Genomic DNA, 72089 nt, shown 5'->3' with positions numbered 1-72089 from the left:
GGCACCAGTGTTGTCACAGAACAAAGTTATTGTATTTAGTGCGCTCGGCACAACTCCAAGATCCGTCATGAACTGCTTCATCCAGACACCCTCCTTAGCTGCCTCCGAGGCAGCCATGTACTCCGCTTCACATGTAGAATCTGCTACAACGCTTTGCTTGGAACTGCACCAACTTACCGCACCCCCATTAAGAATAAATACGTATCCAGTTTGAGACTTAGAGTCATCCGGATCAGTGTCAAAGCTTGCGTCGACGTAACCCTTTACGACGAGCTCTTCGTCACCTCCATAAACGAGAAACATTTCCTTTGTTCTTTTTAGGTACTTCAGAATATTCTTGACCGTCGTCCAGTGATCCACTCCTGGATTACTTTGAAACCTACCTGCCATACTTATGGCCAGGCTGACGTATGGTCTAGTGCACAACATTGCATACATGATAGACCCGATGGCTGAAGCATAGGGGACGGTACTCATCTTTTCTCTATCTTCCGCAGTTACCGGGCACCGAGTCTTACTCAATTTTATACCTTGTAATACTAGCAAGAACCCCTTATTGGACTTCTTCAAAACTTTATCAAGGTATATGCTTTGTGAAAGTCCTATCAGGCGTCTTGATCTATCCCTATAGATCTTAATGCCTAGAATGTAAGCAGCTTCTCCTAGGTCCTTCATGGAGAAACACTTGTTTAAGTAATCTTTTACGCTCTCTAAAAACTCCACATTGTTTCCAATCAACAATATGTCATCCACATAAAATATTTGAAACGCCACAGAGCTCCCACTCACTTTCTTGTAAATACAAGATTCTCCAACAACTTGTATAAACCCAAACGCTTTGATCACTTCATCAAAGCGCTTATTCCAACTCCGAGATGCTTGCACCAGTCCATAAATGGATCGCTGGAGCTTGCATACTTTGTTAGCATTCTTTGGATCGACAAAACCCTCGGGTTGCATCATATACAACTCTTCCTTAAGAAATCCGTTAAGGAGCGCCGTTTTGACATCCATCTGCCAGATTTCATAATCGAAAAATGCAGCTATTGCTAACATGATTCGGACGGACTTAAGCATCACTACCGGTGAGAACGTCTCATCGTAGTCAACTCCTTGAACTTGTGAAAAACCCTTTGCCACAAGTCGAGCTTTATAAACGGTTACATTATCATCCGCGTCCGTCTACTTCTTAAAGATCCATTTTGTTCTAAATAGCCTTGCGGCCTTCAGGTAATACTTCCAAAGTTCACACTTTGTTTTCATACATAGATCCTATCTCGGACTTCATGGCCTCCAGCCATTTGTTGGAATCCGGGCCCACCATTGCTTCTTCATAATTCGCAGGTTCATTGTTGTCTAACAACATGATTGATAAGACAGGATTACCGTACCACTCAGGAGCAGTACGTGATCTTGTGGACCTGCGAGGTCCGATAGGAACTTGATCCGAAGCTTCATGATCATCATCATTAGCTTCCTCCTCAACTGGCGTCGCTTCGACAGAGGTTTCCCCTTGCCCTGCACCACCATCTAGAGGGAGTAGAGGTTCGACGACCTCATCAAGTTCTATCTTCCTCCCACTTAATTCTTTCGAGAGAAACTACTTCTCAAGAAAAGCTCCGTTCTTAGCAACAAACACTTTGCCCTCGGATTTGAGATAGAAGGTGTACCCAACTTTCTCCTTTGGGTAACCTATGAAGACACACTATTCCGCTTCGGGTTCCAGCTTTTCAGGCTCAAGCTTTTTGACATAAGCATCACATCCCCAAACTTTAAGAAACGACAACTTTGGCCTCTTGCCATACGACAGCTCGTATGGTGTCATCTCAACGGATTTTGACGGTGCCCTATTTTAAGTGAATGCAGCTATCTCTAATGCATAACCCCAAAACGATAACGACAAATCGGTAAGAGACATCATAGATCGCACCATTTCTAACAAAGTACGGTTATGATGTTCGGACAAACCATTATACTGTGGTGTTCCAAGCGATGTCAACTTTGAAACAAAAACAATTACACATTGTCTTAAGTGAGCACCAAACTCGAAACTCAGATATTCACCCTCGTGATCATAACGTAGGAATTGATCTTCTTGTTACGATGATTTTCAACTTCACTCTGAAATTGCTTGAACTTCTCAAACGTTTCAGACTTGTGCTTCATCAAGTATATATATCCATACCTACTCAAATCATCAGTGAAGGTGAGAAAATAACAATATCCGCCGCGCACCTCCACACTCATCAGACCGCACACATCGGTATGTATGATCTCCAACAAATCACTTGCACGCTCCATTGTTCCGGAGAATGGAGTCTTAGTAATCTTGCCCATGAGGCATGGTTCGCACGTGTCAAGCGATTCAAAATCAAGTGACTCCAAAAGTCCATCGGAATGGAGTTTCTTCATGCGCTTTACTCCAATATGACCTAAGCGGCAGTGCCACAAAAACGTGGTGCTATCATTGTTAACTCTACATCTTTTGGTCTCAATGTTATGTATATGTGTATCATCACAATCAAGATTCAATATGAACAATCCTCTCACATTGGGTGCATGACCATAAAAGATATTACACATAGAAATTGAACAACCATTATTCTCTGACTTAAACGAGTAACCGTCTCGCAATAATCAAGATCCACATATAATTTTCATGCTTAACGGAGGCACTAAATAACAATTACTTGAGTTCATAACTAATCCCGATGGTAACTGAAGTGAGACCGTGCCGACGGTGATTGCATCAACCTTGGAACCATTTCCCACGCGCATCGTCACTTCATCCTTCGCCAGCCTTCGTTTATTCCGCAGTTCCTGCTTCGAGTTGCAAATATGAGCAAAGAAACCGGTATCAAATACCCAGGCACTACTACGAGAGTTGGTTAAGTACACATCAATAACATGTATATCACATATACCTGATTTTTCTTTGGCCGCCTTCTTATCAGCCAAATACTTGGGGCAGTTGCGCTTCGAGTGAGCCATCCCTTTGCAATAATAACACTCTATTTCCGGCTTAGGTCCAGCCTTGGGTTTCTTCGTCGCATTGGCAACAGGTTTGCCGCTCTTCTTGGAGTTACTCTTTTTTCCTTTGTTGTTTATGTTGAAACCAGTGGTCTTATTGACCATCAACACTAGATGCACTTTCCGGAGTTCTGACTCTGCAACTTTCAGCATCGCGAATAACTCGCCGGGTGACTTGTTCATCCCTTGCATGTTATAGTTCAACACAAAGCTCTTATAGCTAGGTGACAGTGATTGAAGAATTTTGTCACTGATAGACTCTTGCGAGAGTTCAATCCCCAGCTCAGCTAGACGGTTTGAGTACCCAGACAATTTGAGCACATGTTCACTGCAGACGAATTCTCCTCCATCTTGCAAGCATATAATTTATCGGAGTTCTCATAACTCTCGATCCGTGCGTTCTTCTGAAAGATAAACTTCAACTCTTGGAACATCTCATATGCTCCATGATGCTCAAAGCGACGTTGAAGTCCCGGTTCCAAGCCATACAAGACTGCACATTGAACTACTCAGTAGTCCTCCTTACGCGATTGCCAAGCGTTCAAAACATCTTGGTCAGACGTAGCGGGTGGTTCATCTCCTAGTGCAGCATCAAGGACATAATTCTTTTTCCCAGCTTTTAGGATGAGCCTAAGATTACGTGCCCAGTCTACAAAGTTGCTTCCATCATCTTTCAACTTAGCTTTCTCTAGGAACGTGTTGAAATTCAGAGTTGCTACTGCATGAGCCATTGATCTACAATATAAAATATTGCAAAGTGGACTTAGACTATGTTGAAGACAATTAGAGTTTAACTAAACAAATTATTAATAAACTCCCACTCAAAAAATACATCCCTCATGTCATTTGAGTGGTGCATGATCCAAATTCACTAACCCAAGTCTGATCATCACGTGAGTTGAGTATAGTTTCAGTGGTAAACATGTCTATGCTAATCATATCAACTATACGATTCATGCTCGACCTTGCGGTCTCATGTGTTCCGAGGCCATGTCTGCACATGCTAGGCTCGTCAAGTTTAACCTGAGTGTTCCGCGTGTGCAACTGTTTTGCACCCGTTGTATGTGAACCTTGAGTCTATCACACCCGGTCATCATGTGGTGTCTCGAAATGATGAACTGTCATAACGGTGCACAGTCGGGGAGAACACAATTTCATCTTGAAATTTTAGTGAGGGATCACCTTATAATGCTACCGTCGTTCTAAGCAAAATAAGGTGCATAAAAGGATTAACATCACATGCAATTCATAAGTGACACGATATGGCAATGATCTTGTGCTTCTTGATCTCCGTCACCTAAGCACCGGCATGATCTTCTTGTCACCGGTGCCACACCATGATCTCCATCATCGTGCCGCCATCGAGGTTGTCGTGCTATCTATGCTATCACTACTAAAGCTACAACGTAGCAATATAGTAAACGCATCTGCAAGCACACACGTTAGTTTAAAGACAACCCTATGTCTCCTGCCGGTTGCCGTAGCATCGACGTGCAAGTCGATATTTAACTATTACAACATGATCATCTCATACATCCAATATATCGCATCATGTCTTTGGTCATACCACATCACATGCATACCCTGCAAAAACAAGTTAGAGGTCCTCTAATTTGTTGTTGCATGTTTTACGTGGCTGCTATGGGTATATAGTATTATCGCATCTTACTTACGCAAAAACCACAACGGAGATGTGCAAATTGCTATTTAACCTTTCTCCAAGGACCGCTCGGTCAAATCCGATTCAACTAAAGTTGAAGAATCAGACACCCGTCAGTCATCTTTATGCAACAAGTTGCATGTTAGTCGATGAAACCGGTCTCTCGTAAGCGTACGTGTAAGGTTGACCCGGGCCGCTTCAATCCAACAATACCGCCGAATCGAGAAAAGACTAAGGAGGGCAATAAATCGAACATCAACACCCACAAAAACTTTTGTGTTCTACTCGAGATTACATCTACGCATGAACCTAGCTCATGATGCCACTGTTGGGGAACGTTGCATGGGAAACAAAAAAATTCCTACGCACACGAAGACCTTGTTGAAATATGCCCTAGAGGCAATAATAAATTGGTTACTATTATATTTCCTTGTTCATGATAATCGTTTATTATCCATGCTAGAATTGTATTGATTGGAAACTCAAATACATGTGTGGATACATAGACAACACACTGTCCCTAGTGAGCCTCTAGTTTACTATCTCGTTGATCAAAGATGGTCAAGGTTTCCTGGCCATAGACAAGTGTTGTCACTTGATGATGGGATCACATCATTAGGAGAATGATGGGATGGACAAGACCCAAACTATAAACATAGCATATGATCGTGTCAGTTTATTGCTACTGTTTTTCTGCATGTCAATGTATCTGTTTCTATGACCATGAGATCATGCAAATCCCGGACACCGAAGGAATGCCTTGTGTGTAACAAACGTCGCAATGTAACTGGGTGACTATAAAGGTGCTCTACAGGTATCTCCAAAGGTGTTTGTTGGGTTGGCATGAATCAAGATTGGGATTTGTCACTCCGTGTGACGGAGAGGTTTCTCGGGGCCCACTCGGTAATACAACATCACAACAATCCTTGCAAGAAATGTGACTAAGGAGTTAGTCACAGGATCTTGTATTACAGAACGAGTAAATAGACTTGCCGGTAACGAGATTGAACTAGGTATGGAGATACCGATGATCGAATCTCGGGCAAGTAACATGCCGAAGGACAAAGGGAATAGTATACATGATTATATGAATCCTTGACATAAAGGTTCAACCGACAGAGATCTTCGTAGAATATGTAGGAGCCAATATGGACATCCAGGTCCCGCTGTTGGTTATTGACCGAAGAGTGTCTCAGGTCATGTCTGCATAGTTCTCGAACCCGCGGGGTCTGCACACTTAAGGTTCGGTGATGTTTCGGTATAGTTGAGTCATATGTGTTGGTGACCGAAGGTTGTTTGGAGTCACGGATGAGATCCTGGACGTCACGAGGGTTTCCGGAATGGTCCGGAAACGAAGACTGATATATAGGAAGTCCTATTTTGGTCACCGGAAAGGTTTCGGGCTCATCGGTAGTGTACCGGGAGTGTCGGGAGGGGTGCCGGGGACCATCGGGAGGGGTGTCACGTCCCAAGGGGCCTCATGGGCTGTGGGAAGAGATAAACCAGCCCCTAGTGGGCTGGAACAAGTTCCCACTAAGGCCCATAAGGTTTGAGAAGGAAAAAAAACAAGGTGGAAAGAGTTTCCAAGTGGGAAGGAGGAATCCTACTTCAAATAGGATTGGAGTAGGACTCCTCCTCTCTCCCTTGCACAAGGGAAGAGAAGGCTTCCCTAGGGCGCAGCCCTCTCCCTCCTCTCCTCCTATATATACTAAGGGTTTTGAGGATTTTAGACATAACAGAAAACAGCCACGTGTTGCCCTCTCTCTCTAGATCCGTTTCTCCTCTAGTTTCAACGATGCTTAGGCGAAGCTCTGCTGGAATAGCACCACCACCACCATCACGCCGCCGTGTTGGAGAACTCATCTACCTCTCCGTCCCCTCTTTCTGGATCAAGAAGGAGGAGATCGTCATCGAGTTGTACGTGTGCGGAACGTGGAGGTGCCGTCCGTTCGACACTTGATCGGGACGGATCGTGGGATGGATTGTGAGACGGTTCGTAGGACGGATCGTGGGACGGTTCGTGGGACGGATCGTGAAGACGTACCACTACATCAACCGCGTTTATTAATGCTTCCTCTTAGCGATCTAGAAGGGTATGTGGATCCGATCTCCCTCTCGTAGATGATCATCACCATGATAGGTCTTCGTGTGCATAGGATTTTTTTTGTTTCCCATGCAACGTTCCCCCAACAGACCTATCATGGTGATGTTCATATATGAGAGGAAGATCGGATCCACATACCCTTGTAGATCGCTAAGCGGGAAGCGTTAAGAAACGCGGTTGATGTAGTGGAACAACTTCATGAATCAAATCACCGTCGTCCCATGATTCATCCCGATCTAGCATCGAACGGATGACACCTTCGCGTTCAGCACACGTACAACTCGATGACAATCTCCGCCTTCTTGATCCAGCAATAGAGACGGGGAAGTCGATGAGTTCTCTGGCAGCGTGACGGTGCACCGGTGATGGTGATGATCTATTCCTGCAGGGCTCCGCCCGAGCTCCGCAGAAATCCGATCTAGAGGAAGAACTACGAAGTAGAGGTTTAGGGTTGTACATGGCAAAGTTGTGTCTCAAAAGCCATAAAACCTCTAGTATATATAGGAGGAGGGGAGGGGATAGCCTTGAGGCTCAAGGGAGCCCCAAGGGCGTCGGACGAAGGGAGGAGGAGGGACTCCAATTCGGTTTGGAAGGAGGAGTCCCTTCCTTCCTTCCCACCTCCTCTTTTTTTTCTTTCTCCTTTGATTTTTTCCCTTGGCCTAAATACTCCTATTGGGCTGGCCTCAACATCCCACCAAAGGCTGGTGCGCCACCCATGGGCCTATTAGGTTCTCTCCCGGGTGGGTGGCCCCTCCCGATAAAAACCCGGAACCCATTCGTCACTCCTGGTACACTGCCGGTAAATCCCGAAATCTTTCCGGAAGCCAAATGAAACTATCCTATATATCAATCTTCGTTTCCGGACCATTCCGCAAACCCTCATGACGTTCGTGATCTCATCCGGGACTCAGAACAAAACTTCGGTCACCAACACCTATAACTCAACTATAATGAAACGTCATCGAACCTTAAGTGTGCAGACCGTGTGGGTTCGAGAACTATGTAGACATGACCTGAGACACTCCCCGGTCAATATCCAATAGCGGGACCTGGATGTCCATATTGGATCCTACATATTCTACAAAGATCTCATCGGTTGAACCTCTGTGCTAAGGATTCATATAATCCCGTATACCATTCCCTTTGTCCTTCGGTATGTTACTTGCCCGAGATTTGATCGTCGGCATCCCTATACTATTTCAATCTCGTTACCCGCAAGTCTCTTTACTCGTTCCGTAATACAAGATCCCGTGACTAACACTTTAGCCACATTGCTTGCAAGGCTTATATGTGATGTTGTATTACCGAGTGGGCCCCGAGATACCTCTCCGTCACACGGAGTGACAAATCCCAGTATTGATCCATGCTAACTCAATGGACACCTTCGGAGATACCTGTAGAGCACCTTTATAGTCACCCAGTAATGTTGCGACGTTTGATACACACAAAGTATTCCTTCGGTGTCAGTGAGTTACATGATCTCATGGTCATAGGAATGAATACTTGACACACAAAAAACAATAGCAACAAAATGACACGATCACATGCTACGTTTATAGTTTGGGTCTTGTCCATCACATCATTCTCCCAATGATGTGATCCAGTCATCAAGTGACAACACTTGCATATGGTCAGAAAACCTTAACCATCCTTGATCAACTGGCTAGTCAATTAGAGGTTTACTAGGGACATAGTTTTGTCTATATATCGACACATGCATTTATGTTTTCATTCAATACAATTATAGCATGGATAATAAACGATTATCTTGAAACATGAAATATAATAATAACTATTTTATCATTGCCTCTAGGGCATATTGCCAACAATATGTTGGGCAATAGATCAAAAGCTCAAATGATAGTTCTTGACAAGAGAGAAAGGAACGACTTGGGAGCGGGGGGGGGGGGGGGTTGCAAAAATCTCAAGAAGTAAAATACCGCATTGATAATTAGGCTAACTAATTGGTTGTGTTTACAAACCGCCCACTAGAAAAAACACGACAATGAACCCTCCTAATCTAAAGAAGGTGTCAAGCTTGAAACTCTTTATTTACCGTTTCGAGAAAGCTTGATCGATTAGCCGAAGAAACTAAGAGGCTACCATCTATACTTCTTCCGTTCTTCGTCTATCCTACTCTTGATTTACCGCTTCGAGAAAGCTTGATTGTTGACCTTCTTACTCCTTGTTTGTTAAGCTATCCCATTCCTTTTTTAAGCTATACTACTCTTTGTTGATGAAGGTAAGAAGGTTTGAACACAAGGTTCTAAGATGCATAAATGCCTTGGTGGCGTCACCCACGAAGAGCCCTAAAAGCACATGCCCACCTATTCTACCATGGCTTGCCATTAGAAAATGTTATGCTTAGAACTACATAATTTAACATAAATGGTCTCAACTGAAAAGGGGCGTGGTGGTACACAAGAGAAGTTCTCGGCAATTTCGAAGCAAACTAGAAAATCATGGTTTGCTCCTTGGAAGCATTCATTCGTCACATGTTCAGTAGTATCGGGTAGAAAAACTTGAAAGTACCAAGAATTAACGACTCGGGATTTTGGGTGGAAAGAGTGAAAAACTTGGAGATTTGGTTTAGGATCCCTACTTAGTACCTGTTCGGCAATCCTCCTGCTCCATGAAAATAGAGGATCTGCGGAGCACCTATTCCCCCGTTTCGGGTTTTTTAACCTCAGCTCCGTTAGCTCCAGGAGCTGAATTGCGGAATGGAGGAAAGCCAGATAGGGCCTTAATTTGCATATGACCCTCTTGATAATATAATTGTACTTGAAGAGTCATGAATATTCTATTCCTAAATAGCTACAACTCACTAGGTGTTTTTCCTAGACATGCAACTATACCACATGAGCAAGTCATGCATGTAAGTCATAAATTACATTGTTTTTGCATTACCCTATGCATGCAAGCACGATATCATCAATTCATGCATGTTACTCATAAGTTAATTTCTGCATTAGATTTTATATTGACAATAGGTCATTTGCACCATACCTATGTAGTTCATACTCACATTTTTGTTTGAAATGACATTCTTTTAACTGTAACTTTCTTATACCCTTTTGTATTTTATTTTTATTTTTAAGCTAACATTCTCTTTCCATTAGTTATATATGCTTCTGCAGAATTTTTTATGCTTTTTTAGCAAATTTTCTGCAGCAATGTGTCGGGTCATCATCTAGTTTGTCAAAAGATTATGACCATATAAACTAGTATGAGCTTGAAGGGGCAACCACTTCTTAGCACAAAAGACAGGGGTCACCCATGATATTTCCACTCAACGACATGGTTAAAACATTAATTCACTTAATTGTCTTGTCATAAATCATGAAAAGCTGGTCTTGAGTTGTACTCCCATTAATTGATACTATTAGACTGTTGCCATGGGCCTATGAAATTTCGTACTGGTTGCATGTAAATTTTTATAAAGATAGAAAGATATCCAATAATAAATGAAAAAATAGAATATACTTAGCTTGCAATGTATTTTGATATAAAAAATCAGCACTATACGCATACTACACAAAATAAAGGTGTACCATGGACATTGAATTGTTTATTTGAAGCACATTACAAATGATAATAACACTCGAATGCCCTTTTTATTCTTAAGATTGATTGTCTCACAAAATCATGTGCATTGTTATTGTCGATTAATTAAAAACAACACATGGATGAATTTTTTTCCTTTAAACAATGTTCCAAGATGTTACAACCAGAAACTTCAGTGCAATATGCAATTGGCTGGCACACTATTACATTCCTTGTCAAATGAGATGAAACTCTTCTAGTTGGACATTGAGACAAAGGGGACATGCTATATATGACACATGCCACTTGTTTGTACATTTCTGGACAACATAAACAAAAAGCGAATCACAAACTGTGAGATTAAATAATGTATAATTTCCAAAAGAATAGCATTTGCATTCGTACCTGCATTTTATTAAGTGCACATACTAATAGTTATGTCTCTAAAACCATTCAAGCAAGAATCATCTAGGATAAGATTTGTTACTAATAATTTTGCTTAAAGAGCGGTAATCAAGCCGAGATTGGACTTCCAACTAACATCTAGCATGATTACTTAGCCTCATAATAGCCCTTTGCTTCCTCGCACATGAAGACTACTTTGCTGCACAAATCTGTAGCACATTTACATGACAAAAAGGCATGGTTGTAGCACATTTAAGTATGGAAGATAGCAAGGGAAGATGAATGTATAGCAGAACAGAAATCCGAGAAACAACCTTAAATAAATTCAGAGATGGAAGTGGTTTCTGCCTATTTCTAAGTCAAACAATGAAGTGCGAGGGTGTTTTGTGTTTGACACGAGGATGCTTTGTCATTCTTGTTTTTTGTCTAGAACTTTCGCAAGAGCGACTAAAAATAAATGCTCCCACACCATATCTTAATAACAAACAAACAAACAAGGACCGACACAGAGGATGGACCATTAAATCAATTTGAAGTATAGGTGTTGTTAGAGCATATATCTCCATATGTGGTTTTGGTAATTGATGACAATTCCTATGGACTAATGGTTGCCTTAAGTTATATTTATAGGATTTGTCCATAGGCACTTCTTGAAGTCCATCTGTTGGGTTCAAGGAGTTTATATCATGACCAAGGTGGTATTCAAGGTATTATCCAAAGAATGGTCATAGAGACACATGGTTGATCAAGATCTCAGACAAAGAGTAAATCAAGATGATCAACACACAAAGCGTACCAGATGTTCCGAGAGGGATCAAGTGATCCCATGGTATGGTAAGCATTGTCCATTACGTGTTTGTGTACTAACCCATGGTCTTCGTGAGAGTTCTATGTGGGGGTTAGGTGTGTTTCCATGGGCTTGCGTCAAAGAGAAGATCTCATACAACCCATGAAGTATGACGTCAAGTTGTGATCGTCATCAAGATTGCGATGTGCAAGTTCAAGTGGATCAGCACGAAGATATCATGCTTGAAGCTTGTTGTCCATTGACAAAGAGTAAATCAAGATGATCGACACACAAAGCGTACAAGATGTACCAAGAGGGTTCAAGTGATCCCATGGTATGGTAAGCATTGTCCATTACGTGTTTGTGTACTAACCCATGGTCTTCGTGAGAGTTCTATGTGGGGGTTAGGTGTGTTTCCATGGGCTTGCGTCAAAAAGAAGATCTCATACAACCCATGAAGTATGACGTCAAGTTATGATCGTCATCAAGAGTGCGATGTGCAAGTTCAAGTGGATCAGCACGAAGATATCATACTTGAAACTTGCTGTCCATTGTGGTGGCAATGGACTTGTGAAGATATGTTGAAGAGTGGCTCACCCATAGTGAGTATGGGGGAGCAATCAACTAGTCTTCATCAAGCCAACGCAATCAAGAAAGGTGGTCCATCTTGAGGAAGCCAAGATCATCATCATCTAGCTCAAGAGGATGAGGTGCAAGGTATAGGTTTGCCCTTGATAGGTTTTCTGGTTAGGATAGATTGCTGTACTATCAAGGGGGGCTCTCAAGTGAGTAGCTTGATCGTATCGTTCGTTGAGAGCTCAAACCATTTGCATCCTTGCATCATACTTCTTGTTTCTTATTTGGAGTTTCTCTTTGTGAGTTTTAGGGCTTATGGTCATCTTCGTGACAAGCTCGAGTTCATCGAAAACGGAGTCCATATGCATCTACTATGATGTTTTCGATGTTGGAGTTTTTGCCGGTTCTTCATTCATAGAGATCTCACATCTCTATATCATTGGCATTTTCATATCTGCATGGTCTTAAGATTTCCAACAAGCTTGGGTTTGCTCGATTCGGAGCTCGTATGCGAAAGTTATGGTTGTTTCACTGGCGAGCGGTAGTACCGCTGGACCTAGCGGTAGTACCGCTAGAGTTGGCGGTAGTACCGCTGGCTGGCGGTAGTACCGCCCCTGGTCAGCGGTAGTACCGCTCCAGGAGCTTAGTACCGCCTGCCTAGCGATTGTTCGTGGATGGACCTTTTTGCGAAGACTTTCTTGGCGGTGGTAGTGCCTTTGCACTACGAGGGGCCCAGCGGTAGTACCGCTGGAGTGCCAGCGGTAGTACCGCTGGAGTGCCAGCGGTAGTACCGCTGGAGCTCGGGCAGAGAGTGGGGGTAACGGTCTGATTCCTTCCCCCACTATATAAAGGGGGTCTTCTTCCCCCTTGGCCTTATCCATCTATTGAGCTCTTGTTCTACCTCCATTGTTGACATTCTTAGAGCTTGCTTACTCTCGATCCCTCCAATGATTCTTGCTTGTTCTTGAGGGAGAAGAGAGAGGAGATCTAGATCCACATCTCCACCAATCACTTTCTCCTCTATGTGAGGGGAACCCCTTGGATCTTGATCTTGGAGTTCTTTGTGAGCTCCTTGTTCTTCCTCTCATATTTCTCCATAGCTTTTGTTGTTGTGGAGGGATTTGAGTGTGAGGGACTTGACCACTTTGTGTGTTCTTGCCATTGCATTAGTTGCATCGGTTTGAGTACTCCACGGTGATACGTGGAAGTGAGAAGTTGAGAAGCTTACTACCTTTGGTACTTTGTACCCTAGATATTGTTCTTCGTGGATGCTTTGGCATCCTAGAAGCTTGGTGGTGTCTCGGAGCTCAATCATTGTGGTGTGAAGCTCCGAGCAAGCGTCGGGGCTTCCAATTAGGTTGTGGAGATAGCCCCGAGCAATTTGTACGGGTACGGGTAACCACCCCCAAGGGTTGCCATGTGTACGGGTTCGGTGACCGCCCCCAAGGTTTGCCATTTGTACGGGTTCGGTGACCGCCCTCAAGGGTCCCTTAGTGGAATCACGACATCTTGCATTGTGCGAGGGCATGAGGAGATTACGGTGGCCTTAGTGGCATCTTGGGGAGCATTGTGCCTCCACACCGCTCTAACGGAGATTAGCATCCGCAAGGGTGTGAACTTCGGGATACATCATCGTCTCCCCGTGCCTCGGTTATCTCTTACCCGAACCCTTTACTTATGCACTTTACTTTGTGATAGACATATTGTTTATTGTAATATATCTTGCTATCACTTAGTTGTTTATCTTGCTTAGCATAAGTTGTCGGTGCACATAGGTGAGCCTAATTGTTTGTAGGTTTTGTGCTTGACATATTAAACGTTAGTTTTATTCCGCATTTGTTCAAGCCTAAACCTTAATTATTTTAAAGCGCCTATTCACCCCCCCCCCCTAGGCGACATCCACGTCCTTTTAGGTGTTATATATACACTTCTATATTAAGAAGAGTGCCCCTACTGAGATGAGTAAAGATGTCTATGATAGGAATGAAAGTAGTGGCGCACGGATGTCTTAATAGTTACAAGTCATTTACCTACAAATTGTATCGACCATTACAACCAGGTTCCTATGCAAAGAACAAACAAAGAAGAAGCGAGCCATTGGCACTTTCTTGTTGTCTTCTTTGCTAGTATTAATTGAAGCTTAAAACTTGCAGGTACATTCATAAATCTAGGCTAAGTTCTCCTAAGAAAGGAGTGTAAATAATCTATAATTTAATCTAGGTGGACAAGCTATAAACGGCTCTAGTAATGCATGGATCATCATTATCTACTTATTATATTTAACGAGTGCATTGCTGCTACAATTAAGAAGACAGTAAAAAGGAGAAAATTTACAGTAAGTACAATTTGATATCATGAAATTTTATAATCTAAGAGACGATAATATAAAGGGGAATCAAGCAACCACTTATTCCAACATCATCGATTGTCCATTCTAAAGCATCTGGAAAGGGAACAACATGAATGTTTTTCATGACCATGATTCACAACGAGACAAATCCATGGTGGCGTCTAAGCTTCACCTCTTGACTAATCGTGTTAAGGATTCCCAAAAGGAGCAGTACAACAACAGAGTTTAAAATTCTACTCTACCTTCTAATTTAGGCATTTCTCCCTTCTCCACAAATATAAAACTTCAATTATTCACATATGCCCTGAACCTTTTCTACTCCTTAGTTCAATGTTCAGGTTAGCAAAATACCTGTTTTAGTTCCTCTAAAGAAAATTTTGAATGGGAGCGAATGTAGTAACAACAATATTGACCAGAAGTAACAAATGAAGTTACACTATGTTTTCTTCAGATCAATACTGGCCATATAAATAAACCTATATAGACTGTAAAAATTAAATAGTGATGCATACCGACGATAAATCTTTAGTCCATGCAAGAGCTTGAGTCCAATTTCATGTTAGTAGCTATGAAGAGTTCCATGTATTATTGTAGTGCTCCTTGTCAAATGAGATGAAACTCTTCTAGTTGGACATTCAGACAAAGGGGACATGCTATAGATGACACATGCCACTTGTTTGTACATTTCTGGACAACATAAACAAAAAGCGAATCACAAACTATGAGATTAAATAATGTATAATTTCCAAAAAAATAGCATCTGCATTCGTACCTGCATTTTATTAAGTGCACATACTGATAGTTATGTCTCTAAAACCGTTCAAGCAAGAATCATCTAGGATAAGATTTGTTACTAATAATTTTGCTTAAAGAGCGGTAATCAAGCCGAGATTGGACTTCCAACTAACATGTAGCATGATTACTTAGCCTCATAATAGCCCTTTGCTTCCTCGCACATGAAGACTACTTTGCTGCACAAATCTGTAGCACATTTACATGACAAAAAGTCATGGTTGTAGCACATTTAAGTATGGAAGATAGCAAGGGAAGATGAATGTATAGCAGAACAGAAATCCGAGGAACAACCTTAAATAAATTCAGACATGGCAGTGGCTTCTGCCTGTTTTTGAGTCAAACAATGAAGAAGTGCCAGGGTGTTTTGTGTTTGACACGAGGATGCTTTGTCATTCTTGTTTTCTCCTTACTACATCAGAGAGATAGAACTGGTTTCTTCCTGTATCTGAATCAAACAATGGATAAGTGTGAGGGTGTGTTGATTTTGACACGAGGATGCTTTGTCATTCTTGGTTTCTCCTGAAAGTGCGTTATATCGACTAGAGGGGGGTGAATAGGAGATTTTTAGAATTTCATCACTGAGGAAATTCCTTTTGAGGAAATTCCTCACTGATGACTAACTTACAGCGGAAACAGTTAAGGATCAGTTGTGCAATTGTTCACAGCAGCAGTATTACAGAGTGAAGATTATGAAAACAGATTGCACAGCAAGCAGGCACGCAGAATACAGATGATGATTTACTCAAGTGAAGAATTTTGGGGTTGAGGAAATTCAGAGAAAGTCTTCAGCAAATTCTTCAAACAGTCACAGTGAAAGTCATCATCACATAATACAGAGAATGTAAAGAGTTGAGGAATTAAAACCCGATTCTTGGTGAAGACTGTTGTTGATGACCCAGTTCCAACCGCTGTGACAGTTGTACATCTGGTTTGGAGCGGCTTGGTATTTAAACCAAAGGACACCCAGTCCCGGGACACACAGTCCCTACCGTATTCTCCTTGAGCTAAGGACACACAGTCCTCGCCCAACACTCATGATAAGTCTTTAGGGCAGACTTCCAAACCCTCACAGACTCGGTCACCCGGCGATCCACAATTGACTGCTGGATTGCTCTAGACCATGACGCCTAACCGTCTGGAGGATGCACAGTCCTCAAAGGTAAAAGGCTTCAGTCCCACACAGGAACAACTTCTTCAGTGATGCTCAATCACTAGGTTTGGTTTGAGGTTTCGGTGGGTGGTGTATTTCCTCACTGATGATTTACTCTCGAAAGCTCTGAGGAATTGGTTGCTCTTATGACAAGTGTCAGTTTCTAACGGAGCAGCCAACCAGCTAGTGGTTGTGGGGGGCGGCTATTTATAGCCTGGGAGCATCCCGACATGATTTGACATTAATGCCCTTAGGTGCAAATTTTGAGCTATGGTGACGATCTCTAATCCAACATTTTGCACCGAAGACTTTGAAATAACTTACATTGGGTTTCTTCTCAGTGAGGAGTTCATATGAGGTTTTCTTGAGGAATTTGTGAAGATATACCCTGTTGATGATATGGCATGCAGTGTTGATTGCTTCAGGCCAGAAGCGACGAGGAGTCTGATATTCTTCAAGCATAGTTCTTGCCATTTCAACCAGAGTCCTGTTCTTTCTTTCGACAACACCATTCTGCTGAGGAGTATAAGGTGCAGACAATTCGTGAGTAATACCAAGTTCATCAAGATAATCATCAAGACCAGTGTTTTTGAACTCAGTTCCATTATCACTCCTAATATGTTTGATCTTGATGCCGAAGTTCGTCGAGGCCCTTGAAGAAAATCGTTTGAAGATTTCCTGCACTTCAGTTTTATACACTATGATATGCACCCAAGTGTATCTGGAATAATCATCAACTATGACAAAGCCATATAGAGATGCTACATTGGTTAGTGTTGCATAGTGAGTAGGTCCAAACAAATCCATATGAAGCAATTCAAATGGACGGGTAGTGGTCATGATGGTTTTGGAGGGATGCTTGGATCTGGTCATTTTCCCAGATTCACAAGCACCGCAGAGATGATCCTTGAGGAATTTGACAGATTCGATGCCAATGACATGCTTCTTCCTTGCAAGTGTGTGCAAATTCCTCATGCCTGCATGACCTAGTCTTCTGTGCCACAGCAATCCTTCTGAGGTTTTTGCTAGTAAGCAAGTGGCTGGTTGAGGACCTGTAGAGAAGTCAACAATGTACAAATCCCCTCTTCTTACACCTTCGAAGACTTTGGATCTGTCAGATTCCATGATGACTACACATCTATATCTACCAAAGACAACAATCATATCAAGATCACAAAGCATCGAGACTGACATGAGGTTAAAACCAAGGGATTCAACAAGCATCACTTTGTCCATATTCCTATCCTTGGAAATAGCTACTTTGCCAAGTCCCAATACCTTGCTTTTACCTTTATCAGCATATGTGATTTGCTTCAGAGGTGATGGAGTTAGTGGCATATTCATCAGTAGGCTTTTATCACCAGTCATGTGATGTGTGCAGCCACTATCGAGAACCCACTCAGTATTTTTGGGTTTGTCATCCTGCAGATGAATTAGTACAGCTTACCATCTCATATGCTTCAAGTTTGAAGAATATGATACTAATTTCATCAGTTTAGTAATTTCATCATAACAGAAATGTAAGGACGTGTGAAATATTTCTATTTCATCAATCATTAGCTTGCGTCCTATCAACCATTTCCTCAGGTCTCCAGCAAATTCTTCAGATGATGATTTTCATCTGGAGACCTGGCCTGCAGAAGTGATTAGTTTGATTTCTTCACCACCCACATCTGAAGGGGTGGCAAAGCGTTCAACATCCTGCGAGCACCATATGAGAAAGGTTGCATTGAAGCTAATGCACTTCTCTTAACACTAGGGGGGTTAAAGTACTCATATGAGTATGCAGAGAACTGGTTTGAGGATTTACGGACATAGTGATTTGAGGAGTAGCGCTCATAATCATATTCCTTGTAGTTTCCCCGCATGTTAGACGCAGAAGCATGGGTACGAGCATAGTTTTGACCAGTTGAGGATTTTGATCCTCTTGAAGACTTTGGTCCTCCTGAGGATTTTGATATGGGGTTCAGATTCTTCAGAGGTGATGTCATGAGGACATTCACTTGAAGATTTTCAAGACAGCTTTTGGGAACCCAGATTTTCCTCAGAGGAGGGCCATTCCTGCAGTTAGTTCCAACATATCGAGCAAATACTTCACCAGATTGATTTTTGAACAGTTTATAGTTGGAATCAAATGACTCATCCGAGGAATAGGATAATTCACATGAGAAGCCAGTTAGATTAGATGGATCAAAAGGAGGCCCAATAGCAGCAACCCATGAGGTTTTGGGATACTGCTCAGGCTTCCAATAAGATCCATCAGCATTCAATTTCCTCTCAAAGGCAATTCCTTCTTTCCTCGGGTTCCTGTTCAAGATCTGCTTTTTGAGCACATCACAAAGGATTTGATGTCCTTTGAGGCTTTTGTACATGCCTGTCACGTACAATTCCTTCAACCCTGCATTTTCATCAGTGACATTTGTGTTTTCCTCAAGTGAGGAAATAGACACAACAGGTGCAGTTGAAGAATTTGTAGCAGTGGTAGCATTTGAAGATTCTGGTGAAGAATTAGCAGTTTCACGATCAATGCATTTAAGACATGGAGGAATAAATTCAACTTGACTAGCGCTGATCTGTTGAGCTAGTAATGAATCATTTTCCATACGAAGATCATCATAAGACATCCTCAGCTTCTCAAGATCAAGCTTCCTTTGAAGAAATTCGTAGGAAAGCTTCTCATGATCAGTGAGGAGTGTATCATAACGATCCTGAAGAATATCAAATCTAGACTGAAGATTTTTCATGTCATCAGCGAGGATTTGATTAAGATTCATTTCTTCATTCAACAGATCATCACTTTTGTCTAGCAGTTTTTGAAGCTTTTCCAAAGAAGTTTGTTGTTTAGTGGCAATGATGGCAAGTTTACTGTAACTGGGTTTTTTGTAATCATCATGTTCACAATCACTTGAATCAGAGGAGGAGGCATTATGTGATACCTTTGAACCTTTTGCCATGAAGCAATAGGTTGGAGCGAAGTCATCAGCATAGTCATCAGTATGGATGGTGCACTCATTTTCTTCAAGATTGAAGATTGACTTGCTGACGAAATTGGTTTCTAGTGCAAGACTAGCCTGTCCGGATTCTAAATCTTCTCCAGAGCCTTCTTCATCACATTCTTCTGATTCTGCCTCGGAATCCATTTCCTTGCCAATAAGTGCCCGAGCCTTTCTGAAGCTAGTCTTCTTGTGTGAAGAGGACTTTGATGATGAGGATTTTGAAGATTTCTTCTTTTTCTTTGAGTCATCAGAACTGTCATCCTTGTATTTCTTTTTCTTTGATTCCTTTCCCCAGCGAGGACAATCAGCAATGTAATGGCCTGATTTCTTGCACTTGTGACAGGTCCGTTTCTTGTAGTCCTCAGATGCAGATTCTGATTTCCTCATGTCTCTTCTTGATGATTTACCGAACTGTCCTCGTCGTGTAAATCTCTGGAATTTCCTCACAAGCGTTGCAAGCTCCTGTCCAAATTCTTCAGGGTCACAACTGCTGTCATCTGTTTCTTCTTCAGATGAGGAAATTGCTCTAGCCTTCAGTGCCCGTGGTCTGGAATAGCTTGGTCCATATAGATCTCTCTTTTCTTCTTGCTGGAATTCATGAGTATTTAGCCTTTCAAGAATATCAGCTGGATCTAGCATCTTGTAGTCTGGTCTTTCTTGAATCATCAGAACTAGAGTGTCAAATGAGGAATCCAAGGATCTCAGCAGTTTCTTCACAACTTCGTGATCAGTGATGTCTCGAGCTCCCAGTGCTTGCAGTTCATTGGATATATCAGTGAGGCGATCAAAGGTGTCTTGGCAGCATTCATTGTCATGTCTCTTGAAGCGATTGAAGAGATTTCGAAGAATATCAACACGAGAGTCACGCTGGGTTGATACTCCTTCATTTACCTTGCACAATCTCTCCCAGATCAGTGTTGCAGATCCCAAAGCACTTACTCTTCCAAACTGACCTGGGCTCAAATAGCCACAGATGATGTTCTTCGCTTGAGAATCGAGTTGCTTAAATCTCTTCACATCAGCTGCAGTGACACTGGCAGAAACGAGGGGAACGCCATTTTCCACAATATACCAGAGATCATTGTAAATTGCTTGCAGATGCAGTTGCATTTTGTTCTTCCAGAAAGGAAAGTTCTTCCCTTCGTAGGTGGGACATGGTGCAGTCACCTTGAACATGCCTGCAGTCGACATAACTAAAACTTCAGGTGGTTAAACCAAAATCACACAGAACAAGGGAGTACCTTGCTCTGATACCAATTGAAAGTGCGTTATATCGACTAGAGGGGGGGTGAATAGGAGATTTTTAGAATTTCATCACTGAGGAAATTCCTTTTGAGGAAATTCCTCACTGATGACTAACTTACAGCGGAAACAGTTAAGGATCAGTTGTGCAATTGTTCACAGCAGCAGTATTACAGAGTGAAGATTATGAAAACAGATTGCACAGCAAGCAGGCACGCAGAATACAGATGATGATTTACTCAAGTGAAGAATTTTGGGGTTGAGGAAATTCAGAGAAAGTCTTCAGCAAATTCTTCAAACAGTCACAGTGAAAGTCATCAACACATAATACAGAGAATGTAAAGAGTTGAGGAATTAAAACCCGATTCTTGGTGAAGACTGTTGTTGATGACCCAGTTCCAACTGTTGTAACAGTTGTACATCTGGTTTGGAGCGGCTTGGTATTTAAACCAAAGGACACCCAGTCCCGGGACACACAGTCCCTACCGTATTCTCCTTGAGCTAAGGACACACAGTCCTCGCCCAACACTCGTGATAAGTCTTCAGGGCAGACTTCCAAACCCTCACAGACTCGGTCACCCGGCGATCCACAATTGATTGCTGGATTGCTCTAGACCATGACGCCTAACCGTCTGGAGAATGCACAGTCCTCAAAGGTAAAAGGCTTCAGTCCCACACAGGAACAACTTCTTCAGTGATGCTCAATCACTAGGTTTGGTTTGAGGTTTCGGTGGGTGGTGTATTTCCTCACTGATGATTTACTCTCGAAAGCTCTGAGGAATTGGGTTGCTCTTATGACAAGTGTCAGTTTCTAACGGAGCAGCCAACCAGCTAGTGGTTGTGGGGGGCGGCTATTTATAGCCTGGGAGCATCCCGACATGATTTGACATTAATGCCCTTAAATAATATGACCGTTGGAGTGGATAAGATCAGTGACTTGGCGTGGCTTATCGAAACGGTCGGGACTCTCAACTGTGAGAGTCCTCATGTTACTCATATTCCTCACTTGAGGCTTTTGATAGGATTTGGCTTGGGTTGAGCATCATGAGGAAATCCATTCCATAGTGTTACTTTGACCCCCTTTAACAGTACGGTGTTCCTATTCATCAAATGCGAAGAAAATAAAACAGAAAGCGAAAATCTTCACGCTTCAATTTCTTCAGAACGATTTTCTTCAGGAACCACCGATCTTCTCAATATCAATATCTTTATGAGGAATATCAATTTCATCGCAAATTCTTCGCGATTCATTTCTTCAGCTTCAGACCAATTTCTTCAACTGAAGACATATATTTTTAGGGGTTGATATTCTTCAAATATCTCACACTCCTCAATGACCTATAGATCCTGTGTACACTTATAAACACATTAGATACTTAACCTATAAGTCTTCAAACCACCAAAATCACTAAGGGGCACTAGATGCACTTACAATCTCCCCCTTTTTGGTGGTTGATGACAATTAGGTTAAGTCTTCAACAGGGATCAAAAATATGAAGTGTAAATGCTCATTTGAGGAATTTGAAAACAAGATTCACAGAGACTCCCCCTGAAGATGTGCATACCTTGAGGATTTTGCTTTTATAGCATATGCACATTGATGATTTATATCATGGAGATCTCCCCCTGAATCTTGTAAATCATGCATACATATAACATATTATATGAAGAAAATGAAGATGCATGATGGCAAATGGTATCTGACGAATTTCAGCATGCGTGCATTAAAACTTGAGGAATAAGAATGCGAAGAAAAACGTTCAAAAGCATCAGAGTACCATCGGGCTTAAGTTACAACTCATTACATAAAAACTTCAGAAGAGCCAAGAGTTTGTAACTTAAATATAGTTCATAAGCCCCAAAAATAAATCCCGTTTGAAGACTAACTCTCAAGTTTCTCCCCCTTTGTCATCAAGGGACAAAAAAGGACAAACTGAGGACTAACCCCCGTGAAGACTTCATTGCTTGGCAGTTGATGAAGATCCTTGGCGCTTCTTTGGTGTAGTCTTCTTCCTTGGGCCTGTCGCGGTGTCAAGTTGTTCCTCATCAGATTCGGCGGTGCGGAAGGACGAGAAGGAGCTGTCTTCAAGATCTGGCACTGGAATGGGCCTGAACTTCTTCTTGGGAGGCCACGACCAGTCAAAGTCCTGCTCAAAGTTCAATTCTTCAAGTTCAGTCTGGGTCTTCAGATGTGCAAGGGTAGCCCAGGTGCGATCAAAAACCTCATGCAGATAGTGATGATTAAGCTTCACACTGTTTTGTGTCTCAGTGAGGGTTTTCACAATGGCACCAAACTGGCGTTTGACCCATTTGTGGTTGTGATCCACCTTCTGATGAAGACTGAGAAGAAGTTCTCTGGTGGTTAGCACGCGAGGAGGAACTGGGCTTGGCGGATGAGTCTCAGTGTCGTCCCATGAGGAATATGCATCTGGTTCTTTGAACTGGCCATCAAGGGGCCTGCTTCCTTCATCAATCACAGACTTTCCTTTTCCCTCAATGGGCTCGAAAGTCTTCTTGTTGACCCGGATAGGAGGCATATAACCAACATGGTTCTGGAAATCTGCGTGAAAGTTGATGCCTGTCCTTGTCCTGAAGAATCTCATGATCCATGGTGCATAGATTTTGTGATCATAGGGGCACATTGCATTGTCAGCCAAAGTCCTCAAGAAGAAATCATGGATATTCATGGGGATACCGTGAATGATGTTGAAGAGGATGTTCTTCATGAGGCCGACGACATCTTCGTCATCATCATGGCCTTTGATTGGCGCTAGCACACTGCAGAGAATGCGGTAGACAGACCGTGGTGTGTACTTTAGCTCATGGACGAGGAATGTGGTTCTTGAGGGTTTTCCTGCAGCCAAAGGCTTCATGAGGACTTCCATCATTCCATTTGGCAGCTCACGCTCACCATAAAGCTTCACTGCCCCTTCTGAAGGAATTGGTACGGGCAGTTCTCTGAGGAGTTCAGACGCTGGAGCCTTGTAGTGAGTATTTTGGGTCATCCAGTCGAACACCCAAGTGTTGATGTCATCAGCATTGCCCGAGATGTGCAGAGTTGAATAGAACTGAAGAATTAGCTCACTATTCCAATCTGATATGTCGGAGCACATAGAGACCAAACCTGCATCATGTAGTACACTGAGGACTGGTTCCATGCAGGGAATTTCTTCAAGGTCAGCATGAGGAATATGCATGTGCTGGAATATCTTGTTGCGGCCACAGAGCACAGAAGCATAGTAGTTCATCTGCGTCCTTGTCCAAAACTTCAGATGCCTCATTTGAGGCTTGTCATAAGGATTCTCTCCGATGAAATACATACGTTCCTCAAAGAAATTCTCTTTCTGAAACTTGGGCCTCTTCGAAAATGGCATGCGCTGAACTGGATTGAGATTGTGCTGAGGAATGGGAGGGGAAACAACCATGGCAGATTCTGGGTTGAGGACAATGAATTCATTGTCACGGGCGGGAACATTTTCTTCAGCAGTTTCCTCAGGATGAGGAATTTCTTGTTCTAGCTGAGCATCAGGCTGAGGAATTTCTTCATCCTTCTCAGCTTGAGGAGTTTGATCAGCTTGTTCAGTGGGAGGAGCATGCTCAGACTGGACATTTTCTTCAGCTTGATTTTCATCAGCTGACTTTGTGGCAGAAGCAGATTCATCAGCTGCTGCAGCTGAGGCTTCAGTAGTCTCTTTCTGAGGAATATGAGGTTGAGGACTGTCATCAATCTGTATTTCCTCATCAGTATGCTCCTCAGAGGCAGCATCCTTCGTTTCCTCATCTGCCCTCGTAGTGTGGTCACCAACAACGACCATTTCAAATGAGGGTGCAACATTAAGAGGCACCGGGTCCAGTGGGGCAGATTCTTCAATTTCCTTGAGGCGTTTTGCCTCAATCTTTTCTTCTGCTGAGGAAGCTTTTCTCTTCTTCGCTTCCTTCTCAGCAGCCCTTGTCTTTTTCGCGTCTGATGCAGACGGGATTAACTTCTTCACCTTTGATGTTTTTGGGGAAGGTGTATTCTTAACAGATTCTTCAGCTGGTAGTGAGGAACCAGCTGGAACATAGTCATCAGCCTGCTTTGGTGAAGCAGCTGGATCGGTAGCAGTTTCATCAGGAGCAGTCTCAGTGATGATTTCTTCAATGGCCGGCTCATCAGCACGGCGCTCTTGGTATTGTTCCTCAGCTTGAGGAATTTCCTCCTCAATAGGAGATGCATCTTTTGGCTGTTCAACCAGGGGCTGAGGAGTTGGTGCTGGTGGGGGGTGAGGTCTGTTGTAGTCATCAACAGCACTAGTGGCTAGCTTGATGAAATTGCTTTTGATGCTTGTTCGATCTGACAGTTTCTCACACTTGTCAGTCAAGACTTGCAGTTCTGCCTGGGTGGACACCAATGCTTCAGGCGTCAGTTTGAGAACATTTTGCCTGAGGAATTTCTCCTTTCTGGCCTTTGCAATCTTTGCCTGCTTGGCCTTCTGTTCCTTCCACTTGGCTTCGTTTATGAAAGTAGCCACCATGTGGCTTACACCAGGAGGAAGATTCAAATCATCAATGGGTGTGTTTGGGTCTTCATACCACACGTTGATGAAATCGAGGAGGACCTTGGGGTCCATCGCCAGAGGAATAGCACTGCCTGATGCTTGTGCTACCCTTTCTTGTTTGTTCCTGATGATGGCTTCCAGAGTTTCATCATCATATTCTTCCCTCTGATGCAGACGGGACTGTGATGATTTTGCTTGGGCTGGGCAGAGGTGCAGGTTCAGTAGTAGCCAAAGTCTTCACATGGGGAGTTGAAGACTTTGTCTCCGAGCTAGTTGCAGCTGGGAGTGAGGAGCTGGAGCTGGCAGTCGTAGTCTTCACGACTTTCTTCTGTACTGGCTTTGGAGGTGGAGCTGAGGACTTTGGTGTGGATGCGATTGGTGCTGAGGGTTTTGGCGTGGACGGTTTTGGAACCGAGGGTTTTGGAGCTGAGGGTTTGGTGACAGAAGCCTGTGCAAACTTTTCTTGGGGTTTTGAAGCTTTTGCCTTTGCTGGCACAGACTTTGGTTGAGGAATCTCGGAGCCTGAGGTTTCTACTGCTGAGGAATAAGCAGCACCGGAGGCAGCAGCTGAAGATTCATGAAATTTCTTTACTGCTGTTTCTGCTTGCTTCTTGAGCTTGGCCAGATGCCTTTCTTTTTCCTCTGGGTAGTCATCAAGTGTCATGAGACTTGAGGGATGAGCAACTTGATGATCCTCAAGTGGGGCCCTTTTGCCAGGAGGCTTCAAGGCGAATTTCTTCGCATACTTTGGAGTCACAAACCTGTACTCCTTCCACTCCTTTGCCCATCTGCGTTCAATTTTCTGCAGCCTAATCTTTCTTTTAGGCATAGTCTCAGGTTCATCATCAGGCGTGCAATAGTCCAGGTATATGTCATCAGGAATGTCCACAGCTGTGTTCTGCTCTAGTTTCTTTCCTCCCCTCTGTTTCCTTTCTTCCTCCATTTTCTTCAGACGAGGAACTATCTGAGGATTTTGAACTCTTGAGGATTCTGATGAGCCTTGAAGAGTTTCTTCCAGAAACGCTGCAAATGAGTTAATGTGATGAGAACCGAGAGATTCATCAGCTGACATGTGTGTACCTGTGAACAGAGTATAGTTGCGAGGAATTTGGAGAGGTCATATGCGTTCTCAAATTTGAAGAAAAAGGAAAAGTTTGACAGTTTGAGGAATATAACCAGTGGTTGAGGAATTTGCTTAAGCATTTTGTTCTTGGGTTCCAGAGTTGTACAGATCCGAAAATTCGCACAATTGAGGAATCTCGTGAAAATCTTAGATGCTTAGCTAGTTCATCAATGATTGTGGTGATGGATAGTGGGTGAGGAATCATGTGTGCATCGTATCTTGAAGAAAAACAGATTTCACAAGGGAGAGGTAAAATTTTAGATCTAATCTGTTGTAAAAATGGGATATAATTACCCTGGAAGGTGCGAACGAAGAACAGAAAAAGGTGGTGTTGGAGAGGTTCTTCGGTCAAGTGTCCAATGCACCCTAACTTGGCAGCAGAGGACGTCTACGGCAGCGGCGGACGTAGATGTTCCGTCTCCAGCGTGATCCTGGCGGCGAGAAGGTTGAGGCAGTGAAGCTCTTCCTTGCCGGCGACAAGACTACCAGCGGTGGCGCTAGGGTTCGGTGTGTTGTGGCAGGAGAGCGATGAGGCGAAGAAGATGATACCGAGGGGGTTAAGGACATATTTATAGCCCGAAAGTTACTGTTTGGCGCGAAAGTTTCGGACCGAATAGCCCTTGCCTCTACGTCTCCGCAGGACACGTGTAGCTCCCGTACGATGCGGTGGAGATAGTGGAGATCGTGGCTATCCAATCGTGGGAAGTGGGGGTTCAGTTACTGTTCCTTTGAAGAAAATAATTTTTCGAAGATTTGAGGATTTTCATTACAAAATCATCAACTGACAAGGATGCAGTGAGGATTTTGAACAAAGTTTCAAGTAGAACGCATATGAAGAATTGAATAGACTGGATAAGTATAGCATAGAGGGAAAATAGGGTCCGATCACATTCACTTAGCAGAAACATCAACTTGAAGAAATAGCAATAAGTGAATGCTGTTGAGGACTAGAAATCACAGTCTACCTAGGCAAATGAAAGTCATCAAGTGTTTTTGAAGATTTTGCAATAGATCATCACAATTAAGAACAGCTGTTTTGATGAAAAATGTATTGTGAGGAATTTGATCATTTGAAGAAAATCAACTTGAGGAATTTCACATTGGGCGGTGGCGTTGCCCACCATATAAGAATGTTGATTACAGACGCCGCGTACCATTGTCGTAGGGCCCTGAGAATCAATTTCTTCGTTAATTTCTTCACATTCAGAGTGATTTTCTTCATTGGTTGAAGAAAATCGTTTCATCATGTGTTGCACATCTAAGTCATCAACTTTGCGTAAGTGTTAGGATGTGTGCATGTTTTTACAAAACATTTGAAGACTCTAAGATATTTAGCTCACACCGCAACTTGCAAAACCTTTTCTCATCCAAGGGCTTAGTGAAGATATCAGCCAGTTGATCATCAGTCTTCACATGGTCGATGAGGATATTGCCCTTGAGGACATGGTCCCGAAGAAAAAGATGACGAATCTGGATGTGCTTGGTCTTCGAGTGCTGTACTGGGTTGTAGGCAATCTTGATAGCACTCTCATTGTCACGGTAGAGAGGCACATTCTTCATGTTGATGTCGTAGTCCTTGAGGGTTTGCTTCATCCATAGTAATTGAGCACAGCAAGAACCAGCAGCAATGTACTCAGCTTCGGCAGTGGAGAGTGATACGCAGTTCTGCTTCTTTGAGGACCAGCAAACAAGTGATCTTCCGAGGAAATGGCATGTGCCAGATGTTGACTTGCGATCCACACGGTCACCAGCATAGTCTGAATCAGAATACCCTACCAGATGAAGATTGGAGCCCTTGGGATACCATAATCCTAGTGTTGGTGTGTGAGCTAAGTATCGAAGAATATGTTTCACAGCCTTATGGTGTGATTCCTTCGGTTTTGCTTGAAAACGTGCACACATGCAAACACTAAGCATTATGTCTGGCCTAGATGCACATAGATACAATAAAGAGCCAATCATAGAACGGTATACCTGCTGATCGAAATCTTTACCATTTTCATCAGTGCCGAGGTGACCGTTGGTAGGCATTGGAGTCTTGGCACCTTTGCATTCATGCATGTCGAATTTCCTCAGAACATCCTTGAGGTATTTCTCCTGTGATATGAAGATTCCATTGTTTTGTTGACGAATTTGAAGACCTAAGAAGAATTTCAGCTCCCCCATCATGGACATCTGATATTCTTCACTCATCATATAGGCAAATTCATCACTGTATCTTTTGTCAGTACAGCCAAATATGATATCATCAACATAAATTTGACATACAAACAGTTCATTATCATAAGATTTTGTGAAAAGAGTTGGATCGAGTGAACCAGGTTTGAAGCCTTTCTTCATGAGGAATTCCTTCAATGTATCATACCATGCCCGAGGGGCTTGCTTGAGGCCATACAGAGCCTTTTTGAGTCTGAAGACTTTGTCTGGATTCTTTGGATCCTCAAAACCTGGGGGCTGAGCAACATATACTTCTTCCTCAAGCTTACCATTGAGGAATGCACTTTTCACATCCATTTGATATAAGATGATGTTATGATGATTAGCATAAGCAAGTAGAATTCGAATAGCTTCAAGTCTAGCAACAGGTGCAAAAGTTTCATCGAAATCTATTCCTTCAACCTGGGTGTAGCCTTGGGCTACAAGTCGTGCCTTGTTCCTCACCACTTGACCGTCCTCATCTTGCTTGTTTTGGAAAATCCACTTGGTGCCGATGATGTTATGCTTGCGAGGATTGGGTCGTTTAACGAGCTCCCATACGTCATTCAGCTTGAATTGAAGAAGTTCGTCTTGCATGGCTTGGATCCACTCCGGTTCCAGAAAAGCCTCAGCTACTTTTGAGGGTTCTGTGATAGATACAAAAGAGAAATGCCCACAAAAGTTAACTAAGTGTGAAGCTTTTGAGCGAGTGAGAGGACCTGGCGCGTTGATGTCGTTGAGGATTTTGTCAAGTTCTACTTTATTTGCAATCCTCGGATGAGCTGGTTGAGGATTTTGTCTGGGCTGAGGAAGTGGTGTTGTTGCAATTTCCTCAGGAGCATCTTCTTGGTTCCTGTCAGCGATAGGGATTATTTCTTCTTCAATTTCCTCAGTGGGAACAATGTCTTCAGTAGGCTTAAGCTTTATCGCTTCCTCAGGGGACAGTTTATCTGGATCAGAAGGCAATTGCTCTCTTTGCGAGCCATTAGTTTCATCGAACCGCACATCTACAGTCTCAACAACTTTGTTGTGATAGTTGTTGAAGACTTTGTAGGTGTGCGAGTCCTTTCCATAACCGAGCATAAAACCTTCATGTGCCTTAGGTGCAAATTTTGAGCTATGGTGACGATCTCTAATCCAACATTTTGCACCGAAGACTTTGAAATAACTTACATTGGGTTTCTTCTCAGTGAGGAGTTCATATGAGGTTTTCTTGAGGAATTTGTGAAGATATACCATGTTGATGATATGGCATGCAGTGTTGATTGCTTCAGGCCAGAAGCGACGAGGAGTCTGATATTCTTCAAGCATAGTTCTTGCCATTTCAACCAGAGTCCTGTTCTTTCTTTCGACAACACCATTCTGCTGAGGAGTATAAGGTGCAGACAATTCGTGAGTAATACCAAGTTCATCAAGATAATCATCAAGACCAGTGTTTTTGAACTCGGTTCCATTATCACTCCTAATATGTTTGATCTTGATGCCGAAGTTCGTCGAGGCCCTTGAAGAAAATCGTTTGAAGATTTCCTGCACTTCAGTTTTATACACTATGATATGCACCCAAGTGTATCTGGAATAATCATCAACTATGACAAAGCCATATAGAGATGCTACATTGGTTAGTGTTGCATAGTGAGTAGGTCCAAACAAATCCATATGAAGCAATTCAAATGGACGGGTAGTGGTCATGATGGTTTTGGAGGGATGCTTGGATCTGGTCATTTTCCCAGATTCACAAGCACCGCAGAGATGATCCTTGAGGAATTTGACAGATTCGATGCCAATGACATGCTTCTTCCTTGCAAGTGTGTGCAAATTCCTCATGCCTGCATGACCTAGTCTTCTGTGCCACAGCAATCCTTCTGAGGTTTTTGCTAGTAAGCAAGTGGCTGGTTGAGGACCTGTAGAGAAGTCAACAATGTACAAATCCCCTCTTCTTACACCTTCGAAGACTTTGGATCTGTCAGATTCCATGATGACTACACATCTATATCTACCAAAGACAACAATCATATCAAGATCACAAAGCATCGAGACTGACATGAGGTTAAAACCAAGGGATTCAACAAGCATCACTTTGTCCATATTCCTATCCTTGGAAATAGCTACTTTGCCAAGTCCCAATACCTTGCTTTTACCTTTATCAGCATATGTGATTTGCTTCAGAGGTGATGGAGTTAGTGGCATATTCATCAGTAGGCTTTTATCACCAGTCATGTGATGTGTGCAGCCACTATCGAGAACCCACTCAGTATTTTTGGGTTTGTCATCCTGCAGATGAATTAGTACAGCTTACCATCTCATATGCTTCAAGTTTGAAGAATATGATACTAATTTCATCAGTTTAGTAATTTCATCATAACAGAAATGTAAGGACGTGTGAAATATTTCTATTTCATCAATCATTAGCTTGCGTCCTATCAACCATTTCCTCAGGTCTCCAGCAAATTCTTCAGATGATGATTTTCATCTGGAGACCTGGCCTGCAGAAGTGATTAGTTTGATTTCTTCACCACCCACATATGAAGGGGTGGCAAAGCGTTCAACATCCTGCGAGCACCATATGAGAAAGGTTGCATTGAAGCTAATGCACTTCTCTTAACACTAGGGGGGTTAAAGTACTCATATGAGTATGCAGAGAACTGGTTTGAGGATTTACGGACATAGTGATTTGAGGAGTAGCGCTCATAATCATATTCCTTGTAGTTTCCCCGCATGTTAGACGCAGAAGCATGGGTACGAGCATAGTTTTGACCAGTTGAGGATTTTGATCCTCTTGAAGACTTTGGTCCTCCTGAGGATTTTGATATGGGGTTCAGATTCTTCAGAGGTGATGTCATGAGGACATTCACTTGAAGATTTTCAAGACAGCTTTTGGGAACCCAGATTTTCCTTAGAGGAGGGCCATTCCTGCAGTTAGTTCCAACATATCGAGCAAATACTTCACCAGATTGATTTTTGAACAGTTTATAGTTGGAATCAAATGACTCATCCGAGGAATAGGATAATTCACATGAGAAGCCAGTTAGATTAGATGGATCAAAAGGAGGCCCAATAGCAGCAACCCATGAGGTTTTGGGATACTGCTCAGGCTTCCAATAAGATCCATCAGCATTCAATTTCCTCTCAAAGGCAATTCCTTCTTTCCTCGGGTTCCTGTTCAAGATCTGCTTTTTGAGCACATCACAAAGGATTTGATGTCCTTTGAGGCTTTTGTACATGCCTGTCACGTACAATTCCTTCAACCCTGCATTTTCATCAGTGACATTTGTGTTTTCCTCAAGTGAGGAAATAGACACAACAGGTGCAGTTGAAGAATTTGTAGCAGTGGTAGCATTTGAAGATTCTGGTGAAGAATTAGCAGTTTCACGATCAATGCATTTAAGACATGGAGGAATAAATTCAACTTGACTAGCGCTGATCTGTTGAGCTAGTAATGAATCATTTTCCATACGAAGATCATCATAAGACATCCTCAGCTTCTCAAGATCAAGCTTCCTTTGAAGAAATTCGTAGGAAAGCTTCTCATGATCAGTGAGGAGTGTATCATAACGATCCTGAAGAATATCAAATCTAGACTGAAGATTTTTCATGTCATCAGCGAGGATTTGATTAAGATTCATTTCTTCATTCAACAGATCATCACTTTTGTCTAGCAGTTTTTGAAGCTTTTCCAAAGAAGTTTGTTGTTTAGTGGCAATGATGGCAAGTTTACTGTAACTGGGTTTTTTGTAATCATCATGTTCACAATCACTTGAATCAGAGGAGGAGGCATTATGTGATACCTTTGAACCTTTTGCCATGAAGCAATAGGTTGGAGCGAAGTCATCAGCATAGTCATCAGTATGGATGGTGCACTCATTTTCTTCAAGATTGAAGATTGACTTGCTGACGAAATTGGTTTCTAGTGCAAGACTAGCCTGTCCGGATTCTAAATCTTCTCCAGAGCCTTCTTCATCACATTCTTCTGATTCTGCCTCGGAATCCATTTCCTTGCCAATAAGTGCCCGAGCCTTTCTGAAGCTAGTCTTCTTGTGTGAAGAGGACTTTGATGATGAGGATTTTGAAGATTTCTTCTTTTTCTTTGAGTCATCAGAACTGTCATCCTTGTATTTCTTTTTCTTTGATTCCTTTCCCCAGCGAGGACAATCAGCAATGTAATGGCCTGATTTCTTGCACTTGTGACAGGTCCGTTTCTTGTAGTCCTCAGATGCAGATTCTGATTTCCTCATGTCTCTTCTTGATGATTTACCGAACTGTCCTCGTCGTGTAAATCTCTGGAATTTCCTCACAAGCGTTGCAAGCTCCTGTCCAAATTCTTCAGGGTCACAACTGCTGTCATCTGTTTCTTCTTCAGATGAGGAAATTGCTCTAGCCTTCAGTGCCCGTGGTCTGGAATAGCTTGGTCCATATAGATCTCTCTTTTCTTCTTGCTGGAATTCATGAGTATTTAGCCTTTCAAGAATATCAGCTGGATCTAGCATCTTGTAGTCTGGTCTTTCTTGAATCATCAGAACTAGAGTGTCAAATGAGGAATCCAAGGATCTCAGCAGTTTCTTCACAACTTCGTGATCAGTGATGTCTCGAGCTCCCAGTGCTTGCAGTTCATTGGATATATCAGTGAGGCGATCAAAGGTGTCTTGGCAGCATTCATTGTCATGTCTCTTGAAGCGATTGAAGAGATTTCGAAGAATATCAACACGAGAGTCACGCTGGGTTGATACTCCTTCATTTACCTTGCACAATCTCTCCCAGATCAGTGTTGCAGATCCCAAAGCACTTACTCTTCCAAACTGATCTGGGCTCAAATAGCCACAGATGATGTTCTTCGCTTGAGAATCGAGTTGCTTAAATCTCTTCACATCAGCTGCAGTGACACTGGCAGAAACGAGGGGAACGCCATTTTCCACAATATACCAGAGATCATTGTAAATTGCTTGCAGATGCAGTTGCATTTTGTTCTTCCAGAAAGGAAAGTTCTTCCCTTCGTAGGTGGGACATGGTGCAGTCACCTTGAACATGCCTGCAGTCGACATAACTAAAACTTCAGGTGGTTAAACCAAAATCACACAGAACAAGGGAGTACCTTGCTCTGATACCAATTGAAAGTGCGTTATATCGACTAGAGGGGGGGTGAATAGGAGATTTTTAGAATTTCATCACTGAGGAAATTCCTTTTGAGGAAATTCCTCACTGATGACAAACTTACAGCGGAAACAGTTAAGGATCAGTTGTGCAATTGTTCACAGCAGCAGTATTACAGAGTGAAGATTATGAAAACAGATTGCACAGCAAGCAGGCACGCAGAATACAGATGATGATTTACTCAAGTGAAGAATTTTGGGGTTGAGGAAATTCAGAGAAAGTCTTCAGCAAATTCTTCAAACAGTCACAGTGAAAGTCATCAACACATAATACAGAGAATGTAAAGAGTTGAGGAATTAAAACCCGATTCTTGGTGAAGACTGTTGTTGATGACCCAGTTCCAACTGTTGTAACAGTTGTACATCTGGTTTGGAGCGGCTTGGTATTTAAACCAAAGGACACCTAGTCCCGGGACACACAGTCCCTACCGTATTCTCCTTGAGCTAAGGACACACAGTCCTCGCCCAACACTCGTGATAAGTCTTCAGGGCAGACTTCCAAACCCTCACAGACTCGGTCACCCGGCGATCCACAATTGATTGCTGGATTGCTCTAGACCATGACGCCTAACCGTCTGGAGGATGCACAGTCCTCAAAGGTAAAAGGCTTCAGTCCCACACAGGAACAACTTCTTCAGTGATGCTCAATCACTAGGTTTGGTTTGAGGTTTCGGTGGGTGGTGTATTTCCTCACTGATGATTTACTCTCGAAAGCTCTGAGGAATTGGGTTGCTCTTATGACAAGTGTCAGTTTCTAACGGAGCAGCCAACCAGCTAGTGGTTGTGGGGGGCGGCTATTTATAGCCTGGGAGCATCCCGACATGATTTGACATTAATGCCCTTAAATAATATGACCGTTGGAGTGGATAAGATCAGTGACTTGGCGTGGCTTCTCAAAACGGTTGGGACTCTCAACTGTGAGAGTCCTCATGTTACTCATATTCCTCACTTGAGGCTTTTGATAGGATTTGGCTTGGGTTGAGCATCATGAGGAAATCCATTCCATAGTGTTACTTTGACCCCCTTTAACAGTACGGTGTTCCTATTCATCAAATGCGAAGAAAATAAAACAGAAAGCGAAAATCTTCACGCTTCAATTTCTTCATGACGATTTTCTTCAGGAACCACCGATCTTCTCAATATCAATATCTTTATGAGGAATATCAATTTCATCGCAAATTCTTCGCGATTCATTTCTTCAGCTTCAGACCAATTTCTTCAACTGAAGACATATATTTTTAGGGGTTGATATTCTTCAAATATCTCACACTCCTCAATGACCTATAGATCCTGTGTACACTTATAAACACATTAGATACTTAACCTATAAGTCTTCAAACCACCAAAATCACTAAGGGGCACTAGATGCACTTACATCTCCTTACTACATCCGAGAGTTGCTATTTGTTTCTGAAGAAAATAGTGTGGACGTACCAGTGTCTATTGAGATTGACGCGTGTCTTCCAAAGCACATAGTGGGACACGCCCGGGTGCGAATACACTTCTGACTCTAAGCTGCACTAGCTCGATCTCCTCTTCCACACCACTATGGCACCTTCATCGTCTCGAACACGCCAGGGCTGTTGTGGCTCCTTTTTTCTTCTCCCACGAGCTTGCCCGGTTGAGCTTGTGCACATCAGATGCACCCAACACACCCCATCTGCTATTTGAAGGGCTAACTATAGAAGCAACATAACATTTTTAGTACATGGCTCACCATATCAATTCTGATGTAACTAAGATTATGTGACATTACCTGTCGAGCACGACCATTGTTGCCTGAGTTCGCACGGGTGCCAACCTCAAACTGCAACATGTCGGCGACGCTACGATGGACTTGTCAAGCGCCTTGAAACCTGCATCATAGACCTCCTCAGCGTTGGTTCAGGCATGCATCATCATCCCGTCCGTGAAGAGCGCTAGGGAGGGTAACCGAGAGGTGCCAACGTCAAAGTTATCATGGGAGTTGCTGCATCGGTGGATTTAGAAAAGAAGGAGACATGGATGGCATCAGGAGTGGAGCTGGTTCGTACTGGATGGTAGCAGCGACGGTGCGAGAAGGATATGCGATATGAGGGAGAATGGGAAAGGCGAGAGAGAGAGAGAGAGACGACCCCGCCTCCTCCCGCCCCCGGTGACTTGCCCGACGAGCCGTCGTCCTCTCCCTGCCATTCTCTCTCTCCCTTCCTCCCCTGTTTATTTTTCTACTGCATGCCTAGACGCCACCCGCTGCCGCTGCCGCCGCTGTCATCAGGAGCTCACCGCGTCTCCATGGATGGTCACAACAAATGCGCCACCACCGTCGAGAAGTTCGTCGGCCGTCGCACCTCACCACATCTACCCGGATCCCAATGCCAAGTGCCTCGCAGAGCCCATCGGCTCCCGTGGCCCTTCTCTTCCTATCCCTGCAACGGCGATGGAGGTGGGGTGGATGCACCCGGTGTCCCGCGGCTTGGGGCTCGCCGCAGCGACGATGACGGTTGGGATGGTGGTGGGCATGATCGTTGTCGGCAGGAGCGAGCGAGGTGACCCCCTCCTGCTTGGTACCTCCGCTGCACTCCTTCCTCTCTCTGGCAGCGACGATCTGGCGGCGACGATATTTGGCAGGGAGAGACAAGATCACAAGATCGGGAGAGAGGGCTCGAGAATGGTGGTTTTTCTTTTGAGAGAGCTTTTTCATTCATATCACGAATCAGTACAAAGAAGTTGACCAATACAAGCACGCTGAACCGCAAACACAAAGGACCATAAACACCTAGAGTACCTAAGACAACCATAACAAGAAGATCTCCGGAGCCCTATCTCATCATCCCTGAATCTTGAGAGAAGACCCCTGCAGCAAAAGGATCTGCAACTAGTCGCAAGCAGGCCATCATCTTCGACCACGGTACAATTGCCGCCACACTGCTTCCTCCTTTTTTGACACCAGCACTGAGAGGGCATGGACATCAATCCAACACACCTGCAACAGTCGTCATCATCTTTGGCTTTGAGTACCGCGAAAAGTGTCCCTTCCAAAAGGAAGAGAACTCGAGTCATCCGACCGGTCCAGCACCGCGGCCGGGCCATCCGCCCGGACAAAGCAGGATCTCCCACCAGCATCAGCGTAGATGAAGGAGAAGAACATCACCAGCAAATCATACCAACAAGGAAGAAGAAGGGTCTTCGTCTCCCTACCTCCATCGCCCATCTGAGGACCCAAACGGCCAGTGCCAATGGACCTCCAGCAATCATAGCCCGCGACCTTGATGAGATCCGGGGATCCCCAACCCCGCTGGCTCCTAGACGAAGGCAAAAGCCTCGCCTGACCGCGAACGGAGACCAGAGAAACTTATTCCGACGCGACACCACCGCAACGGCCTCGGCAGCATCTCCCTCAATCCTAACCCTACTACACACCAACCTAGCGAACTGACCCAAGGTTCCCCCTCCCTCCCGCCGCCGGAGTGGCCGACGGAGAGAGAGGGAACCGGTGGCGTCACCGGCGACGTGCAAGAAACCCTCGTCGCCTCCCTTGATCGCCTCGTGCGATCCTACTTTTGTGGGAGGCAGCGGCCAGTCCCCGGCTCGGGAATGGTGGTTGTGGGACGTGTATGCGCCGTCAGTTTATTCTCTCTGTTTTTTCTTTGAGCAATGATGGGTGGGAACGTGGGCTGAATTCTTTTAGGGAATCGTTTCCACCCGGCGCGCCGGCCGAACCGACGCGCCGGCCGAACCGACGCGCCGGTCGCCCCCTCGCGTGCTGGCCCATGCAACATTTTTACCACCCCGCGCGCTTCGTTGGTCAATGGATGCAATATTTTTCGTCTAAATTTGTTGCAACCAGCGTCATTTTTGCTGCAAGCATTTTTTTCACTATATTTTGTCCCAGTATAAAAGTTGCATATACGTTTGGTTGCAACTCCAGTTCGTCGGATTTTTCATTACAATCGATTTTTTTTACTTTTGTTACAACCGTGTTAATTTTTACTACAACCGGCATCATGTTTTGCTGCAACCGTTCACTAAAAAAGTTGCATACACGTCACGTAAATATTTGTTACAACCGGCGTTTGACTTTTGCTACCATGTACCATCAGCTTTGTTTTTTTGCTACAATCACGTAGATATTTTTTTTGCTACAAAATTTATTTTTTGTTGCAACCGTTGAAAAAATTGCTGCATCGAATCGAAATTTTGCTGCATAGGGAAAAAAATGTTGCATGCGGATCCAACGGTGCGGACGCGCGGGGGTTGGTGGATCGTGCGGCCCGCGCGCGGCCGGCCGAAAGTTTGGGCCGGCGCGCCGGCGCAGATCACTCCTCATTTTTTTTACCATGTGCCATCGGGGTGGGGATGAGAATCGAACGAGGTAGGTTGTCGTACGAAGGATGATGGATGTAGAAGGAGGTCGAACCATTACGACAGACGACAGATCCTTTAATAGTAGAGATAAAGCTCTCAATTTGTAGAGAAAATGACCCCTAAAAAAGTGCGGGTTACAAATAAAAGAATATTTTTCTTAAGAATAAAGTAGCACTCCATTGGCCCCACAAGATTATCTGGATTCTGGACTAAATAAGAGCGTCCTTCCCACCTCCTTTGTTGAGCGTAAAGCCATGACCTCGCAGCAGTCACCACCGCCGGCGGCGGCGAAGTCACCGCGACCACCCGCTCCCACCACCGTAACTGCTCTCGACGATGATCTCCTCCGCGAGATCTTCCTCCGCCTCCCCTCCCTACCGACCCTTGTCCGTGCCGCCCTCAGCTGCCGCACCTTTTCCCACGCCGTCCGGTCGTCCCCGGCCTTCCGCCGCAGCTTCCGGGAGGCCCACCCGCCCCCTATCCTCGGCCTCTTCTTCGACCCCGACGGCCTCTCCATCCCCGCCTTCGCCCCCCTCCGCCGCCGCTCCGACCCTGACCTCGCGGCCGTCGTCCGCGGCGCCGATTTCTTCCTCACTCGTCTCCCCGACGGCGACGACGACGACGACGCCTTACCGGCGTGGGTCATAAACGACTGCCGCGACGGCTACGTCCTCCTCGAACACGGAAGCCTGGAGCAGTACGCCGTCTACAACCCCCTCACACGGGCCCTGGATTTCATCCCCCAGCCGCCCGACGAGATCTTTGACGACGGGCACGGCGACTCCTCCTACCTTGGGTGCCACATCCTCTTCTCCGAAGAGGGCGGCGAGCCGCTGCGCCTGCTCTACACCTGTCACGACGAGTCGCGGGCGCGTGCCGCCGTCTTCTCGTCAGAAAGCAGGGAGTGGCAGATCCTCCCGTGGTCCGAGCCTGTGACGCCGCTGCCTGAGGACGAGCACTGGCTTAAAGTTGGCACAATGGTGAATGGGTTCATCTACTGGGTACACAAAAATCAAGCCTACATCCTCGCGCTGAACATTACGACACTCCAATTCTTCCAGATGGATGTGCCGCCGGTGCTGGTGGGTCAAGATTTAATGTTCAAGGTTGGCGAGACCAAGGATGGAAAGCCTTGCATTGTCTGCCCGATTGACTTTGATCTTTATGCTTGGGTCTGGCGAGCCGGTCATGACGGAATTGAGACATGGATATTCGACAAGAGGTTTCCAGTGGAGACGATCGTCGAGATCACCGATGGTACACTTGAGGAGCATTATGAACTGAAGGTTTTGGCCATTATTGGTGGATTTGTGTACTTCTGTACCATGGATATGTTGGTTGATGCTATTTATCCTTGTTGGTTCCTGTCTCTATGCATGGAGACAGGGGAGCTGGGCACACTCTTTCGGAGGAGATTCGACGGCCATGTCCACCCCTACATCATGGCATGGCCTCCTTCTTTGATAGACAACAAGGTGGACCCTCAACTTGAAGGTGCTTGACAAAATGCGGGCAAGGTATCGTGACATTTCCTTCGTTTGGCATGGTATTTTAGTAATGATATGTTTGAGGTGACAATAAAAAAAGGGTTATTTTGTTTGAGAAACAGGTAGATTGGAATATCTATATTTTGTAGCATTCACCAAATGCTTGTTTATATTTTTATTTCTCATTTGATACTTATTTTTTCTTTATCATGCCAAGGTCCAGCAGTACTAAGTTTAGTAGTAGTGCGGGTTCGGCAATATGCCGATTTATTTATGTATAGATGTTAAGTCCCTCCACTTTCCACTGTGCCATTCAGCACAAGTCTATGGCTCTATATGACCGGCTGCATTTCTGAACTGGTTTACATATGGCATTCCGTCTCCTTCAAGACGGACATTCCACATTTTACTCGGTATCGTTGTCGTTCTGATCCTATACTTATGTTGTGTTGTCTGTTTTCTCATAATCACTCCATTGTTTTGTTTTCACTCTCATTCACCTTATTATTTGAAATGAGATACCCATCCATCTACTTGAATACATAGAGGTAGTATTTACAGAGGGAGTATCATTTACTAGGCTGGCCTATGTTTGTAGACCCAAAGAACAAGCTGACTTAGGGGTTTTGTATCTTCAAACAATGAATAAGGTCTTACTAGCAAAATGGCTGTGTGAGCTTATGACCGAGGATCACTTCTTGCCATGGATTTCAAGTCGACTAGTCGATGAGTCGCAAAAAAATGTCGACTCAACTTTATGTCGATTCGAGTCGCGAATCGCGACTAGTCGCAATTGCAGGCTCGACTTTTTCGAGTCGCTACCCCAGAGCGACACTTCCGGAAGAGTCGTGGCTCGAAAACCTTGCCTCTTGTAGAAACTTGTATAAGAGAAATATGGCAAAACTATTGGATTACTGGTATTAAACACATAAATGGAGATTCTCAATTTTGTTCAGGTTTCCCTGACATGAGAGATTCATTCTATAGGCATGAGACAAGAATTGTGAGGGATGGAACCAATACCATATTCTGGAAATAACCACTACCCTCCTTGTCAAATTTCTGTCTTAGTCTCGGCATTTCTGTTTTTGAAGTGATAAATGAAGGGTGGGATGGCATGTTTCTAAGTAGGGTATATGATCAATAGCTATAGCAAAACAGGACATATGATCATATCCCCCCTTTTAAGAATAGGATGGAAGGTTGAGATGCATTGTCAAATTTATGTCAGGATGAGACCATTGATCACTTATGTCTGTCCTGTTCATTTCCATGGTTTACCTGTAATATAATCTGATGTATTTTTAGTCTATTGTTTGCACAATTTTTAAAAAGGAAGATTCTAGTAAATGAAATTGTAAAATCTAGTTTTTTTGTCTCCGTCTCATTTGTCCGACATTGTCAGTAGCAGACTGTAATTTATCATCTGCCTATTGGATATATGATGAATAGACACATTATTTTCGAAATAAAGAGCATGCATGTCATATTCCAGACTAAGAACTACTCCTTCTGTTCCTAAATAGAAGTCTTTTAAGAGATTCCACTACAGACCTCATACGGAGCAAAACGAATGAATCTACACTCTAAATTATGTCTATATACATCCGTATGTAGTACTTAGTTGAATCTCTAGAAAGACTTATATTTAGGAACAGAGGGAGTAGCAGACATGCACCTCAAGAGAATCCAGTCAAGAACATGTGACTAAACGCATGCAGCATTCCTATCTGCAGACTAGTACTATGAACTGTATTCATTCTCCACTTGCATACATGCATGTTGAATTCCCAACGTATCTTCCTCACGCCTCCAGCTCTTTGCCAGGAAGCTCCAGTCCAAACAAACAGGGCCATAGCGTCTCGTATGTCTATGTAAACCCATAAAGCAAGCCATAAACTATACCCGTGTTCTTATACACAGTGGCAGTATAATAAAAGAAGAAAATGAGATCTCCACCATCATCTATTTACACAATTTGCATCTCATCCCCCTTAGTTTTGGCCTGACTTCCTCCACAATCTTGACAATTGCGAAGAACATGACCCTGTACACCACCATCATCCCACAAAGGATGGCGATGTTGACCCACTTGGAGTACCCCATCTCCACCTGCAGCTTCTCCTGCAGCACCCGAAGGCCGCTGATGGTGACGTTCTTCTCGACTAGCTGGTCGCTCGGGAATGTCAGCCCGATGAACTCATTCTTGTAGAACCCCTGCACCGCATACTTGTGGAAGGATATGTAGTAGCAAGGGTACTTCCACACCGGTTTCGGGAGCTCGTTGGGGAGACGGAAGAAGCCGCCATTGAGCATCATCACCCCTTGCACCCCGGCCCCGACGATGATCCCCATCAGGAAGTCTGGGACGATGGCGGCGATGATCATCATCATGCTCTCCACCAGCAGTGTGCACATGCACAGGTTGACGACGAAGTAGGCGAAGCGGTCAGGCCCTTTTGTTAGCCCGGTAAGGTAGTACAGCATTGCACCGGGGATCACAGCGATGACGGCCACGTATGGAGTGGCCGACAGCGTGTTTGAGATCACAAACTCTGCCACTCCGTAATGGCCACTTAGCCTCTCCCTTCTGAATACCTAGAAAAATAATGTGTGCAACCAGCCTTTTTATTTCAGCATGGACAGAAGTGCTCTGATGAAAATGTTAGTCTGATGGGATAGAAAGCAACCTTTACGTCCTCTACAAAAGAGGGGAATCCTCCAATAGCCATAAAAGTAAGAAGTGCTGTCGTATACATTATGACTTCACATCTAGACTGAAAAATCAGGGGAACAAATCAGTTATATTGTGTTAATATATAAAATATTTATGTTGCCTAATGAATCATGTCTTGTAGAATTCACCTGGATGGAACTGTAACTGTGGCCAACTTGGTAGAAAATGGTGCCAAGACAAATGCCAATGCCCAGGTAAACACCCAAACGCATCCAGTAGTATCCTATGTCCCTGTGCATATTCACAAATGACCTTCTGGTGAGCACAAAGAGCTTTGCTGAGAAGCTGGCTTGTTCCCTCTTCCTAAATGGAGCTCCACCCTGGAATGTAGCTCAAGAATATTAGAACAAGAATTTGATCTTGAATGTGTAAACATCGCTAGATCGGCACCATGTACTCCACGGTGAGAAGTTTGCTGCCGGTTCATTCAAATGAAAAGTGACATGTTGTACAGATGCTGAATTAGCATGTTGCTCCCTCCAGTTAAAAAAAGGATATTCCTTAGATGGTGCTGAACTATGAGAACTTTGACCGCCAGTATGTTTTGAATATTTAGATTGGAAATCATATGCATTTCTCGAAAAATATTTCCAGCATGCTATAATTTTACTGGGTATTGCAGTATATATACACATATATTATACTACAACAAAAACAAGTGGCCAAAGCTACATTTTGAAGGCCGTGTAAATGTCTAAAACGCCATTTTTTTCAGGAACTAGAGGGAGCATTTCACTGACTGAATTTATCCTAATAATCAATTTACAGTAACTATATACAGATTAGTTCACATTTGGGTGGTTCCTTATTTGTAACCACACATTTTGGTACAGCCAAAACAATAAAATCTTTACTCTTGAGAAAATATTTAAATGGTGCTTGTAAGCAAACTTACTATCCCTTTCATCTCAGCTATCCGGTCCATTATTTTCTCTGAATAAGCGGGGGACTGGTAAGCATCTGTCAGGATCTTTATTGCTTCAGCTGCCGTTTTTCTACTAGCTTTGGAACTCTCAACAATTTCCTGCATGGATATGGGATCACATAGCTAAAGTATAACATACCATACTTTATGTTCAGAGTGTCATACCGAGAAATGACGAGGAAAAGTAGGTACTACCTCGTCAAAATCTTTGTTGATTGTCCTCAGGAAGTGGTCAGAAGGGTTCCTCAGGTGTGGGCATGGGAAGCCACATTCAGTGAAGAACTGGTACAGGAAATGAACACCCAAACAATCTGTAAACTTGACACTTCAATGGAGAAAATATGGGTTTGTCACTTGTAAAATGTAGCATCCTCACCTTGGTGGCGTTGGCGGCCGGTCCGAAGAAGACGGTCCGGCTGTAGGCGAGGAGGCAGAGGCGGTGGAAGAGGTCGAAGACGTCGCCGCTGGGCTGGTGCACAGCGGCGACGACGGTCATGCCCTCCCTGGCGGCGACCCTGGTGATGTGGCTCATGACGTGGTAGGAGGCGGCGCTGTCGAGCCCGCTGGTGGGCTCGTCGAGGAAGAGCAGCCGGGGGCGGGTGAGCATCTCGACGCAGATGGTGACCCGCTTCCGCTGCCCACCGCTGATGCCCTTGGTCATCTGCCCGCCGATGCGCGTGTCCATGGCGTCGCCCAGCCCCATCTCCTGGATCACGGCGTCCGCGTGAGCTCGCTTCTCTGCCGCCGGCATGCTCCCCGGCAGCTGCAGCTGCGCCGAGTAGTAGACCGCCTCCCGCACCGACATCGTCGACATGAGCACGTTGTCTTGGGTCACGTACGCCTTCAAGGTTCGGTTCAGTGTCAGCGATCGTCGCAGGTGGGAGTTAATTTGGACTAGGCTGTGTCCATTGTTGCCTTACCGAGGTTCCAAAGGCAAGCTTCTCCCGGCGGCCATTGATCAAGATCAACCCGGTCTGGGTGATTCCAGGCCCCAACCTTCCTGCCATGAAAGGGACAATGTTAAAAATTCGCAAATGGTAAGTGTCTCATGTGTGACATGAAGCACATCAATTCTGATATTTTTTATAACTAAAGTTGTCATTCAAAAATAAAATGAGAAACTGAAACTTGACATCGGAATAGGAAGTTGCCATGCTTAACACTTAAAGTTATCATTTTCGCATCACTAAACTTGTCATAAAAAACGTACCGTTTTGTTATGTGTTCCGTGTCACATGCATGACACTTACCAGAGTCCTAAAAATTTGCAGAAGGTTATAGAACCAGGGAGGGACTGGTAATAAAGGAGTTAAGTCTGAATCAAACAGTCTGCAGTGTTGCACATGCGCGACGACCACCCAAGTTTGAATTAACGACGACTATATAGTTGTACTACTCCTACATCTGAATTGTTTGTTGATTGTGTTAACTCTCAAGTTGAATGAAGCTTTTATTAGTATGTTTTCAGGACGAAGAAAACAAACAAACCGACAGAGCAATAAAGCACGTATCTCGAAAGAAAGCTTTGATGCAGGAGGCCCGTTTCATTCAGACTTAACTCTCGAACCGTTTCGTAGGCCCGTTTTATTCATTCATGCAGGATGCGACACACACGCACATGGGGCATCACATCAAAGAATGAATTGGGCTTATGGGGCTGATAGCTAAGTTGATGTCATCATAAATTTGATGTTGCAGTGTAGAGGAACGTTGTGTATGTATATTGCTTTTATTTCGACAAAAAAGATCTGCAGTCTTGTAGGCGTTCAGGCATAAATCACTGTCACGAAGGTACTCCCTTCTGTTTCATAATATAAAAACATTTTTAACACTGTATAATTCAATAAAATTGTATTTACGTTAATGTAATTGAATGGATGGAGCAATAATAACATATTAACACAAAAACCTTCTAGGGTCTCTAGGATTCTAAAAACACGGCGATAGAGAAAACATAGAATTAAAATGTCATGGCCATCTGAATCCTACATGATTTTGGATTGTTTGATTGCATCATAGGAAAAACAAAGGATCCTTTCAAACATGTTTGAGTGGATGCTAGGAATCTTATGAAAAGCAATATAAGGCCATAGACAACGCGAGTTGTTTATACACCAGTGCTTGAAGAGAGAGAGAGAGTGTGGTTGCATCTCTAAATAAATTATGCCTTGCAATGGTAAATACTTCAGGTAGGTGCTTAACAGCGTGTGGGTTGTAGCCCCATGAAGTGATGAGAGCAGTTTTTTTCACGTAAGCAGCAGCTAGCATCCGAAGCCAGTCTTTGCTTCTGTCCTCCCTTTCTAGGCACCTGTAGAAAGTTGACGCTTTATTTAAACCGGTTTTTTTTTTCTGAGGCACCGACGTAAGCACATGGGTTGTACAGGGCCTAAAGAAAGCCTAAGAAAAAAAAATCCTGTAGGATTCAATCCTATGAATTAGACAACCAACACATGTATATCCAAATTGTTGCATTAACATCCAACTACCAGCAACCGGCTTGCTTTCTTCTTCCTCCTCCGGCCAGCCACCAGCCAAGTGTTCTCCCCTCCCGTTGCGACGACGAACATCGCACGTTCAGTTTCCACCTTTAGCGAGGTCGCTACCTGATTTAAGCAGTGATACAGAATAAGGTTTTATCCGCACCCGTAAAGCGTCCATTTCGTCTTTGTCGTAGACATCAACCAACCCCGTCATCTCTAGCTACTGCTTGTTCCTGAAGAGGCCTTGCGAGAAGGAATACCATTAAAAATCTAGTTCGCTCTCAAGTAAAAACCTAGTTCATTTGCTAAAACATTCATGGTTGAATGGTGAAAGCACCCACCAACCTATAAAGGCAAAATGGATCAAAAAATAGGTTCGATTCCTGCCAGACGCATTGCCTCTTCAAGAAAAGAAACATAGAATTAGTTAGGAGACTAGTGAGTTCGCCGAAAACATCACCTAGAGGATACTATTCTTCCTTCTCTGCCTAGTAAATATAGAATCCTAGTTGTTTGCCTCGGACCTAGTTGTTTGCCTGGTAGTTAAAGAAGTTAATTCTGAAACAAACAGTCTGCAGTGTTGTACATGAGCGCAGGCCACCCAAGTTTGAATTAGCGACGACTATATGGCTGTACTACATCTGAATTGTCTGTTGATTGCATTAGCTCTCAAGTTAAATAAAGCCTTTATTAGTCTGTTTCCAGGATGAAGAAGAAAAACAAACCGACAGAGCAATAAAACACGTATCTCGAGAGAAAGCTTTGACGTAGCGCGACCCGATGGGATCGCTCCCGTCCGTCCATCCATCCACATGTCTTCAGTTTTCCCGTAGCCCCGTCTCATTCATTCATTCATGCAGGAGGCGACACATGCGCGCGCGCACACACACATGGGGCATCACATCAAGGAATGAATTGGGCTTATGGGGCTGATCGCTAAGTTGGTGTCATCATAAATTTGATGTTGCAGCGTCATCCATTATTTTGTTGTAGAGGAACGCCGTGTATGTATAGTGCTTCCATTTCGACAAAAAAGATTTGCAGTCTTGTAGGCGTTCAGCTAGAAATCCCTGTCACGAAGGTATTCCCTTCGTTCCATAATATAATTTTTTTAACACTACATAATTCAATGAAATTGTATTTACGTTATTGTAATGGAATAGATGGAGCAATAATATCATAGTAACACGAAAAACTTCTAGGGTCTCCAGGATTCTAAAAACACGGCAATAGAAAAATCATAGGATTAAAGTGTCATGGTCATCTGAATCCTACATGATTCTGGGTTGTTTAATTGCGTCATAGGAAAAACAAAGAATTATTTCAAACATAGTGCGTGTTAGGAATTTATGGAAAGCAGTACAAAGAAAACCTTAAAAAAACCCTGTAGGATTCAATCCTATGAATCAAACAACCAACATATATATGTACGTGTATCCATATCTACGGACCAGATTGTTTTTGGATTTGTGTTGAAAAAGTTTGCTTTTGGATTTATAAAATTCTTCTAAGCATGGTTTTGAATCTTCTAAAAAAGAAGAAGAATGCAAATGAGGCTGGAGATGCTGAAAAGGATAGTACCTGGTAAAACACCACCCTACACACGTAATACGTCTTTTTTTTTGGTACCGGTAACACACGTAATTCCTATAACGAACAACGGCTGGCTGTAATAATTGATTCGATAATGCCCACCGTGCATAAACCACGTGGAGGATTCCCGAAATCGGCATCTATTTCTTCCTTTTATGGCTGCTGATTCATCTCCCGGAAATCAGGGGGGAAAATGTCCCACGCGTTGTCTTTGCATCATTGCATGCATGGCGATGAAGGATGAACTGATCAGATGATGGGGATGACGAACCTGCGAGGGTATCAAGAAGCGTGGTCTTGCCGCAGCCGGACGGCCCCATGATGGCGAGCACCTCCCCCGGCCCGGCATGCCCGGTGATCCCGCTCAGGATGCTCACCGGCTGGGCCCCGTAGGCGCCGCCGGCCACCGTGACGCACACGTCCTCCCACGTCAGGAACACGCCGGGGTCGTCCTCCGTGCCCGCCCACCGGGTCGGCGCAGGCGCCACCGCTGCCCTCGTCGGCGCTGCTTCCACGCCGTCAAAACCCGCCGGCCCGCGGCCGTCGGCGCGCGCGGGAGCACGACGCTGCCAGGCGCTCGCCCACGGGAATATTCTGCCTAGCGACCAGCCCGCGCCACCTTCGCCGCTGGAGGCACCGGTTCGCGCGTCGGGCGTACCGCCGCCCCAGCGCCAGAGCGGCCGCGACGGGCTCGGCGTGGGCGCCCACCGCGGCAGCGGCGACGAGGCGGCCATGGCGACGCACGACGTGTAGTGTAGCTAGCTTCTTGGCTCGGATCGGAGGCCCAATGGTACGTGGAGCAGTGGCTGGCTACATGGCCGGGCATGAATTAATAACCCTCGGCATGGCTGATACACTGTGCACTGGGCTCTTCCGGATGCTCGTCATGCACTGTGCATTGTACTCTCTCGATGACCAGAGTTTTTATGGGTCTTTTGTTGTTGTTTTGAATATAGAGGAAAAGGTGTCTAGTCTCTCTTGATGATGGGGAAAACAATAACGGTCTTGCTAAAACTCAGCTAGGTGAGAAACAACTATGGTCTCATTCACCTCTTGAAAAGTTTGATCAACAGACACGCAGGGATTTCTGAACGGCTGGACATGTGTAGCGACGCTAGTACGGCCCGGTTTATTTTTTTTCCTTCATGGTAGTCTAGTTCGGACCTTGTTGGGATGGGTTATAATGCATACAAACTCCATTACTAAATTCAGTTTGTTGTCTGCTACATTAGGACCCATTTAAAATAGAAATTTATTCCACTCTTTTCCCTTTTTCTAATTAAGTGTATTCATTTCATTTAACTTAATATTAAAAAAATCTGTTTAGGCTTTCATTATTTTTTGTTTTTATTTTTTTACTTTCTAGGTTTTTTTGTTTTCTATTTTCATTTTTACTTTTATTTTCATTTTCTGGTCCTTGTTTTATTTAATGTTTTGGTGTCTTTTATTCCTTATATCAATGACATCCATATTTAAAGTTGGTTCGCAACTGCATGTTTTTAAATGTGACCATAACTGTAAATATTTAAAGTCGGATCACAACTGCAAGTATTCAAAGTCGGGTGCCAACTGCAAGTATTCAAAGTTGGATCGCAGCTGCAAGTATTCAAAATCGGGTAGCAATTGCAAGGATTTAAATTCGGATCGCAACTGCATGTATTTGAAGTCGGGTCGCAACTGCAAGTATTCAAAGTCAGGTCACAACTGCATGTATTCGAAGTCGGATCGCAACTGCAAGTATTCAAAGTCAGGTCGCAACTGCAAGTATTCAAAGTCGGGTCGCAATTACAAGTATTCAAAGTCTAATCGCAACTGCAAATATTCAAAGTCAGGTCGCAATTGCAAGTATTCATAGTCGGGACGCAATTGCAAGTATTTATAGTCGGGTCGCAACTACAAGTATTCACACGCGGGTCGCAACTGCAAATCTTATTTGTGCAGCAACTACATTAAAAAGCCAGAATCAAGTTGTTTTTTACTAAGAAAAATACAAATTATTACATCATAATTCATATAATAAGGACACACTACTTTTTTGTACAAGAATGTTTAGTGGTCAAAGTAGTTGAAGCTAACAAGCCATTACATAACTTCTTTTGCTCATTCTTTTTTTTATTTTTATCGACGATTTTTTTTAAAGATGCGACATGCAGCAATAAAAACCGAACAAATAGATTTTGGACCGGCTAGATGAAACGTATAGCAACAACAACCAAAAATATGACATGTCAGCCCAAAAAAATAAAATGATGGACTAAAAAAAATAAAAAGGATAAATACAAAAATACAACGATATTGTGTGAATGAGATCATAGAAAATCTCAGCTAACTGAGTTCTATGCACTCCCAAACAGTAATGCAGTGGACGCAAAGTTGCTGTTCGATCGGTGTGCTTGTCGTTTGGGTACTAAATCGCTTGATGATGGACGGTAAGATGGGATGGTACTGATTATGGGGTTGGCTAGCGTGTTTCCTCATTAATTGGCCGGCGCATGCATGAATGCGCCAAGAGCAGCGTCATGTAGAGTTGCAGACTACTCATGGACAAATTTTATTCAGAGACGACGCCGATCGAACGGCTACAAGACTAGTATGTCAGTCACGGGGTGGCCAGCAATGGAAATCCCTGGGTTGCAGTGGTGGCACCAAAACGACATCTTCAAAAAGATGCAACAATCGTGCGGAAATTCCTTTGGGGAGGAGGCGCCGCACAAGCGTTTTCAGAATCTAGCAAACAAGTCGGTAGACGCCTTGGCTTGGCAAAATATAATAATAATCCAACATCTCTTGACCTTACCCCCGAAGGCTAGATCGCTCCAAGCAATTGTTTTGGTGTTGCAAACATTGCAACAAAGCAGCCGTCGTGTGCCTTTGTCAGATTTTTTTTAGAAAATGAGGATTACCCCCGGCCTCTGCATCTGGACGATGCACGCAGTCAATCTATTAATTATTTATAAAGACCTTACAAGTAGTACATCAGTTTGTCCGGAGTCACCATCTTAGCAATAACTATCGCTACTCCTAACCACTTGATGAAGAGGTGTCGATAGTCCGAGCCTAATATCAAACAGACATCGCACCAAAGCCTAACATCTAAAGCCGGAGGCCCTAACCGAGCCACATACTGGGTTTAGGATACAAACTGGTCCGGCGCACTCTCACGTGTCGTCGTCGCCATCTTCCACCAATCCGTCTTCAGAGAAGAAACTAACACACCGACTTGCTAGACCTCTCTGCCATCGATGCCACCATGACGCCAGAGAGCTTCCACCTCCTGCACGAGTCCATCTTCACGCATCAGACACCGAGTCTCCGTTGCGCCACGCTGCCGAGATCCACCGCCATCAATGAGTAAGATGAAGCACCGCTCCACCAAAAAAGACGTCCACTGGTCCCTGAAGCCCGTGTACACCTCCAAGAATGGCGTCCCCAAGAAGAAAACGACACCTGCGCGCCGCCATCATGCGATCTACTGATCGAGGGTTTCCCCCGGAGGTAGCGGATAGAGGTCTTGAGTTTCTCCACGGCGATGCCCCCAAGAAGGTGACGACATAGAAGAGTGCCGCCATCGCCGGACTTAGCAACAAGCCAAGAACAAGGATTTCTCCTGGATCCGCTCGACGAATTTCCATCTCACATCGTGCACACGAGCAACCACCGATCTCCGCCACCGCAGAGCAAGCTAGCCACTCAAGCCAGATCAGATCTGACCAAAGGGCCAACTACGCCTACAGCTGACCAACCAACCAAGTCCCTCCATGCCGTCGCTGATCCGAGGAGACGCAGCGCCACGGCCCGATCCAGCGGCTGCATCTGCCGCCGCTCACCGCTGGGAGCGAGCCACCGCCGCGCCAGGAGCGAGCCACTCGGATCGGGGTACGCACATCCGCGCGCCTGGATGCCCCACGCCACCCACGTGCGCGAGAAGGAAAGGCTCCTCCGCCACCGCCGTCATCCGCCCGGGCTTAGCCCAGAGGTTTCCTCCAGCGACGACAGAGGGGAGGGGTGGGATGGGGAGAGACCGGCGGCTAGGGTTGGAGCCCCTCGGCCGCCCATGCGGGGGGCATCGGAGGGGAGCGTCAGATCAGGTATCACGAAAAATCATGCCTCTGTCAGATGAGGAACCTTGGGAAAATTTGCGGTGTCACGATGTAGAAGTAGTGCTTCAGATGAGTTCCTTGCTCCTTACAAAAAGATATGAACTACTGCGCTTTAAAGGAGTGTCATGGACAAACCAATTGACCATCACCTCAATCTGGCTTTTATATAGGTTAGATTTAGGGGTGATTTAGGAGGACTCGACGTAGAAATGCTTAGAGTCGTGGTCTGAAGCTACTAGCAGTATAGGAAGGGATTGGACAGAGCTGAGGATGAAGGACAAACAAAAGCTATAGGGGTTAGAGTTAGGAGCGATAAGGGCATGGATGTTGAACAATCTTGTAGAGTTTAGATGGAAAACTTGATCCCGCAACCCCAAGCATTGAATATAATGAGTCGAAGATGGCGACATCAATTGGAAGTGTGGTTTGGTCGTGGTGGCATAGAAAAGATGCAACAATCGTGCCAAAACTCCTTTGGGGAAGAGATGCTCCAGAAGCGTTTTTGGAATCTAGCAAACAAGTCGGTAGACGCCTTGGCCTCGACAAAAAATAATAATAATCCAACATCGCTTGACCTAAACCACAAAGGCTAGATCATTCCAAGAAATTGTTGCGGTGCTACAAACATTGCAACAAAGCAGACGCGAGGTGTGCCTCGGCCAGATATGGAACCTTGTGAAAATTTGTGGTGTCACGATGTAGAAGCAGTGATTCAGATGAGTTCCTTGCCCCTCCAAAAAGATATGAACTACTGCGCTCTAAAGGAGTGTCATGGACAAACCAATTGGCCATCACCTCAATCTGGCTTTTATATGGGTTAGATTTAGGGGTGATTTAGGAGGACTATGCATAGAAATGCTTAGAGTCATGGTCCGGAGCTACTAGCAATATAGGAAGGGATTGGACAAAGCTGAGGATTAAGGACAAACAAGAGCTATATGGGTTAGAGTTAGGAGCGATAGGGCGTGGTTGTTCAACAATCTGATAGGGTTAAGATGGAAAGCTTGATCCCGCAACCCAACCATTGAATATAATGAGTTGAAGATGGCTACATCAATTGGAAGTGTGGTTTGGTCGTGGTGGCACAGAAAAAGAAGAGTGATAAATCTAGATCCTCTTTGCAGAAAATGGTTACATCTCAAGAGAAGGTAACCTGAGTTGGCGCAACACAACATGACAGAGTCAAATCTCAAGAAAAGGTAGCCTTGCCTAGATGGTAACATGACACATGGTACACCGATGTTTTACCCAGGTTCGGGCTCTCTCGAAGAGGTAATACCCTACATCCTGCTTCTTTGTATTGATTGTGGATGGGGTACATATTACAGGTGCTCTACCGCGAGATCATATGAGAATGAATGTGTTCTCTATGGCCCTGGTACCTTAGTTTATACAGATATCGGGGTACCTAGGGTTTACAGATAAGTTGATTGAATCTAGGAGCAAATGTGTCGTGCCCCACTTTAGGATCTTGGAGTACACGCAAAGTCTTCGGATCATTCCTTCCTGTCATTCTTGGATAAGTTTAACAAGGTCCACCAGATGATGTGTTTAGGGGGTTCTTCGGTCCAACCCAAAGGACTAGTGGCAGACGTGCCGAGTACCCCCTGATCCAGGATTCCTTCAGTCGACCTGAACCGATATTCAAGACGAGGAAATTACTTGGCAAATCCCAGCTACCTCCAGTCTTCAGTCTCTGGTCTTGGAAATCGGGTTAAATCCTTATGCATCCTCCGAAGCGATCCAACTAGTGAACAAGGAGTCGTACACCTCGGGTATCCATAGCATCTCGGCGGTGCCCTTCTCAAAAAGATTCTCTTACTCCCAAGAAAGATCTTGGGTCTTCCTTAGGCAATCCACCTTAGCAGCAAAGCCATTTTGGGCCAAGATAAGGATCACGATATGGCTGCTCTGACAGTCTTGACGAGACCGAAGGGGCAACACGAATCGTGGCGTCGTGTGATAATTTCCACTGCCATCATCACATGAGAGCGCTGCTTGAGGTCTATGCCATTGATGTATCAAATCAAGAAAGGTGGATCATGTCCTAGGTTTTTAGTTGCATTACCACCAAACTCACCAATCCTGGGCCCGACGTAATGGAATCCACGAAATTACTGCCATGCGGGGTGCTCGAATGACACCGCACAAGAGTGATTACATAAGATAGATCACTGCGGGAATCGCGGTTATCATGGCAACGAAGAACATAAATAGAGACATAGCCATCTAGATACTAACTACAGACCCGTAGGTCTATGGTGAACTACTCACACATCACCATGGTAGCAGCAAGGATGATGCAGAGGCCCTCCATGATCGATCCTCCCTCCGACAGGGCACCTGAACAAGGCTCCAGATGGGCACACGACGGAAGAGAAGCTTGCAACGGCGAAAAAGTGTTTCGGGAGGCTCCCTAGGGTTTTTGGAATATAGGAGAATTATTTATGGGCTAGAGAATGAGGGATGGAGAGTTGGGAGGTGGCCCCAAGCAATGGGCGCGGCCACCCGCTGGGCATTCCCTGTTGGCTCGGGGGCACCCCGTGTGCGCTCCGTCTTCCTCCGAAGCTTCCATGTCTTTATTTGGTCTAGAAGAAGTCATAAAACATGTTTGTGGTATTTGGACTTCCTTTGGTACAGTATTCCTGGAAAACCAAAAACATACAAAAAAAACAACTGACACTTGGCACTGGGTTAATAGGTTAGTGCTAAAAAATAATATAGATCAACAAGTAAGTGCCTAAAAAGCATTTGAGAACGATAATATAATAACATGGAACAATCAAATTTATAGAAACATTGGAGACGTATCAACATCCCCAAGCTTAATTCCTGCTCGTCCTCAAGTAGGTAAATGATAAAAACAATTTTTTTGATGTGAGATGGTACCCAACATGTAATCTCTTGCACGGTATGATCATTGAGAAACGATGAATTAACAAACATTAACATAGTAATGCCCATAAACATAAGTAAGATAATCATTGTTGGGGAACATCGCATGGGAAACAAAATTTTTCCTACGCACACACAATACATATCCATGGTGATGATCATCTACAAGAGGGGAGAGTGAATCTACATACCCTTGTAGATCGCTAAGCGGAAGCGTATATAACGCGGTTGATGTAGTGGAACATATTCGCGATTCAAATCGCATCCCGTCCCGCGATCTCATCACGATCCGTCCCGCGATCCCATCACAATCCATCCCGATCTAGTGCCGAACGGACGACACCTCCATGTTCAACACACGTACAGCTCGATGACGACCCCCGCCTTCTTGATCCAGCAAGAGGGGCGAAGAGGTAGACGAGGTATCCGGCAGCGTGATGGCGCACCGGTGATGGTGGTGATCTATTCCTGCAGGGCTTCGCCTAAGCACCGTAGAAATCTGATCTAGAGGAAGAACTACAAACTAGAGGAGAGGGTAGCACGTGGCTGAAATTGTGTGTCTCAAAAACCCTCAATACCTCTAGTATATATAGGAGGGAGGGAGGGGAGGAGGCAGCCTCAAACCCTCAAGGTTTGGCCGAAATTGGAGGTGGAGGAGTCCTACTCCAATCCTACTAGGAGTAGGATTCCTCCTTTCCACTTGGAAACCCTTTCCACCTTTTCCACCTTTGGGTTTTTTGCCTCTCAAACCTCATGGGCCTTAGTGGGAGCTTATGTAAGCCCACTAGGGGCTGGTTTGTATCCTACCATAGACCATAAGGCCCCTCGGGGCGTGACACCCCTCCCGATGGTCCCCGGTACCCTCCAACACTCCCGGTACACTACCAATGAGCCCGAAACTTTTCCGATGACCAAAACAGGACTTCCTATATATCAATCTTTACCTTCGGACCACTCCGGAGCTCCTCGTGACGTCCGAGATCTCATCCGGGACTCCGAACAACTTTCGGTTACCAGCACCTATAACTCAATTATACCGAAACGTCACCGAACCTGAAGTGTGTAGACCCTGTGGGTTCGAGAACTATGCAGACATGACCAAGACACCTCTACAGTCAATAACCAATAGCGGGGCCTGGATGCCCATATTGGCTCCTACATATTATACGAAAATATTTATCGGTTGAACCTCTATGTCAAGGATTCAGTTAATGCCGTATGCTGTTCCCTTTGTCCTTCGGTATGTTACTTGCCCGAGATTCGATTGTCGGTATCTCTATACCTAGTTCAATCTCGTTATCGACAAGTGTCTTTACTCGTTCCATAATACAAGATCTCGTGGCTAACTCCTTAGTCACATTGCTTGCAAGGCTTATTGTGATGTTGTATTACCAAGTGGGCCCCGAGATACCTCTCCGTCATATGGAGTGACAAATCCCAGTCTCGATTCACGCCAACCCAACACACACCTTTGGAGATACCTGTAGAGCACCTTTATAGTCACCCAGTAACGTTGCGACGTTTGATACACACAAGGTATTCCTCCGGTGTCCGGGAGTTGCATGATCTCATGGTCATAGGAACACATACATTGACATGCAGAAAAATAGTAGCAATAAACCAACACGATCATATGCTACGTTTATAGTTTGGATCTTGTCCATCACATCATTCTCCTAATGATGTGATACCGTTATTGTCGGGACCCCGATCCTAAGCCATGGGAATCCAGCGTGTAACACATCACATCCCTTTGCGGTCTCACGCACGGTTATCCCCACGGCTGTAGCCTTACCTTAGCCGGGACCGTTTGCGCCTTTTGACTCGCGTATGCAATTGTGTCGCTAGCATTCCGATGTCAAAGAACCCGGGTCGACATGTCTAGTCATAAACTCAAGTGGCTGTTCTGTACATGGACAGGCATACATGACCCAGCAAAGCAGGTGTCAGTCATCAGCGAGTGTAGACGAGTCATAGCAAGCTACATGGACTCCATTACACCGCGTGACATTTCCCCAGAGGGACAGACACAACAGCTGAGAAGGACACATGCCGGTCAACCAATGTGTCTGGAGCAGTAGCGAGCTACCATGGCTCGGTGGAAACACAAAGGGGCATTTCCCCGTAAGGAATGCTACTAAGGCATACGACTAGGTGTTTGAACCCCATGCATATCAAGTACAACACACGAACGCATGGCGTACCCGATATGCATAGATACATCAATTGCATCACAACATAACCATAAACATACAACTTTATTTAGAAGGCTCGGAAGAGCCTCACACATAATATTACACAGATAGGGGTCTCACGACCCATCATCACAAGTCATTCCAACAAGTCTTACAAGCCAGCGGAAGATTAAAACCGTCTGAGTACAGACAGATGGAAAGATAAAAGGTACATGGCCTGACTATCTACAGACCCAACCTAGGGCCAGATCGTAGCTGGGACACCAGCTACTCATCGTCGTCAACGTCTAGATAGAACCCACCATTAGGGTCATTAACATCCTCTGCAACAATTTATTAAGCAAACGTGAGTACAAAAGTACTCAACAAGACTTTAGAACAAATCTATCTACTCATGCAAATGTATCAACACGGGATTATGGGGTTTCAAGCAGAAAGCCAACTTTGACTTTTGGCTAGACAAAACTACGTTTTAAAATAGTTTTGACAACTTTGATTTCTCGCACACGAGTCCACTAACTCCACAACAATACACCATCATGGAATCATTCCATCTTCCTGTGGAAATGCCATCCACGACACTCACACTTATCTTGACATTTTGTGAGTAGCCATTATAGTTGTCCATGAACAACTTATGTTTCCAAGTAGTCCATATCCGCGGACACGGCTATTCGAATAGATCATGACCCTGCAGGGGTGTACTTCTTCACACACGCTCTCTCCACTTATCGCTATGTGCACGTCATGCAACTCGACAACCTTCAAGCGGAAGCCCAGCGAGGGAGTCGGCCACGACCGTTAACCACGCTAATACCTAGTCCAGGTTTATCGCCTATTTGAGAGTAACCCGCATGGAAGTCCGGCCGAGGTTTGTGCCACGGCCCCAAACGATGTGCGCAGGGTTCCCAAGCCCACCATCCGGGTGCCACTTGGTACACTGTGCCACTGCCTACCGCATCATAGCCCACCTCTAAGGTCAGCACTATGCACGGCCTCCAGCATGACTATAAACACGAGAAACTACTTGCAACTCCTGAACCGAGTACTAGGCGATTAATAAGTCGAGAGGGTCAATTAAGTATCCCAACGTGTGGTAGTATCTAGTCTTGGATTACATACACGGAACTCAGTTCCTAAGGACGGTTCCAATGAAACAACCCACCATGTACTCCTACATAGCCTTTCATCGGTACCTTTACCAAATCAGGTTCAACACACCACCTTTATTAACAGAACACATTATCACGATCCTGTTCATCACCCAGATGACAGACCAAACACAACTCTAAGCATAGCATGCATAGCAGGATAAGACACATCATGGCTCAAGCATCTACCAGATATGCTAGGTTGCAAGGTTTAGCTAATTACTGTGACAAAAATAGGTCATGCAAAGGAATGGGTTCAACTAACGTGATAAAGGCAGTTGAAGCATTTTGACCTAATGCAATAAATAAGAGCAGGAGCGAGAACATGGGATTTATCGGGATGATCAAAATTGTTGCTTGCCTTGTTGCTCAGCAGAGGGGTGATATCCGTTAGTCGGATAATCAGTCGTATCCGGAGGGGCGGGGCCTACCGAAATAACAACATACAATTAATAGCAATCATATGCAACAATCATGATGCATGAACATGGCATGAAGTGAGGGGTGATATGATTCAATGTGATTGGTGAAACCTTAGTGTGCATCTGGTTTGAAATCCAATTCAAATATCATTTGAAATGGCATATTTATCTTAAGCATTTAATTGATTTGACCTGATGCTGTTTCATAACTTTGTTTTTCATGCATGAAAGTAGCACCATTGTGTTCATTGATTTTTTCTGATCAATTTGCATATATTATTTGTCTGATTTGGAGTTATATTCAAATTTCTATGAATTTCCAAAGTTTTGCAATTATTCTGGAATTATTTTAAAACTAGAATTGGACTTATTGCATCAGCATGACATCAACAGGTCAGCTGGCCGTTGAAAGTCAAACCTCACCAGTGGGACCCACTGTTCAGTGACTCTGGCCAGTTTTAGATTAAGTTTAAACTTAAATAGCTATTTAATAGAACTGGATCCACATGTGAGTGGCTGGTTAGGGATTTAATTAATTAATTTTTTTCATTAACTTAAACTTAATTACTCAGGGGCTGGCCCCACCCGTCATAGGCTCACGGGAGTTGAACCCACCGGCGACGAGGTCGATCTCGCCGGCGGTGAGCCTCCGGCAGCACGACGGACGGCGAAGAGCGTCAGAAACGCGTCTCCGAGGACCAATCGAGCGGCAGAAGACACAGGGAGAATGACCACTCGATGGCGCGCACGATGGAGCAAACCCAAGGGGCTGGGGTGGCCGGAATTGACGCCGACGACGAGCTTGGCAGCGGCCGAAGCTCGGGCCTCGTCGAGGTCACTGCTATGGGGTTCAACACGCGCGAGGCTGGGCTCCTATGACACCTACGCGACGAGCTGGAGCCGATGGTGGCCTCGGAATGACCAGCCGATCATCGAAGCGTCACCAGCGATGAGCTCCCGCGGCGGATCTCGTCGGGCTCCGGTGGAATCGGGGCTTAGAGCTTGGGATCGAAGGGGAAAAGCATGGGAATGGATCCCTAAGCTCACAGAGAGGGCAGAGGCGATGAAAGTTGGCTCGGGGACGGCCTCGGGACGATGAATCAACGACGGCGAGCTTGGTGGCCGAAGGTTGAAGACGACGACGATCCGGTGACTCAGGGGCTCTCGGTGTCGTGTGGCTAGATGGAAAGCTTCAGGACGTCTTGGCGGAGCTTCTGCGTGGCTCAGAGGCAAGGACGGACGGTCGGAGCGACGGCTAGCTCGAGCTCGAGCTCGACTCTAATGGTGGTCGAGAGAAGGGGCGCAAGAGAGCAAATGGGGAGGGGGGAGCACGGGAGGAGGTCGCGGGGGCTTATCCCTTCCTCGCTAGCGCGAAGCGGCGGCCAGGCAGGCACGCAGGTGCGTGGCCGCGCCGGAGGGAGCGGCGGCCACCTCCTGCTGCTCGCTGGCACGAGGAAGACGATAGGGGAGGAGCTGGGCCTGGGCCAGGTAAGCGTTAGATAAGGTATTTTCTATTTTATTTCTTTTCCAGTTTCTGTTTTATCATTTCTGATTTAGTTTTATTTTATTTTTGGCTCCAAACTATTCCTAAAATAGTTTGAAACATGCTAGGGTGTTAATGGGAATATTTCCACACATATATAAAAGTTTCAACAATTTTGAAAACTTTGGATTATTTGAAATCAATTATATAGTTGATTTCAGTAGCTTTTAAATTTAAAATAAAATGCCAAAAGCATTTTGAAAATATATTTCACCCCTGATATTTTGTTTTCAACATTTACGAGAAATGATGAACTTTTCTAATAGCCATTTTGGATTCTTTAATTTTCCACCAAATTTGAATTGCTTTTGAATATAGAGTTGCTAGGGTTTGCTTTTGTTTTCTTTGCTTTGCTTTTGATTTCATTTCATTTACTTGGATGCAAAGAAGAATACATGAGCACAAACTTGCTATACTCTATTAGGGATTCAGGGATGTGACAACTCACCCCCATTCAAAAGAATCTCGTCCCGAGATTTGGAAGTCGTCGGGAATAGCGCGGAATACTCAAGTCGTAGACGACCCTCTCTTTCCAATGTTGCCGCTTTTTCAGAATGATTTGACCATTGAACTTTAAAAAACTTGAGGTTTCGACGTCGAGTGGTACGCTCAGCTTGATCAAGAATACGAACAGGGTATTATCGGTATGAAAGGTTATCTTGGAGATCAAGCGTTTCGTGGTCCACTTCACGGATAGGATATGAAAATCAACGCATGATTTGCGAGATGTGGAATACATCATGAACGTTGGAAAGATTCGGAGGAAGTTCCAATTGGTAGGCAACTTCTCCTCGTTTGGCAAGAATGCGAAAAGGACCGATGTAACGAGGAGCCAACTTGCCCTTGATACCGAAACGATGGGTACCCTTCAAAGGTGTAACCCGAAGGTAAGCCTTCTCGTCAACTTCAAAGGTCACAACCTTATGATGACGATCATATTGGCTCTTTTGACGAGACTGGGCTGTTTTCAACTTTTCACGAATAATGCGAACTTTCTCTTCTGCTTCCTGGATCATATCCGTACCAAAGAGTTGCCTCTCTCCGGTTCCTGACCAATTAAGAGGTGTTCGACATCTTCATCCATAGAGAACTTCAAAAGGAGCTTTGCCCAAGCTTGATTGATAACTATTGTTATAAGCAAATTCGGCGAATGGAAGGCACTTCTCCCAATTCATACCAAACGATATAACACAAGCTCGGAGCATATATTCTAGGATTTGATTCACTCTTTCTACTTGACCACTTGATTGAGGATGGAAAGCAGTGCTAAAAGATAGGTGAGTCCCCATGACATTCTGAAAACTTACCTAGAAGCAAGAAGTAAAGATACTTCCACGATCTGAGTTAATCTCCAGAGGAACACCATGAAGAGACACTATTCGGGAGATATATAACTCTGCTAGCTGGCTAGCTGTTATACTCTCACGAACTGGAAGAAAATGAGCTACTTTGGAAAGACGGTCAATGACCACAAATATAGCATTATTTCCTTTCTTGGTCTTGGGAAATCCAGTGATGAAATCCATACTGACTTTATCCCATTTCCATTCAGGAATAGCTAAAGGTTAAAGGGTGCCAGGAGGCCTTTGATGTTCTGCCTTAACTTGACGACAAACGTCGCAGTTAGGAACGAACTCATCAATTTCTCTCTTCATCCTAGTCCACCAAAACCTTTGGCTTAGGTCCTGATACATCTTAGTACTACCAGGATGAATAGTGAGAGGAGAATCATGAGCCTCCTTAAGGATCAATTGTCGCAGACGTTTGCTCTTAGGAACCACTAGACGGTCCTGAAAGAACATGACACCTTGCTCATTAATAGAGAAATCCCTAGCGTTTCCCCTAGCAATATTCTCCTTGATCTGGGATATACCCTTATCATATGTCTGCACGACTATGATTTGATCCCCATGAGTAGGTTTTGCCACCAGGTTAGAAAGGAATCTTTGAGGAACAATGTGAAGATTTAGCTTCCGAAATCCCTCATAGAGATGTGGTTGACCTCGTTGTAACATCATATTGTTACAGTAAGACTTACGACTTAGTGCATCAGCCATAACATTGGCCTTCCCCGGGGTGTAAGTTATCCCTAAGTCGTAATCTGTGATCAACTCAACCCACCGTCTTTGCCTGAGATCCAAATCCGGCTGGGTGAAGATATATTTCAGACTTTGGTGATCAGTGAATATTTCGCAATGATTACCAAGAAGATAATGTCGCCAGGTTTTAAGTGCATGGACTACAGATGCAAGCTCAAGATCATGTGTGGGATAATTATCCTCATGTGGACGCAACTGTCGAGATGCGTATGCAATCACATGACGATCCTGCATGAGAATGCAACCTAATCCTTGTCGCAAGGCGTCGCAATAGATAACAAAATCCTTAGAAAAATCTGGTGGTAGTAACACAGGTGCGGAAGTCAGGCGTCTTTTCAGTTCCTAAAAACTATGCTCACACTGTGGTGTCCACTCAAACTTTTTATCTTTCTTGAGGAGTTCAATTAGAGGCTTTGCAACCTTGGAGAAATTCTCGACAAAGCGGCGACAATAGCTCGCTAGACCAAGAAAACTCCTAACTTGCTTAATCGATTCAGGTTGAGTCCAATCAAGGACGGCTTGAACTCTCTCGGGATTGACAGCAATACCATTACGAGAGATTACGTGGCCTAGATAGGTCACTTCTGGTAACCAAAGTTCACATTTTGAAAACTTGGCATATAGGTAGTGCTCTCGAAGTTTCATCAATACCAGCTTTAGATGCTCTGCATGTTCTTGTTCGTTTTTCGAGTAGATGAGAATATCATCGAGGTATACCACGACGAATTTATCCAATACTCCATGAAGATTGAATTCATCAAGCGAGAGAAGGTGGCTGGGGCATTGGTTAAACCGAAGGACATGACGGTGTACTCGTATTGGCCATAACGAGTGACAAAAGCCGTCTTTGGAATGTCCCCGTTCTTGATCTTGATTTGATGGTAACCCAACCTCAAATCCATTTTGGAGAGGACTGAGGATCCAATGAGCTGATCATATAGATCATTGATCCTGGGGACCGGATACTTGTTCTTTATGGTGACAAGGTTAACTGGTCGATAATCTACAACCATCCGATCCGTTCCGTCTTTTTTCTTGATGAAGAGGATGGGGCAAGCCCAAGGAGAAGAGCTAGGACGAATGAAACCTTTATTCAAGGCCTCATCTAGTTGCTTCTTAAGTTCGGCTAGCTCCAGGGGTGCCATCTTATAAGGTCTTCTGGCTATTGGAACAGTTCCCGGAACAAGATCTATCACAAATTTTACATCCCTGTCAGGTGGAATTCCTAGCAGTTCTTCTGGAAAAACATCGGGAAAGTCACGGACTACCGGAATGTCTTCAAATATGGAAGAGGGTTGGCATTGAGGGAAAAGAGTTGGCATTTGGCAACTCGAGTAGAGACATTAACTATGTCACCCGAGGGATGGGTAAGCTGAACATTTCTAGAATGGGTATCAATCTTGGCATAATGGGCTGACATCCAGTCCATACCCAATATGATATTGATATCCAAAGATTTCAGGGCTATCAAAGATGCTAGAAAAACTAGCCTGTCTACTAGAATTTCATTGTCATAGGTTATCCTGGAGGTTTGCCACTTACTACCAGGGGTTTGGACAACCAATGGGATTGGCATATCACAAAAGGACATGTTATGCAACTGTGCATAACTTTCTGAAATGAAAGAATGATATGACCCAGTGTCAAAAAGAACAGACGTTGGGTGATGATTGACAAGGAGCGTACCCAATATAACGTCGGGAGCCTGTGCAACTTCTTCTGCTGAAACATAGTTCATGCGACCACGTGCAGGAGTTGGCTTCACATAGTAAGCTTTGCCCGACTTGCCTTGCCCAATGAACTTTCCAGGTTGCTTGGCACCCATATTCTGAGGACACTCTCGTGAGTAGTGCCCTGGTTCTCCACACTTGTAACAGATCACCTGATTGGCACGTGGTGCAACATTGCTAGCTGGACCACCATAGGTTTTTGCTGGAGGGTTGGTCTGATTCGCCTCAGGTGCCACATAGGATGGCCTCGGGGTATATCTTGGTGGCAGAGAGCTATTTGGAACCCACAGCCTGCGTTTTGGGAACGCGGAACTAGATGAGGAGCCAGCGTCGCGGGAGTGCTTATTCGTGGCTTCATAATTGGTATGACCAGTCTCAGCACTGATCACCTTGTTGACAAGAGCTTGAGAGCTTGTACGTTCGTGGAGGCGCAGGTCACGATGAAGTTCAGGGCTGAGACCCTTGCGGAATCTTGCTTGTTTCTTGGCATCAGTTCGTACCTCTTCCGTTGCGTAGCGGGCTAGGTTACCGAACTCGCGGTTATAAGCATCCACGGTCAATTTTCCCTAGGTGAAGGCACATAATTCCTCTCTCTTATGGTCCATCAGACCCTTTGGAATATGGTGCAGACGGAAGGCTATACTAAAGTCCGCCCATGTGGCTGCTGGTCCAGCAGGACGCATAGCTTCAAAATTCTCCCACCACAGATTGATGGGTCCTTCCAGAAAGTACGCCGCAAAGGTCACCTTGTCGGCCTCAGAAACATTGGCAGAGTGAATCTTGCGCGATATACTCCACAACCAATATTCCGCGTCGAGAGGATTGATAGAATGATGGAACTTCGGAGGATTCAGCTTCAAGAAGTCATTGAGGGACACTGCATCATTCCTTGGCTGACAAGCCGTATTTTGCTCAATACGCTCTAGCAGACGGTTGGTCTCTCTTTTGTTTCTTTCCGCCTCAAGCATAACTTCCGCCAGGGAAGGCGGGTGAGGCAATTCCTCATGCGGTGCTTGACTACCCTCTCCCTGCTCATGGGCAGGGGCACGGTTCAACCTGGTGAACACCATCCTGACAAACAAACTCACAACTTAGACCAATATCAACATCAGTACCAGCTATGGATTAAGAATGCACTAAACACATGGAATGCGGAAATGAACATCCGAACAACGTGGTAACTGCTACTTCTCAAACAACAATGCCAAAAATTGACACATTGGCAGAGGCTTGCTTGCGTCGGTTTTTCCCTTGAAGAGGAAAGGGTGATGCAGCACAGGAGCAGTAAGTATTTCCCTCAGTTTGAGAACCAAGGTATCAATCCAGTAGGAGAATCTCGTCAAGTCTAGAGTACCTGCACAAACACAAAGAGCTTGCACCCAACGCTATAAAGGGGTTGTCAATCCCTTCAAGATTGATTGCAAAGTGAGATCTGAAGGAGGAAAGTGCAACGAAGAAAAAGTGTAAGGCTGAAAATATGGTGTGGAGTAGACCCGGGGGCCATAGTGTTCACTAGAGGCTTCTCTCAAAATAGCAAATATTACGGTGGGTGAACAAATTACTGTCGAGCAATTGATAGAACCGCACAAAGTCATGACGATATCTAAGGCAATGATCATACATATATGCATCACGTCTGAGACAAGTAGACCGATACTTTCTGCATCTACTACTATTACTCCACACACCGACCGCTATCCAGCATGCATCTAGTGTATTGAGTTCGTGACGAACAGAGTAACGCCTTAAGAAAGATGACATGATGTAGAGGGATAATCTCAAACCAATGATGAAAACCCCATCTTTTTACCCTTGATGGCAACAACACGATGCGTGCCTCGCTACCCCTTCTGTCACTGGGTGAGGTCACCGCACGGTATGAACCCAAAACCAAGCACTTCTCCCATTGCAAGAATCATAGATCTAGTTGGCCAGACAAAACCCACAACTCGAAGAGAATTACAAGGATATGAAATCATGCATAAGAGAGACCAGAAGAAACTCAAATAAGATTCATAGATAATCTGATCATAAATCCACAATTCATCGGATCTCGACAAACACACCGCAAAAGAAGATTACATCGGATAGATCTCCATGAAGATCATGGAGAACTTCGTATTGAAGATCCAAGAGAGAGAAGAAGCCATCTAGCTACTAGCTATGGACCCGTAGGTCTATGGTGAACTACTCATGCATCATCGGAGAGGTCATGGTGTTGATGAAGAAGCCCTTCGTGTCTAAATCCCCCCTCCGGCAGGGCACCAGAACGTGCCCCAGATGGGATCTTGCGGAGACAGAAGCTTGCGGCGGCGGAAAAGTACTTTCGTGGCTCTCCTGATTTTTTTCTGGGATTTTAGGAAATATATAGGCGAAGGATCTAGGGCAGAGGAGGCCCAGGGAGCCCACAAGCCTGGGAGGCGCGCCCCTGGCCGCGCCATGAGGGCTTGTGGGGTCCCTGGTGACCCTCTCTGCCTTGGTTCTCAAGTCTCCCGATCGTCTTCTGTTTCGGAAAAAATCTTTTCGGAAGTTTTATTCCGTTTGGACTGCGTTTAAAATTCTCCTCTGAAAAGGGTCAAAAACATGGAAAAAACAGGAACTGGCACTTGGCACTGAGTTAATAGGTTAGTCCCAAAAAGATATAAAAGGCAAACAAAACATCTAAAGTTTGACAAGATAATAGAATGAAACCATCAAAAATTATAGATACGTTGGAGACGTATCAGACCCACATCTCAGTGGCTGGTTAGGGATTTAATTAATTAATTATTTCCATTAACTTAAACTTAATTACTCAGGGGCTGGCCCCACCTGTCATAGGCTCAGGGGAGTTGAACCCACCGACGACGAGGTCGATCTCGCCGGCGGTGAGCCTCTGGCAGCACCAGGGACGGCGGAGAGCGTCGGAAACGCGTCTCCGATGACCAATCGAGCGGCAGAAGACACAAGGAGAACGGCCACTCGATGGCGCGCATGATGGAGCAAACCCCAGGGGCTGGGGTGGCCGGAATCGACGCCGACGAAGAGATTGGCGGCGGCCGAAGCTCGGGCCTCGTCGAGGTCATTGTTACGGGGCTCAACACGCACTGGGCTGGGCTCCTACAGCACCTACACGACGAGCTGGAGCCGATGGTGGCCTCAGAACGACCAGCCGATCATCGGAGCGTCACCGACGATGAGCTCCCACGGCGGATCTCGTCGGGCTCCGGTGGAATTAGGGCTTAGAGCTTGGGAACGAGGGGGAAAAGCATGGGAATGGATCCCTAAGCTCACAGAGAGGGTAGAGGCGACGAAAGCTGGCTCAGGGACGGCCTGTGGATGATGAATCGACGATGGCGAGCTTGGTGGCCGAAGGTTGAAGATGACGGCGATCCGGTGACTCAGGGGCTCTCGGCGTCGTGTGGCTAGATGGAAGGCTTCAGGACGTCTTGGCGGAGCTTCTGCGCGGCTCAGAGGCAAGGACGGACGGTCCGAGTGACGGCTAGCTCGAGCTCGAGCTCGGCTCTAATGGCGGCCGAGAGAAGGGGCGCAGGAGAGCGAATGGGGAGGGGGAGAGCACGGGAGGAGGTCGCGGGGGCTTATCCCTTCCTCGCCAACGCGAAGCGGCGGCCAGGCAGGCACGCAGGTGCGTGGCCGCGCCGGAGGGAGCGGCGGCCACCTCCTGCTGCTCGTTAGCACGAGGAAGACGACACGGGAGGAGCTGGGCCTGGGCCAGGTAAGTGTCAGATAGGGTATTTTCTATTTTCTTTCTTTTCTAGTTTCTGTTTTATCATTTCTGATTTAGTTTTATTTTATTTTTGGCTCTAAACTATTCCTAAAATAGGTTGAAACGTGATGGGGCGTCAATGGGAATATTTGTATACATATATAAAAGTTTCAACATATTTGAAAACTTTGGATTATTTGAAATCAATTATATAATTGATTTCAGTAGCTTTTAAATTTAAAAAAAATTCCAAAAGCATTTTAAAAATATATTTCACCCCTGATATTTTGTTTTCAACATTTATCAGAATTGATGAACTTTTCTAATAGCCATTTTGGATTCTTTAATTTGCCACCAAATTTGAATTGCTTTTGAATATAGAGTTGCTAGGGTTTGCTTTTGTTTTCTTTGCTTTGCTTTGCTTTTGATTTTATTTCATTTACTTGGATGCAAAGAAGAAGACATGAGCACGAACTTTCTATACTCTATTAGAGATTCAGGGATGTGACAGTTATCAAGTGACAACACTTGCCTATGGCTAGGAAACCTTGACCATCTTTGACCAACGAGCTAGTCAACTAGAGGTTCACTAGGGACAGTGTGTTGTCTATGTATCCACACATGTATTTGCGTTTCCAATCAATACAATTCTAGCATGGATAATAAACGATTATCATGAACAAGGAAATATAATAATAACCAATTTATTATTACCTCTAGGGCATATTTCCAACAGTCTCCCACTTGCACTAGAGTCAATAATATAGTTCACATCACTATGTGATTGCAATGAATCTAACACCCATATAGTTTTGGGGTTCAATCATGTCTTGCTTGTGAGAGGGGTTTTTTGTCAACAGGTTTGAAGCTCTCAGATCCGTGTGTGCTTTACAAAATTCTATGTCATCCTATAGATGCTGCTACCATGCGCCATTCAGAACTATTCCAAATGACTGCTCCACTATACGAATGCGGTTTACTACTCAGAGTCATCTTGATTAGTGTTAAAGGTTGAATCGACGTAACCCTTTACGACGAACTCTTTTATCACCTCCATAATCGAGAAAATTCCTTAGTCCACTAGTTACTAAGGATAACTTTTGACCGCTGTCCAGTAATCCATTCCTGGGTCACTTCTGTACCCCTTGACAGATTCATGGCAAGGCACACATCAGGTGCGGTACACAACATAGCATACTATAGAGCCTACGGCTAAGGCATAGGGGACGACCTTTGTCCTTTCTCTTTCTTCTGTCGTGGTCGGTCTTTGAGTCTTACTCAAATTCACATCTTACAACACAGCCAAGAACTCCTTCTTTGCTGATCTATTTTGAACTCCTTCAAAACTTGTCAAGGCATGCATTTCATTAAAAGTTCTATTAAGCATCTTAATCATCTCTATAGATCTTGATGCTCAATGTTCAAGTAGCTTAATCCAGGTCTTCCTTTGAAAAACTCCTTTCAAACAACCCTTTATGCTTTCTAGAAGTTCTATATTATTTCCGATCAAAAATATGTCAACCACATATACTTATCAGAAATTCTATAGTGCTCCCACTCACTTCTTTGGAAATACAAGTTTCTCATAAACTTTGTATAGCCATAAACTTTGATCATCTTATCGAAGTGTATATTCCAACTCTGAGATGCTTGCTCCAGTTCACATAAGGATTGTTGGAGCTTGCTTACTTGTTAGCATCCTTAGGATTGACAAAACCTTCTGGTTGTATCACGCACAACCTTTCCTCAAGGAAACCATCGAGGAAACAATGTTTTGACATCCTATCTACAAGATTTCACAAATAATGCAGCAATTGCCAACATAATTCCAACGGGCCTTTAGCATCGCTATGAGTGAGAAAGTCTCATCATTGTCAACTCCTTGAACTTGTCAGAAACATCTTTGCGACAAGTCGAGCTTTCTTAATGGTGACTTTTCACCATCATCGCCTGTCTTCCTTTTAAAGATCCATTTGTACATAACAGCCTCACGACCATCAAGTAGTTCTTCCAAAGTCTACACTTTGTTTTCATACATGGATCCTACCTTGAATTTCTTGGTGTCCAGCCATTCGTCAGAATCCAGGCCCACCATCGCTTCTCCATAGCTCGTAGGTTCATTGCTGTCCAAAAACATGACCTCCAAGACAGGGTTATCGTACCATTCTGGAGCAGTATGTGACCTTGTCGACCTACGAGTTTTGTAGTAACTTGATCCAAAGCTTCATGATCACTATCATTAGCTTCCACTTCAATTGGTATAGGCGCCACAGGAACAACTTCCTACGCCCTGGTACATGCTGGTGGAAGTGACGGTTCAATAACCTCATCAAGTTTCCACCATCCTCCCACTCAATTCTTTTGAGACAAACTTTTTCTTGAGAAAGGACCCGTTTCTAGAAACAAACACTTTGCTTCCGGATCTGAGATAGGAGGTATACCCAACTGTTTTGGGTGTCCTATGAAGATGCATTTATCCTCTTTGGGTTCGAGCTTATCATGCTAAAACTTTTCCACATAAGCATTGCAGCCCCAAACTTTTAAGAAACGACAGCTTAGGTTTCTCCAAACCATAGTTCATACGGTGTCATCTCAAAGGAAATACCTGGTGCCCTATTTAAAGTGAATGCGATTGTCTCTAATGCATAACCCATAAACGATAGTGGTAATTCGATAAGAGACATCATAATGTGCGCCATATCAAATAGGGCGCGGCTATGACGTTCGGACACACCATCACACTATGGTGTTCTAGGTGGCATGAGATGTGAAACAATTTTCACATTTGCCTTAATTGTGTACCAAACTCGTAACTCAGATATTCATCTCTATGATCATATCATACACATGTTACCCTCTTGTCACGACGATCTTCAACTTCACTCTGAAACTACTTGAACCTTTCAATAATTCAGACGTGTGTTTCATCAAGCAAATACACTAGTATCTACTCAAATCATCTATGGAGTAAGAACATAACGATATCCACTGCGTGCCTCACACTCATTGGACTGCATACATCCAAATGTATTACTTCCAATAAGTTACTTTCTAGTTCCATCTCACTGGAAAACGAGGCCTTCAGTCATCTTGTCCATGTGTTATGATTTGCATGTCTCAAGTGATTCAAAATCAAGTGAGTCCAAACGATCCATCTGCATGGAGTTTCTTCATGCGTTTATACCAATAGGTATGGTTTGCATTTCTCAAACGTTTCAAAAATGAGTGAGTACAAAGATCCATCAGCATGGATCTTCTTCATGCAATTAATACCAACATGACTCAAGCGATAGTGCCACAAGTAAGTGGTACTATCATTACTACTTTGTATCTTTTGGCATCAATATTATGAACATGTGTAGCACTACGATCGAGATTGAATAAACCATTGAAGGTATTTATTCAAGCAAATAGAATAGCCATTATTCTCTTTAAATGAATAATCGTATTGCAATAAACACGATCTAATCATGTTCATGCTAAACACAAACACCAAATAACAATTATTTATTTTTAACACTAATCCCGATGGTAGAGGGAGCGTGCGATGTTTGATCACATCAACCTTAGAATTACTTACAACACACATCGTCACCTCACCCTTGCTAGTATCCATTTAATCCGTAGCTATAATTTCGAGTGACTAACACTTAGCAACTGAACCGGTATGTAATACCCTGGTGTTACTAGGAGTACTAGTAAGGTACACATCAATATCAGCTATATCCAATATAATTTTGTTGACTTTGCCAGCCTTCTCATCTACCAAGTATCTAGGGTAGTTACGCCTCAGTGACCGTTCCCCTCATAACAGAAGCACTTAGTCTTGGGTTTGGGTTCAACCTTGGGTTTCTTCACTAGAGCAGCAACTGGTTTGCCGTTTCATGAAGTATCCCTTCTTGCCATTGCCCTTCTTGAAACTAGTGGTTTTACTAACCATGAACAATTGATGTTCCTATTTGATTTCTACTTTCGCGATGTCAAACATCGTGAATAGCTTAAGGATCATTATATCTATCCTTGATATGTTATAGTTCATCACGAAGCTCTAGTAGCTTGGTGGCAGTGACTTTGGAGAACCATCACTATCTCATGTGGAAGATTAACTCCCACTCGATTCAAGCGATTGTAGCACTCAGACAATATGAGCACATGCTCAACAATTGAGCTTTTCTCCCATACTTTGTAGACAAAGAATCTTTTCGGAGGTCTCATACCTCTCAACAAGGGCACGAGCATGAAATCCCAATTTCATCTCTTGGAACATCTCGCATGTTCCGTGACGTTCAAATCGTCTTCAGTGCCTCAATTCTAAGCCGTTTAAGCATTACACACTAAACTATCATGTAGTCATGAAAAAACGTGTTTGTGAGATGTTCGCAACATCCACAGACGATGTTCGAGGTACAACACACCAAGCGGTGCATTAAGGTCATAAGCCTTCCGTGCAGCAATGAGGACAATCCTCGGTTAACGGACCCATTCCGCATAATTGCTACTATCAACTTTCAACTAAATTTTCTCTAGGAAAATTTCTAATACAGTAGAGCTACAACACAAGTTACAACATAGTTTGTAAAGACCTTTTGACTATGTTCATGATAATGAGTTCAGTTAATCATATTACTTAAGAACTCCCACTCAAATAGACATCCCTCTAGTCATTCGAATGGTGCATGATCCAAATCCACTAACTCAAGTCCGATCATCACGTGAGTTGAGTTTAGCTTCAATGATGAACATCTCCACGTTGATCATATCAACTATATGATTCATGATCGACCTTTCGGTCTCTTGTGCTCTGAGGCCATGTCTGTACATGCTAGGCTCGTCAAGTTTAACCCAGTGTTCCGCGTGTGCAACTGTTTTGCACCCGTTGTATGTGAACGTTGAGTCTATCACACCCGATCATCACGTGGTGTCTCGAAATGATGAACTGTCGCAACGGTGCACAGTCGGGGAGAACACAATTTTATCTTGAAATTTTAGTGAGGGATCACCTTATAATGCTACCGTCATTCTAAGCAAAATAAGGTGCATAAA

General features: G+C 44.4%; 2 protein-coding genes across 6 annotated transcripts; one reads left to right on the top strand and one right to left on the bottom strand.

The window, feature by feature from the left end:
- The first annotated feature begins 38196 nt into the window (after positions 1-38196).
- Positions 38197-47460, top strand: LOC123402311. 5 transcript variants are annotated; one of them, XM_045096214.1, is made up of 2 exons: positions 38197-39269; positions 39366-39666. In XM_045096214.1, the coding sequence occupies exons 1-2, from the start codon at positions 38238-38240 to the stop codon at positions 39483-39485; spliced, it is 1152 nt and encodes a 383-aa protein (XP_044952149.1). In that variant the 5' UTR covers positions 38197-38237; the 3' UTR covers positions 39486-39666. The 5 variants fall into 5 exon arrangements, with proteins under 5 accessions (XP_044952149.1, XP_044952148.1, XP_044952146.1 ...); XM_045096213.1 differs by adding an exon at positions 46473-47460 and having other exon boundaries at positions 38201-39500; XM_045096211.1 differs by adding an exon at positions 44601-44971 and having other exon boundaries at positions 38201-39500.
- Positions 41346-48238, bottom strand: LOC123402310 (ABC transporter G family member 1-like). The gene is made up of 8 exons (XM_045096209.1): positions 47477-48238; positions 44053-44132; positions 43509-43973; positions 43328-43414; positions 43103-43231; positions 42336-42527; positions 42161-42247; positions 41346-42068 (listed from the first exon to the last, which is right to left on the bottom strand). The coding sequence occupies exons 1-8, from the start codon at positions 47937-47939 to the stop codon at positions 41436-41438; spliced, it is 2136 nt and encodes a 711-aa protein (XP_044952144.1). The 5' UTR covers positions 47940-48238; the 3' UTR covers positions 41346-41435.
- Positions 48239-72089: the final 23851 nt, after the last annotated feature.

The sequence above is a fragment of the Hordeum vulgare genome, chromosome 6H, assembly GCF_904849725.1.
Source record: "Hordeum vulgare subsp. vulgare chromosome 6H, MorexV3_pseudomolecules_assembly, whole genome shotgun sequence".
NCBI classification, from domain to species: domain Eukaryota; kingdom Viridiplantae; phylum Streptophyta; class Magnoliopsida; order Poales; family Poaceae; genus Hordeum; species Hordeum vulgare.
The sequence above is the reverse complement of the archived record's forward strand: the minus strand, read 5'-3'. Positions and strand labels throughout refer to the sequence as shown.

Bases quoted from the DNA above. Each gene is read 5' to 3' on its own strand.
- LOC123402310 (XM_045096209.1), bottom strand. From the start codon at position 47,939: ATGGCCGCCTCGTCGCCGCTGCCGCGGTGGGCGCCCACGCCGAGCCCG. The intron at 44,133-47,476 runs GTTCGTCATCCC...CTTTCATGGCAG, and splicing joins GCTTCTTGATACCCTCGCAG to GAAGGTTGGGGCCTGGAATC. The intron at 42,528-43,102 runs GTAAGTTTGCTT...GCTACATTCCAG, and splicing joins TAGCTGAGATGAAAGGGATA to GGTGGAGCTCCATTTAGGAA.
- LOC123402311 (XM_045096213.1), top strand. From the start codon at position 38,238: ATGACCTCGCAGCAGTCACCACCGCCGGCGGCGGCGAAGTCACCGCGA.